A 72089-nucleotide genomic window follows, 5' to 3' on the forward strand; every position below is an offset into this window, starting at 1 on the left:
CTTGTGGTACTCACAACTTCTCGAATTTTGTCAGAAAGATGTGAAAAAATGTCAGTTAACCAACGGTTCTGATAGTGGATATTTTCTTTATGTGTTTGACATAAAGCAGTGTCTGACAGCCTCCCTGATACCCATCAGTATCGCAGTTTTGATTCTGTGGCTCCAGTTCCACATGGCACCAAGGTGCTGTGTACTGTCCATTCTTGGGTTTTTGGGTGCTGTACCTATTGCCAATAGGTGGGTCAAACCACTGGGGCTCTTCTGAAGTCCTCCCTAAATTTGGACCCAGCTTCAGCTCCAAATCCGAGTCTTCAGAGAGCCCAGGCTGAGGCTCGCCTGCCACAGTAGACACATTGGCTAATGGGTTGCACTGCAGCACCCACTCGGACAAGGGCACCATCAGGATGCCACCGTTCTTCTTCTGCAGGGGTGGACCCGTGGACAGTCAGCTTGGCCCCCAGCACAGCCAGCTGCCTGTTCACTCTCTCGGCCCCTGTGAGGAAGGTGTTCAGCCCTGGCTTTGAGGTCAGAGTCATGTCCTCTCTGGGTTTGTGTGAATGGAGGAGCCGCAGCCCTGGTCTGGGTGGTGTGTTGGCCCTGGGTTTCCGGGTTTGGAGGAGTATCTTACCACCTAGACCCCCACCTAGGGCTGAAGAGTTCAGGGGCTGTGGACCGTGGGTTTTGGGGGCAGAAGATATTTAACCTGGCGTTTGAGGAAATGGAGGGAGAAGAGGCTCAGGTTCAAGGGCTCCTGGTTTGAATCTCTTGCTTTAGGTTTGAGGGCCAGGGCAGTCTCTCACCAGAAGCTTCAGGATATCATCAGGAACATTGCGAGTGTTCTTGCACATACCCCGGGCAGCTGAGTGGGAGAAGATGACAGGTGCCTGTGACACTTGTAGGGCTCGCCGTGTCACAGCATCCGAGACATGGGCCAAGTCCACCATCATGCCCAGGCGGTTCATTTCTGCCACCACCTTCTGCAGGGACAGGATGGGGAGAGGGCATGAGGGCTGCTGCATTTATCTTGTGTGTATTTATCTGTAGGGAACAGGCGGGGCTGTACATCCATGTGGGGCAGGGTATGGAAGCCGGGTCCTTACCTCGCCAAAGCCGGTGAGCCGACTGACATTGCTGTAGAAGGGGTGGATACCTTTACTGAGCTCTGTGCCCTGCAGGATAGCCAGGATGCAGTCTGACTGGTGGCCATGACTTGGCTACAAGAGCCTAGAAAGTGGTTCTGTCGAACCGTCTACACCTGCAGCCGTCTACACCTACCACCCGCCCTGGTGGCCGGCAGGCCCGGGGAAGCGGCCCCGGCCCCCGCTCCCACTCCCGCCCCCGGCCATGGCGAAACGGCGGAGGGGGGGCCTTCATCCGGAGGGAGCTGTGGAGAGCCACACCGGCGGACAGGTGGCGGCGCCGGGGCAGGGAGCCGGAGGGGGCGGCCAGGTGCAGGTCGAGGGGCTCGCGGGCCGCACGGACGGCACCCGGGCCCGCGGCGGAGTCTGGGTCCGGGTCAGCCACCCCGGGAGCGTCTGGGGTGCGGCCGCCTTTCAGGGCCGCCTTCTGGCCGCATAGAGCGCCCCCTCTGGCGCGCTGTGGTGGGAGGGGCCGGAGGAGGTGGGGCCTGCAGCGGTGCCCGTCGGGGGGGCGGAGCTGGCGGCCACCGCCACGGGCGACTAAAGGAGAAGGCGGAGCCGCAGCGGGAGGCAAAATGCCTATGGCACCCGGTGTTCCCAGGCGGTCTCCCATCCAAGTACTAACCGGGCCCGACCCTGCTTAGCTTCCGAGATCAGACGAGATCGGGCGCGTTCAGGGTGGTATGGCCGTAGACGGGGGCGGGGGATCATTTGAAGGGGGTCTTGAAAGGTAAGAGTTCCACAGTGGCGACAGGGCATTCTGTGCAGAGGAAACAAGACAGACAAAGATCTCTATCCATTGACCTTGCTCTATTTTCTTCCAGCATTTAGCACCATCTGAAATTATATTTTTGTCTAGCTTCTCGTTGTTTATTTTCTGTCTCCCCCATGCACTCTAATTCTCCGAGTGCAGGAAGCAGGTCTATCCTATGTGCCCAAAAGAATTCCTGGCACATGGTGGGTGCACAGTACATATTTGTAGCATGGATGAATCAGTAGGCAGTCCAAGCAAAAGGGAGAGAACGGGATTTGATGAGATCTATAAGTACTTATGTGGTTTCATTTCAACCTCACAATTCTCCTTCCTAAGAAAGATGTCATTATCTCCGTCTTACAAATAAGGAAACTGAGGTAAGACAAAGGCAAGCAACTTGACAAAGGTCACACACCCAGTAAAAGGTAAAGCTGGCATTGAAGCCTAAGCTAGCAGGTTCCAAAGTCTGGACTGTACCACAGGAAGAGGCTAACAAAGGCCTGAACTAAGTAAAGCCGTGGGAAGGGAGTCAGAGAGAAGAGTTCATGCTTAAGAGTTGCTGGGCTTAATAAAATGGACCAGACGTGGCCACAGACTGAAAGAATCCCCTGCAGATTCATCTCCATCTGAGCCGCTAGTCCTGACCTCCTTCTCAATCTCATGGGGATGACAGAAAAAACATGCAGCATTGGCCGCTAACTAGCTGTTTAACTTTGGAAGCCTTAGATATCTAATTTCTCCAAGCATGTTTCCCCCACATGAAAAAAATGGTGACAGATACTAGGTTTACGGTTGTTATGAGATGATGCAGATGAAGCACCCAGGACAGTTCCTGGCCCATAGTAGGTGTTCAATAAATATTAACTTACTTCTCTTTCCCCATGGCCTCCTGCTATCTTTTGGTCTGGGAAATACTATTCCCAAGAGGAGGACCAAAGAGGGAGGAAGTGTTAGGAGGGCATCTGCTCTGGGGCAGGTATGGAAATGGATAGTCTCAAGAAGGTAGTGAGTGACAAGCCAGGCCTGGAAGAGGTGGGTGGATAAGAGGCTAGGAAAGTACCCAGCAGTTTTCTCTATGAGGAAAACTCTGACCCCCCCCCCCATAATGAAGGTTCAGACAAGCAACCAGAATTCCAAGTCATGTGCCCAGTCTTTTCTCTGCACAAAAGGTGTAGCCAGAGCTTGGTGAAGGGGAAGCAGGGGACCATTTGACTTGGGCCTCATACGTACAAATTTGGTTGGATTCCCAAAGGAAGTTATTCATCAAGTTATTATAATTTGGGGTGTTTAAAATGTTAATTTTTAACAGTTATCTGTGAGTTTAATTATGGATTGCACCTAGTAGTGATTTTCCATTTCTTAAAACATAATGTACACTGCTCTATACAAACTGTTTCCTGAAATAAACATGTTATTTGTGGACTCATTTTTAAAAGGGGTTAACTTATAAACAATTAAATTATACCACAAGTTTTTGTAACTGTCTTTGAATTTTCACATTTCCTATGTGTTGGAATTGTTTCAAAAAGAAGAAGAAGAGAAAAAGAGGCTTGGGTTTCTGGGTCTCTTCAGCTCAAGAGGGCACAGGGCAGTGGCAGCCCAGAGGCAGCCAGAGGGGAGGTGAAGAGCCTGTTACTGAGCTTGTTTACAGCACCACCTGGTGTTTATAACTCATTAAAATGTCACACTTCCTTGTCCTTAAGCCCTGGAATTTGCTGAGTAAAATCCCCACAGCTATTTTCTGAAGCCCTCTCTCTCAAAATTTCTTTTTCACTCACTTAAAAAGAATAAGGCTTATAGACAAGAATAACCCAAAACAGAAGTTGATGCCCCACGACTTTCCTTTGTTTTCTTTTAGCTTTGTGCTGTGGGACGGAAGGTCTGTATGTAATACTAGTTCAGACTGACTGAGCAGTGACTATGTGCCAAGCAGTTCTAAGTACCCTGCATGGATTAAGTAACTTAATTATTATAACAACTCTAGAGACAGGTATTACTATTACCATAAGCCCATTTTACAGATGTGGCTGCTGAGACACAGAGAGTTAAAGGAATTTCATAAAAATCACTAGAAAGTAGCAAAGCAAAGATTTGAACCCAGGCCTGAAGCCTTGCTTCAGTGTCCATGATTTTAAACACTGTTATGCTGCTTTTCCGTGTAGGTGCATGTTTCAAGAAAAGGTATCTTCTTAATTTTTATTTGGCCTGATATTAAGAATTTAATTTCCCTGGGTAAAGCTCGATGGACCAAGGATAAACAGAGCAGCAAACAAGTTAAAAATATGCCTTCAATAATCATCTGCTATATGAGGCATTAAGCTTCTCAGAAGCCTAGACCGCCCTTTAGAATGTCATACAATCCAGAAGGATGGCATACAAAACAACTTAGTGTTTGTTTATAACAAGGCTACCACCACCAAGAAAGCATTATAATCCTCTGTCTTTTTAAGAGTTCAACAATTTCAGATCTCTCCTTTTAAAGGGGTAGTAATAATAATGGCTACAATCTATTGAGTGCTTTTTTGTTTTTGTTTTAGAGAAGCATCAACTAGTGAAAAACAATGTGGGTTTGGGGGAATCATACTACCTGGGTTCAGATCCTGTTATTTTTTTTAATGAATTTTTATTGGCATATAGTTGCTTTACAATGTTGTGTTAGTATCTGCTGTACAGCAAAGTGAATCGGCTATACATGTACATATATCTCCTTTTTTGGATTTTCTTCCCATTTAGGTCACCACACAGCAATGAGTAGAGTTCCTTGTGCTATACAGTATGTTCTCATTAGTTATCTATTTTATACATAGTATTAATACTGTATATATGTCCAATGGAATATTACTCAGCCATAAAAAGAAACGAAACTGAGTTATTTGTAGTGAGGTGGATGGACCTAGAGACTCATACAGAGTGAAGTAAGTCAGAAAGAGTAAAACAAATACCGTATGCTAACACATATATATGGAATCTAGAAAAAAATTTTTTTTAAAATGGTTCTGAAGAACCTAGGGGCAGGACAGGAATAAAGACACAGGCATAGAGAATGGACTTGAGGACATGGGGAGGGGGAAGGGTAAGCTGGGATGAAGTGAGAGAGTGGCATGGACATATATACACTACCAAGTGTAAAACAGATAGCTAGTGGGAAGCAGCCGCATAGCACAGGGACATCAGCTCGGTGCTTCGAGACCACCTAGAGGGGTGGGATAGGGAGGGTGGGAGGGAGACGCAAGAGGGAGGAGCTATGGGGATATATGTATACATACAGCTGATTCACTTTGTTATACAGCAGAAACTAACACACCATTGTAAAGCAATTATACTCCAATAAAGATGTTTAAAAAAGTATTAAAAAAATAGTGTATATATGTCAATCCCAATCTCCCAATTCATCCCACCACCACCCCTTCTCCCTTGGAACCATACATTTGTTCTCTACATCCGTGTCTCTATTTCTGCTTTGCACATAAGATCATCTATACCATTTTTCTAGATTCCACATATGTTACTATATATTTGTTTTTCTCTTTCTGACTTACTTCACTCTGTATGATAGTCCTGTTTTTATTTTTAACATCTTTATTGGAGTACAATTGCTTTACAATGTTGTGTTAGTTTCTGCTGTATGACAAAGTGAATTAGCTATTCATATACATATATCCCCATATCCCCTCCCTCTTGCTTCTCCCTCCCACCCCTCTAGGTGGTCACGACGCACTGAGCTGATCTCCCTCTCAGAGACAACCTATAGGCGACTCAGGGGTCAAGCAGCAGATTGGACCACAAGACCTCTAAGTTGCTGCCAAACTGGGGATCTGGACCCATTTCCTAGTTTTGCTTTGAAATACACCTGAAGAAATGAAAAACAGGTGGTCGCCAACTTTCAGAGAATTGAAGTCTGTTTTCTTGCCAGTTATTTTTCTGCCACCATCAGTTTCCATAAACCCTATGAGGAGACATATGTCCTCCCTCATTCTTACAGATCCAGTTGGGTTGGAGATGACGGAAGTGATGGCACAAAGCCAGACACGTCTTAGCGCTCACTCCGCACTGTCACCAAATGGCCAGGCGTCAACCTTGAAGCACAGTCTCTATGCTGGTTCCTGCAGAGACAAGAAGAAAGAAGAAAGAATAGGCAGAGCCTTTGGACTTCAGGACTTGTGATCCCATTTTTGTCCTCTGTAGCCGTTAGGACTTGGCAATACAGCCTGAGGCCAACAATACTGCCTGGCCTCAGTGGCTGAAACAAATGAGGGATTTAGGTTTTCACAGAAAAGTGTGAAGAGAGACCATGCAGAGCTGGGATGCAGCTTCAGGATATGACCTGAGAGCCAGGCTCCTTCTGCCCTTTGGCTCCACCATCACTTCTGTGTTGCAGGCAGGAAAAAGGGAAGAACAAGAGGAAAAAGTGGTGTTCCTACCAGTTTCAAAGAGCTCTCCTAAGAGTCTGCCCCAAGGTTAGTGCTCTTTTCCCTGGCCACACCCTACCGCAAGGGGGACTGGGCACTTTGTCACCCAATAAAATCCAGGGTCCTCTTACTAGGGAAGTAGGAGGCGAGTACAGGGCAAACAACAGCAGTCTCTTCTACTTTCTCTCATGTCCCTCTGTCAGGATAGTGGAGATTGTACCCCGCTTTCTAAAGATGAGAAAGCTGAGAGGTGGCCAGGAGGACCTGCACAGAGCCACAGTGGGTTGGTGGTAATGTTGGTGTCAGCACCCAGCTCAGGGCCGGTTTTGAAAAATGATGAACACAAAAGGCAGAAATCCATGAACATCTGTGGGCAAACAGCAGCTGTGAGCCCAGGGCCATCTCTGTGGGGAGTCAAACTGACAGATGAGAGGGGCTGCAGGGTGCAGTGAGAATGAGGGCTGCAGGACACAGGGCTCCATGTCATTCCCTGGGTTGGCAAGAGCTAGACAGCTTTGGCCTTGGCTCAGTTGGGAGAACAGATGGGCAGGAATTCGGCACAGCTTCCAAATCAGCCAAGCAGCAAAGACTGCCTTCTTTGCCCTTGTCAGCTGAGGCTACAGCTCCCACCAGTCCCAGCCAGCTGCAGAGGCCCAAGCCTGAAGACCATGACAACTTGGCCCGGACTGTGCCATGCCCCGCCCACTGTGGGAGCCAGGAGGACAAGCAAGTGCAGGCGTTCCGCCCAGCAGTGAGGGTGACACCTAGGTGGAGCTGCCCACCAGGTTCAGATTTCTCTGTGCAGGGCGAGCAAGCCTTGTAGCAATCCAGTCTCAGCCCTGACTCCTTTGGCGCATAGGACTCTTAACTATTGAGACAGCCAGCCCGTTTGATTGACGTCCAGACCTCTGTTCTTTCTCATGCTCTCACCTCCCACAGGAATGATGGCAACGTGGCCAGAGGTGAAAGGCAAATCCAGGAATTATACCGAAATGCAAGCAATGCAGAGAGAACTCCTTCCCACATCTGAAGAAAGGAGGGTCCTCACAGAAACAAGGCAATCGATGAGGGGATAGGAACGCGTGTTCAGCTCAGAAACAGGACATAAAATACATAGAATTTTATTGCAGCTCTGGCTAGAGCATATGGTATAAGAGGAAGAAATACAAGTCTTTAGAAAGAAATGCACCTTGTGCTGTCAGCTAGACGTGGTAGGTTCATTCTCTCTTTCTCCCTCCAAAGACTACATGAATCTTGGATTATCTGTGTATCTACTCCCAATTCACTGACTCTGGTATTAAAAGCAGACTGAAATTTGTTTAGAATTCTACTTAGCTAGAAAAGTTCTTTTTTTGAATGAGACTGAAATTTGTTTAGAATTGTTTAGCTAGAAAAGCCAGAAAAGCTTTTTGTGAATGGTGCAAGGATGACTACCATGACTCCTTTAAAGAGAGAAGCTGGGAAAGAGATGGGAAGGAGAGGCCGGGCCGGCTGTGAGGGCCCCACCCCCAGGAGGATGCTCCCTGAAAGCAGCAGTCTGTGCAGTGCCCACCACACCCCTCCTCCGTGAGGCTCTGGCGCCCTGCAGCCACCTGCAGGTTACACGATGAGGCTCTTCCAATGAGTATAAAGAACCCCCAACCCTGCTCCCTTACCCCAGGACTTCTATAATCTTGAGACCCTAGACTCATCAAAGCCACACTCTGCAGCCTGAAGATCTGTCCACACAGCCAAGGGAAGGCTGGGCAGGAGGCAGCCAGCAGGCTCTCACACCACCTGCCTCCCCTCCTTCCTCAGTGGCTCCCACGAGGGCACAATCAGGGCTGGGAGGCTTCATGAGCCCCCCTTGGCCCTCTGGGATGTGAGGAGTCAGCAGGGATTCATACCCATCCTGCCGGGACCATCTGCACTCAATTATAAGCCCTTTGGAAGCCAGCAGAGGGCTGTTAAGCTGCCGCTGGTTCTCTATGATTAGCTAGTTCTTGTCTTTTGAATACTGCATATGGTGCAGCCAGCTGCAGAAGCATTCATGACTCAAAGCTTTTTTCCCCTCAAAGAGAAAAGTGCTAAGTTGTTATTACTATGGGAAGAAAAAAAAAAGTTTAAAACTCTTACTTTCTGGTTAAGTTCCTCTTCCTACCTTAAAATTCTACCTCTTCCCAGGATTGGGACCATTCCTTTGTCTGTTTTCTACCAGCACTATATAGGTACTTGCTTGCTGAAGATGAGCCTTGCTAAGAAATATCAAGATTGTGTATAATTCCAGCTCAGGTGTTGTTATCCGTGGTCCAGTAGACCCTCTTCTCTCCCTTATTTTGTGTGAGAGACCTGACGTTAAGGCATGCTTTTGATGAAACCACTCCAAAAAGTCAACTCTTTGCAATCAACTCAGGAGCCAGCGCCACTGCTGAGGCTTACCTTCTTTCCCAGGTGCTGAGCCAGGAACAGAAGCAATACTGCTTGGTTCGCACTTGAAACCCTCAGTGTTCTCTGTAGGCGAGAAGCAGTTAGCTGGCTACAAGCTAGCATTAAAATCAGTAGGGATGCTTAAAAAAAAAACATGTATTTCTGGGGCTATACATAGACTTGAAATCCAGGCTCACATGTGAGTGGAGGTCCAGAGAAGATGGAGATTTGAGAGTCTTGTGAATAGTGATAATGAAAGCCATGAATTAGCTACAATTCACAGGGAAAAGAATATGGAAATAGAAGATGGGGGTAATCAGAGTCCCTTCTTCCTCATATCTCTGAACTAGGCAAATAACTCGTTTCTTTTCTCATAATACACAGGCTCTATGGTAAACACAGCACAAATATGCCAATAACCACAGGGCACTCTATGGATAAGACAATTCTTTGTAGAGTGGATACATGTATAACTGATTTGCTTTGCTGTACACCTGAAACTAATGCAACATTGTAAATCAACTATACTCCATTTTAAAAATATATATTTAAGAAAATGTTCTTTGTACCATGAGTTTGGCTGGCTTAAGCCTATAAATTTGCAAAACTTTAGGAACCCATCTATATATGGAATGAATAGTTCTACTCTCCATGTTGAGAGACAAATAAAAATGCCTATTTAAATATCTAGCAGGAAAAGTACCCCAAAAGTGATTTCACTTTTTTTTTTTTGATGAGCAATTTTAAGCATGTCCAAGAGGAAGAAAATCTGTACCAATATGGGTTGTTCCACTGAGCCTAATGGGAGCCACATGTCTATCTGACAAGGGAGTTACAAGTTTGGAAAGGGAGAAAACAAAAGGAACCCTGTGTTGTTAGTCTGAAATTGGAGGTAAGGTATAAATTCATGGTTTTCAATATATGGATACAGAAATAAATTTAGATGTCATGGGCACATAGGTATGTGTATACATATACACACATGCAGATATTCCCAAACTCTGACCACTGAGATGGCCTGGGACCAGTGGCTCCACAACAGTACTGGGTACACTTAGCACTCAAATCTTCGCTTTAAGATAATTTTCCACTAAAGCAAGCAGGGCTGGAATAGGGAAAGTACAAGACAAACTTGGAATGTCTTATAGTGTCAGAAAATAAAGAAATGCCCAAGTTAAAGGGGGATGTGTCAAGACGACACAGGAGCCAGCTTGAAGGTGTTCCTGCTGGCCACATCTGAGACCATTTAAGCATCTAAAGGAATAACGATAATAACCAATTACAACCCACTGAATAAAAACTGAAGAATCCATACTTGTAATATTAATATAAATTAATAAAGGGGGAATAAGTGATTCTGTAGTGGAAAAGTCTGGCAAGCACCACCTTAAACAAGTGGTCAGTTAGTGTCATAATGATGGGACAGGTGGAAATCATGCACCGCTTGAAGAGATGCAGCGAGGAAGACGCAGCATTGCTTCTATGCTGCTCCTGCCAAAGATGCATAAACTAAACCTAACCTAACCTAATCTGACAGGAAACACCACCCAAAGTAACTGGCCTGTAATCTTCTAAAGTGTCAACGTCCATTACTCAGCCATGAAAAGAAATGAAATTGAATTATTTGTAGTGAGGTGGATGGACATAGAGACTGTCATACAGAGTGAAGTAAGTCAGAGAAAAATACCGTATGCTAATGCATATATATGGAATCTGAAAAAAAAAAAGGTTCTGAAGAACCTAGGGGCAGGCTAGGTAGACGGAGGCGTAGAGAATGGACTTGAGGACACGGGGAGGGGGAAGGATAAGCTGGGACGAAGTGAGAGAGTACCATGGATTTATAATACACTACCAAGTGTAAAATAGATAGCTAGTGGGAAGCAGCCGCATAGCACAGGGAGATCAGCTCGGTGCTTTGTGACCACCTAGACGGGTGGGATAGGGAAGGTGGGAGGGAGACGCAAGAGGGAGGAGATACGGGGATATATGTATAGCTGATTCACTTTGTTATAAAGCAGAAACACACCATTGTAAAGCCATTATACTCCAATAAAGATGTTTAAAAAATTTTTTTAATTTAAAAATTAAAAAAAAGGTCAAGAAAGCCAAGAAAAAGCTGAGGTACCATTCAGAATAAAGGCCACTACAGAGATATGACAACTCAAAGCAGTATGTAACTCTGAACTGCATCCTTTTGCTATAAAGGTTATTATTGGGACATTTGGCAAAATCTGAATGGGGCCCAAGGATTAGTGGCAATTTCCTGATTTGACGGTTGTTTTGAGGTTACATAGAAAAATGTCCTTGTTTACATGAAATACATACTAAATTCAGGAGTGATTTTTAGGAGTGACAGGCCCAGCAACTTGGCAATTTATTTTCAGATGATTCAGGTTCTGAATTGGTAATTTTTCTGTCTGAGAATAGTTCAATTTTTTTTTTTTTTTTTGGCCACGCTGTGCAGCTTGCAGGATCTTTGTTCCCTTACCAGGAACTGAAACTGGGCCTCGGCAGTGAAAGCGCCGAGCCCAAACCACTGGACCGCCAGGGAACTCCCTAAAAATGTTTTTAAAAGTGTAACTTCTTTTCCTTTTTATGTTATATGACTTAAAAAATGACTATAGCAATGAAGACAGTGATGTTGACGATGAATTTGCGACATCAAGAATTTCATAAAATTATTTCTTGAAATAAGGTAGAAATTCATGTTATTTTATATAATGTGACTTTTAAGTATATATTTTCATTAAAACATTTAGGAGTTAAAAAAAGGTCAGTGAACGAATGTGCTCTTCTAGGTTGAATTAAAATAGAATATTTAAGGTTTAAAAAAGTTTGGCTGGGGAAAAATAACAGTTTTGCAAAACCTTTGCGATCCAAAACTAAGATGATATTCAACAGCAAGAAGTATTCCAATTTCTCATAACCAGTTCTCACAAGCAAAGAAATGCATGCTTCACTTTAAGAAGGTGTCAAATAGAAACAGGCAAATCTGAAAGAGTTCACCAAGTGTAATAAATTAGAGGTGAAATCACAACAAAAGAATTTATGGTGTACAAAAAAATTCACAAGTAGGAGATTCCTTCTATCAACTTCTCAGAGTTCCATGAGCTCTCCCCTGACCTCTGAAAGATGGGTTTTACCAAAATCTGGTTTACACGGAACTTTTCAGGTATATATGGTCTGAAAAGAAAGGAGTATCTGCTAAGAACCTGCCTGGTGCTCCTTCCTTGTTGCAGCCCTTCTTTGTGTAAGTGATCAGAATCAGGTCCAAGAGACACAGAATCAAGCATGACATATCACACCAAACACCATTTCCTGTCCAACCAATTCTCATCTCTCTCCAGTAATGAAAAGGTGGACGTTCTTCTTGGACTGCAGCATCTGTGCAGCCCGCTCCACCCCGACCACAGCAGACAGCCTCTGGGCATCGTACTTGGAGTAGGGGACAGTGTAGGTCCAGGCAGCTTCCTCTCCTCTGGTGGTGGCTTGCAGCATGTTACAGACTTCACTGTAGAAGTGGGGATATGTTGGCAGTTCATAGAAAATTAGGTTCCTGATGCCTTTTATTGTGTATCTGTTAGAAGGAGAAAGAGAGGCTATGTCTACATGAGAAAGTTTATGGAAAAGCCACCGAAGAGTTTTACAGGGACATAGTCACTCTCGCTGTTTCATGCAAGGAGAAAGACCATGGCACAAATAACACACAGACCAAAAGTTACTCTAATTTGAGCTGGAGGGGCTCATTTTTTGTGACAGTGTATTTGAATTCCTAATGTTTGGCTTAAGATAATGATAAAATGAATTTGCACTTCTTGAGCCTAATCTGAGCAGACTGAGGTAGGGTGGGGAAGAATAGTAGACAAGGATTAGAAATCTGTCGCAGAAAATTTGAAAAGCAGGCATTTCCAATTTAACATTATCCTAATTATAATCAGGCAAAACAGTGTTCTTTAATGGAGCTGAGGTCAGACCAGACCCAGTACATAAAATAAACAGCATAAACTGTAAATGCACTCCCATTAGTCTTTTCTTGTCATTCTGTAGACATGTTAACTCCATGGCAGATGTCCCAAGTTCACCCATTTACAAAATCCTGCCCAAGGACCCATTAGGCATTATGGGAAGGCAATTAATTTCAACAGCTTCCTCGCTTCTTTCCCTGCTGCACAGGGTTGCATGGTGTGGGGGGGTGCAGACCCTAGGGACGCGCCTTACGGTTCGGGTTGAGGTCAATCATTCCCTCTTGGGCTCCATGACCAAAGATTTTATATGTTGACAAGTTTCTGATTTTTCCTGTTAAGACTCTCATACAGGGCTGATGTCAGACTCCCTCGGGAATTTTATTTTATTCATGGACGGTAAGTTTTCCTTGTCTTTTTATCCCTTGGCTCATCCTGATCTCTCTGGAGACCCTCCTCTCCCAAAATATAACTGCAGTCCATTACTTGGATCAGCTTTCCACATCCTCTTTCCATAAAGGAATTTTAATGGCTAATGATGTTGAAAAAACACAGTTCTGCCTCAGTAATTATCAAAACAGACACAGAGTTCCATTTCTGCTTAGTATGTAGAAAACTCAAGAGAATACTGCTCCCATGCTAACAAGAAAAAGATAATCTACAACAGTGTTCCTTTTCCTGAGCCTAGACAGCTGATGTCACAGGGCAACCAAGTGAACTGATTCAGCGGTGCCCTGGTGTGTGTTTAACAACTGATTCTCAGTGGGGGAGGATAGGTGCTGATTTGAAGCATTTGCCAATTTCTGTGGTGTAAATACTCCATTTCAAGCTACCAGTGTCATGTTGCTGAACTTGGAACTGGGAAGAGATGTGCAACCATACCTTAAGAGCTGGTATGAGCCAGCTTCAGCCCATCACTGACTGAATTCCAAAGAGTGACACGATGGTCTGAAGAAAGACAGGACACATGAACCACTTCACCTTTGGCAGAGCACAGTGGGGAAGAGGGCAGCTGCTAAGAAAGTGGGTAGGAAGAAAAAAGCTACACTTTTAACAAGTTCTTAAAGGGCAATTATGGGCTTGCATGACAGTTCAGAATCCCTGGGATTCCCGGACACTCCTTTACTTCACAGTCATGATGGCTTTTCCAAAGGTCTCCACTGGGAGCCCTGGAAAGACTGGACGCAAGGCAGAAGACCTGAGAGACCCCGATGGTGGTGCAGACATGAAAACTCACTCTCTTCCCAGAGCCATGTTGTATATGAAGCTAAAGCCTGAAGCCAGTGAGGGGGCAAAGGTCAACTGCCAGGGTGGAGTCAGAAGCAGCAAAACTGTGTGCCCTAAGGGAGGAGCATTAACCCCTCACCCCATCCCTCCCCACCACAGGACTTACATCCAGTAGAAAGAGCAGTCTGGGGAAAGGGGAAAGGGCATGAAGACTGGGGAAAGGGCATGAAGCCTGTTCAGCCCAAGATCCTGCACTGATGTAAGCAGATGTTTGCCACCACTGCAGAGATGCAGGGAACTCTTTCCCACCAAGACCCCTCGTAGAACAAGGCAGAGGCTGGCCACCATGGAGGGTGGTGCAGAAGCCCTGAGAAAGTGCCAGCTCCAAAGCCCAGGATGGACAGAACCTGCCTGCATCTGAGCTGGACCAGGAGGAGAACAACTGCCCCACTTCAAGCCTTAGGGGAGGAGCGAGCAGGAGCAGCCTGCTGCTGGGGGAGGGGCCGGAGCGTGGGAGAGGCTCTCCCTCGGCACAGGGGTGCAGGGCATGGTGAAAGCTGAGAGGGGAGCAGGACACTGAGACAAGGCCCTCCAGCACTGGGCCCCACAGTGGGCCACTGTCTGCTGGAGGAACTGGCAGTTTGTGGTAACTAGAAGGCAACGACGGTAACAACCAAATCCTAACTAGATTCACAACTGCCACGCTAGTGGCCTGACAGAAGAGGCGTCCAGGCCAGCTACTTACTCAGGCACTACGTTCAACTGACAATTACAAAAAACACAGAAAAGCAAGAAGAAGACATTAAAACCATGAGGTATCATTTTGACTATCAAGTCACTGGAAAAAAGGAGAATTTACAGAAATATTTACAGAATTTACAGAAATAGGCTAATGGAGTATAAATTATTGTGAGTGTGTATTTCACCGGGGAGGGGAGAAGATGGGAGTGGCAACACACAGCAAATTTTAAACTGGGTACAGCTTTTGAACAAATAAGTTTTCCTTTCCAAATTTATCCTAAGGAAATGCCTAGGCAACTATGCCATCAACTACGCATATGGATGCTCTTGGCATTATTGTATATAATAACAGAAAACAACAAATCAATATGCCCATTAAAAGGAAACTGGGTTAATTATATACCCATACAATGTAACACTATGCAACCATTAAAAAGGATGCTATACACACCTTAAAAGATTACTTATAATTACACAGAAAAGGTATTTTTACAATGTAAAGATTTAGCAGACCTACCTTGACCAAGTGATTACATTTAGTATCACCAAAAACGGGACAAACTGACACCCTGGGCCTCTTGAGGAGATGCACGGGGAAGTACACAATATCCTCTATGTAGAATTCTTACTAAAATAATGTTTAAATCTTTGGTCCCCGAACTCTAATGCTCACTGAATCACCTATTTGTTTTTTAAAAATACCTGTAATTGGTCCCCATCCCCAAACACCATGATTTAATTGATACTGGGGTATGACCAGGGCATTCAGATTTTTAAAAGCTCCCCAAAGGGATTCTAATATGTAGCAAAGTTTGGGAACACTGATCTAAATAATAAGAAAACAGCCAAATCCAGATGTGGGACATTCTACAGGAAACTGGACTGGACTCTTCAAAACATATCAGTATCACAGCAAGAAACAAAGGCAGAGAATTATTCTAGATCAGGGTTTCTTAACCCTGGCACTACTGCCATTTTAAGCCAGGTAATTCTTTGTTGTAAGGGCTGTCCTGTGCACTGTAGGACGTCTAGCAGCACCCAGGCCTTGACCCGCTTGAACCACTAGACCACTAGAATAACCCTCCAACTGTACCAACCAAAAATGTCTCCAGATATTTCCAAATGTCCCTTGGGGAGCAAAACTGCTCCTGCTTGAGAACTGCTAAAATAGACTAAAGAAACATGTCACGCAAATGCAATGTAGGATTCTTAACTAAATCCTGGATTGGGGTGGGGGGGTGGTGAGAAACAGCTGTAATAGTCATTTTGGGAACAACTAGGAAAATTTGCATACAGACTAAATACTAGATGGTATTACTGCAGTAATGTCAAGTGGTATGTTAATGGTGTTGTGGTTAGATAAAAGAATGTTGTTTTTAAGCTCTACAGGCTGAAAGATTTAGGAGTTAAGTGTCATGAAGCCTCCCATAATTTACTCTCAAATGGTTCAGGAAGAAAAAATAAGAGATGTGAGTGGAAAGAGAGAAGGAGAGACAGAGAATGTGGGTGCATGAGAATGTGGCAAAATGCTAACAGCTGGTGAAGCCTAAGTGGAAGGAGTTAGAGATGTTCACTGGGATAGTCTTACAATGTCTTTTGAAATGAAATCTTCCCAAATAAAAAGTTGGAGCGGGGGCAGGATATAGTAGAACTATATATATATAAACTAAAAAATACATCCATAACATACAAGTATATACCAAAATGCTAACTTATTTAAGCTTTTTTCCAATAAGCACATAAAACATTCAAGATAAAAGAAAAAAAAATCCAAATGTGTACACTGTGATCCCAATGTTGGTGTCCTTTTTAAAATGCCTGTGTCTGTGTGTGTGTGCACGTGCACATGTTTTTTACATCAAAGAGACAGGAAAGAAATACACCAAAATGGGTGTTTATATCAGTAAGATGACAGGTGATCCCATTTTTTTAACCTAGATTTTCTAGGTTCTCTACAATAATTGTGTAATACTCTTATAATGAGAGTATTTTTAAAGCAAAATAAAACAACAAAACCAATTCCAATAGGTATTATATTTAAAACCCAAGAAAATCTCTCTTAGTACCAATTCGTGCACAGTAGAGACTAGGCATCTCCTGGAAATAAGAGCACGTGACCAGAACCTCTTCAGAGGGGCAGTTAGTAACAATTCCCATGGTCTTCTGCACCTCTTCCCCTGCCTTCCTCCTCTCCTGTATGTGCTTTGGGTCTTCGGTGACCCCTACAAATATGGCGTAACACTGTGACAGGACCCAAAACTAAGGACATTCCCGATGTCTATGTTACCTGACAACTGTTAAAGATAAATGAGGCAACCACAACTGACTTGCAAGGCTGGCTCCTGCATACAGTCTATAAAGACGAGGTCTGTTACTTCTATAACTGGGGTTCTCCCTGGGGCAGGGAGCACTCAGAAACACCCCACTAGCGTTTCCCACCTCCAGAAATCCTACCTCCAGAGTTTCTGATTGCCCCCTGCTTAAGAATCCTTCCTGTGCTAACCCACTGATAATGCTCAGAGAAAGAACTGTGAACTGTCCTCCCCTCAGGAGGGCCATCATGACCAAATGCCCATCCCATCCTAAGATTCTACTGGTTTCATCCCCCCAAAGAAAACAAATCCTCAGGATGAAAGTTTTTTGCTAGCTCACAAATGAACTGCAATATGCCTAACACGGCCTACTTCCATAGAGAATATAAATACAGAATTTTAAAGCTGGATACTAAAGTGTAAAATACATGTACTTTTCCCAAGGTCAAATGAAAAAATCAAATCACAAAGACACTGCAGATCAAAATACCCATCATCACCTTGGTGACCTCTCAAGCAAAAAAATCTATAGCTGGGAACCTTGAGATAATTGGCAGTTGCAGATTATCTCCATTCAACTTAAACACCCACTAACCTGGTCCAGGGTACAAAGCTAATGGCACGTGTTCGGTTTGTCTTTATAGTGACTTTGGGGACAAAACAGTTTGGTCAATAAATGAACAGTGTAAGACAGAAGACTGTCCTGCCTACTTAAGAGAAAGGGCTCCTTTGACATCATGCCCTCTCCTTGAAAAGCTGCTACTTGAGAGCAGTCCTCATCCCAGCTTAGTTCACACTTGCTACAGACAATCACGCTGGGAAGTTTTCCAATCCATCCACTTCATTTAAAGGACTTGCTTTGATGTATCAAGCTTTTGGAAAACTAAGGGCTCTTTAGACCTGCTGAGTGCAAACTCCCCCAAAATACCATTTCCAACATGAATGAAAACAACAACTCACTGGAACAAAGCAAATAATGATGCCAGCAAGAAGCAAACCCTGAAGCCCTTAAATATTCACCTCTAAGCCCCTCACCTTTTGCTTCTCCTAAACTTCAAGGAGCCCCTTAGTCCTGGTTCTCCTTGGTGCAGAAGTGTGTGTGCACTGCCTCAGGACAAATGAGAGCTTTCTGAACACTGACCCTGTACTCAACTTCCATCTCCACAGACCACACAGTCCCCAGGTGTTTCATCTGTGCTTCTACGACAGGTTCCTCCCTTTCCTGTATTCAGTTGAGAGCTGCTCAACTCTGTAATGTCCTTCTTGAGGGGTATACCCACAGCTACAGGAGGTACCCTAAGTATGGACCCACTCCAGATCTATATACAGGTTATGCTGTAGTCACTCATTCGTTTCTACCACCTTTTCCAACAATGCCCATTTTGAAAGAAAACCAACCAACCAATCAAGAAAAGTCTGTCCAGCCCCCCAAACTCTGGCTTGTCTGCAGGAGGTGAAGCAAGGGAGGACCTTATAACACAGCAAAGCCCACCATGCACTTGGAAGCAGACCCTCCAGAGAGGACACTTGAAACCTGGCCCTATTTTACCTTTTGTAGAAATGGAAGCGCTCTGTGAGGAGCAGGAACTGCTTCTCTCCTTGAAGGAAGAAGTGTCTGGCCCTGGAGACACCAGACTTCTGGGTGTACTCGCAGATATGAGTGAAGTTCAGTTCCTCCTTCTTGAGGTAATTTCGGAGACGCACGAAGTCAAAGTAGGAGGGGACATAGATAAGCGTGTGAGACATGACTGCATCACGATACTGAGGCAAAATCTTGTTGACGAAAAAGTTAAACCTGATTTGGAAAGGCAAAGGGCAGAGTCAGTGGTCTAGAGGTGAGCCATAGTGTCACTGCCAACTGCATGACCCTGGGCAAGTCACAATCTCCTTGTACCTCCCCTAAGAGGCCAATTTGGCCTACCTCATTGCAAAGAGATTATGTAGGGATAAAACTTGTTAAGCGCATCAAAAAGTAAGTGCCAACACTATTCATCATAAAGAATAGATGTGATGCTGGTATATCCCAGAGAATTATTCTAGGAAGTACGTAACTGTATCATTCATTCATTCAGTTGTCAGTCAGTCAGTCAACAAATAATTACTGAACACCTACCACGTGTTAAGCACCATTCTGCTACCATGGGTCCCCTGACTAAACACAATGAGAAGACGGGGAAATTACATAGAGAATTAGAAAAACAGTTCTTGCCCTGAAGGGCTTAGAATTAAGTTGTTGACATGAGGCATTAAAAAATTAATGTAATTAAAAAATGCCACAGTCTAGGGGAAAGTACCCTTGATTTACTAACCCTGGCACTATTGGAACTAGGACAACACACCATTTCTCTGGCCTTCAGTGTCCTCCTCTGTCAATGGCATGATTGGATTCAGTTATCTCATTTCATTTTGTAAATGGTAACTAAGAAAGCCAACATGGAATACAATTCTAAATTTGAATGCCCAAGTAAAATCCCTCTCTGTGACCCCCAGGGGTCCACTGGGACAGGGGAGGGTACCTGGCATCAATCACTGAAGCTAGGTTTTCAGGTTCCATCCTCGGGAAGACATGTGGGAGCTGCACCAGGACATGACTGATGCAGCCTGTCATCGGGACGTTCCTCACAGCCACCTGCCAGGTGTCAGTGAGAACATTAGGAAGTGAGCTATCCCCATTGTTGACCTTCTGCCTCATGACCCAAACAATACACAATACTTCATGAAAATTCAGAGAAAGAAGGAGAGAACCCACCTGGCCTTGCACATTGACGCAGTACTTGTTGAACACAGAGTTGATCTGGGCATCCTGCAGGGCCCCAAACAGCAGCGTCTGACGATAGTACTTGGACCGATTATTGAGGTTCCACATGCGCACTCGAGAAAAGTCCACCCCATGTGAGTCCAAGGGCAGTAGGTTCATGTGGCTCATCAAATGCTTTGAGCAGAAGTAATACTCCATTAATACTTATTGAACACTTACCTGCTGGGCGTTGCTAACCTCTCTATAAGCCCATCATCTTATTTAACCCCATGAAGTAGATACTATCATCTCCCAAATTACAACAAGAAAACAGGCTCAGATGGGTGAGTGACTTGCCCAGAGTCAAGCGAACAAGAAGAAAAGCTCAAACTGGCCACCTTGTGGATCTCTCAAAAAGGATCAAGATGCTACCTATACAGAATATTTCTTTTCAAGGAAATTCTGAAATGCCACTCTGGTCACTCTGTAAGCAACTCAGTTCCAGACTTGGACAAGAAGGGAAATGACACGGAAAACAGAGCTGCTGTCCTTCCATGACTTGGTTCCCAAAACGTTAGAAAATTCCCTGAGTGACTACATGTGCCTTTTGCTCAAAATAAAGATGACTCAACCACCGACATGCCTGTTCTATTTTAATCATATTTTTACCTTGTAATGTATATTGAAGGGTCACAAGTACTATAAGTTTATTCCCTACTTTATAAATAAGTACTCACCTTTATCTGTCCCAAACTTACTCCAAGTCCTGGGGTTGTAGAAAAGGTAAATGCTCACATGCCTTATAAAAATAAACCTATAGTTCTGTGATGGGGATTGTTCCAAAGCAAAATCCTAAACCCCAAAACATTGCAGAGTATGTTGAGAGGGAGAAAAAAATATATAGTACAAATTACAGTAGGGGGACAAAAACATCTTACGTTTCTCTGTAAAACATCACAAATTAAGAAATCATGAGCAATGTTTTCCCATCTCCACTGAAGACCAAACAAAAGAGAACGAGCATAAATAGGAGGAACTATTTTAGATAAAAACATTCCTGGTGAGGAGGGATTTCAACCAACCAACCAACCAACCAACCACACTAAACTGGTCTATTACTAGAAGCAACTTTTAAGGGGAAAAAATCTTTTCTGGAGATTTGAAAATGTTGACAAGAATTTTTATCTTTCTGGATGCTTTACTGATCAACTTGTGGGTAGAAGAGGGGACAACATTTCCCATTTTCAAATTGGAAAATGTGGAATATTTCCATTTCCAAGCTGAGTTTTAATCTGGACTTTAATAACCATTTCAGACTCAAACCACTGAGCTTCTTGTCTCTAAATGTTAATGACCAGCATTACCAAGACATGCTCCCAGTTCTGCATCAGGTAAATGTCAGCTTGATCAATGATGAGAAGCTCAATAGAAGACAGAAAGTCAAAATCTCTCTTCTCTCCTTCTCCACCAATGATGGTCCTCAAGCCCAGAGGGGAGGCAATGAGGATGTCTGACGAATAGAAGGGGGCATAAAGTCGGATGCTTCTCTGCAGTATTGCCACTCCTATACACAAAACAGCCAAGCACACACCAGTTCATGAGTCACCACCAAGCCATTAGCTTCCACCCTCTCAAACTGCAGCCTCCCCTTGTACCTTCCACATCTTCCCCTTTGCATGTAATTGTGCTCAAACTGCTTTAATTATTAAAATCATCATCGTCATCATCATCATCCCTCCTTTGCATCTACGGTCCCTTCTAGCTCCCACCCTCTTCTTTTCCTTCACTGGCAAACCTTCCAAAAAATTATCTCTACTTTAAAATCTCCCACTCACTCTTTAATGCACTGCAATCTGCCTCTGAGTCTCAGGACACCACTGAAATGACTCTTGCCAAGGTCACCAACAGCTCTCAGTTACCAATTCAATGGCACTTTAGTGTTTCTTGTCACGAATGCATAAGCACACCCTCCTTGAAATGTTCTTTTCCTTACTGGTGGTTTCTATCACTTTAACACTTACTTCTCCTATTACTGACCTGGTCCTTATCTATTTTTCCATATTCAAAGAGCTCTTCAACAAATCCCTGGATTCACCCACAAGTTCTCTTTCACTCTACATAAAGCTTTGGATAAATATATTCACTAATTATGGCTTTAACATTATCATCACAAAAATTTATATTTCCTGCCCACATCTCTTTCCTAAGCAACAAGTAGCAGTCTGTAAAGAGCCCAGATCATATGTGAAGGAGATTCACTTGCTAATCTTAAAGCATCTACCAGAGGGGCAGAAGTTGGCTGGGACTCTCTGGGGACAGAATGCTGGCAGATGCCATTTTTACAAATTCCCTCTACCTTGATGGCACTGGTGGGTGCCACTTTTTTGCACTCTCTAAGTTGCTAACAGTGGTGGTGGGTGAGTACCCCCTACCCCACGGCCCTGCACTGCCTGTGTGCAGCACTGACAAACATGGACAACGAGCAGCCACACCTACCCCATCTCATGCCACTCGCGGGACACGACCTGAGGCAACAATCGCATGTAGCCCAAACAGGGGACACTCCTTGAGCACCAGGCTCAGGCAGATGGGGGTGGGACTGCATTTCTAGACTCCATGGGAGTGAAACAAACAGAGTTTATAAGATGACCAAGAACTAGGAAAAAGTTAAAAATACAGTTCATCTCCCACACAGGGCCACTCCTTCAAGACGGGGCAGTAACTGTTTTGCATAATACACAGAAACAAACACGGAGAGTCAAGCAAAATGAGGAAGCAGAGGAACATGTTCCAAATGAAGGAACAAGATAAAACCCCAGAAAAAATATTTAATGAAACAGATGTAAGTGATTTATCTGATAAAGAATTCAAAGTCATAGTCCTAAAGATGCTCACCAAACTTGGGAGATGAATGAACGAACACAGTGAGAAACTCAAGAAAGAGACAAAATATAAGAAAGTTCTAAACAGAACTCACACAGCTGAAGATTATAATAATTGAACTGAAAAATACACTAGAGGGAATCAACAGCAGACTAGATGGTAGAAAAGAACAGATCAGTGACCTGGCAGACAAGGTAGCAGAAATCACCCCAACAGAACAGCAAAGAGAAAAAATATTTTTAAAATATGAGGACAGTTTAAGGGAACTGTGGGACAACATCAAGTGTACTATCATCGGTGTTAAGGGGTTGCAGAAGAAGAGAGAGAAAGGGGCACTAACATCCACATTATAGGGGTCCCAGAAGGAGGACAGAGAAAGAAAGGGGCAGAAAACGTATCTGAAGAAATAATGGCTAAAAATGTCCCTAACCTGGTGAAGGAAACAGACATTCAGGTCCAGCAAGAACCAAGAGTCCCAAATAAAATGAACCCAAGGAGATTCATACCAAGACACATTATAATTAATATGTTAAAAGTCAAAGGTAAAGAGGGAATCTTAAGCAGCAAGAGAAAAACAACTAATTACAGACAAGGGAATCCCCATAAGAATATCAGCTGATTTTTCATCAGAAACTTTGTGGTCCAGAAGGAGATGGCATGATATGTTCAAATATGCTGAAAGGAAAAAACTTCCAACAAAGAAGGAAGGAAATAATAGAAGTCAGATGAGAAATACTGAATAAATGAAATGGAGACAAAAAAACAGATCAATGAAACTAAGAGCTGGTTCTGTGAAAAGATAAACAAAATTAACAAACCTTTAGTCAGACTCAATAAGAAAAAAAGAGAAGGGGCCCAAATAAAATCAGAAATGAAAGAGAAGCTATAACTGACACTATAGAAATACAAAGTATCATAAGAGACTACTACGAACAATTACACACCAACAAGTCAGATAACCTAGAAGAAATACATAAATTCCTAGAAACACACAATCTTCTAAAACTGAATCATGAAGAAACAGAAAATGTGAATAGATCAATTACTAGTAATGTGATTGAATCAGTAATCAAAAAGCTCCCCCAAAACAAAAGACCAGGACCAGGGAGCTTCATGGTAAATTCTACGAAATATTTAAAGAAGATTTAATACCTATCCTTCTCAAACATATTTCAAAAAACTGAAGAGGCGGAAACACTTCCAAACTCATCTTATGAGGCCAGCATAACCCTGATACTGAAACACCACAAAAAAGAAATGTACAGGCTACTATGCCTGATAAACACAGATGCAAAAATCCTTGACAAATTATTAGCAAACTGAATCCAACAATACATTAAAAGGACCATACACTATAATCAAGTAGAATTTATTCCAGGGATGCAAGGATGGGTTGACAAAGTGGGTATAGAGGGAACGTATCTCAACATAACAAAGGCATATACGATAAACCCAAAGCTAACATCATATTCAGTGGTGAAAAGCTGAAAGCATTTCCTCTAAATTCAGGAACAAGACAAGGATGCACACTTCTGCCACTTTTATTCAACATAGTATTGGAAATCCTAGCCACAGCAACTAGGCAAGAAAAAGAAATAAAAGATACCCAAATTGGAAAGGAGGAAGTAAAACTGACTATTTGCAGATGACATGATACTTTATGGAGAAAACCCTAAAGACTCCACCAAAAAACTGTCAGAACTAATAAATAAATTTAGTAATGTTGCAGGATACAAAATTAACAAAAATCTGTTGTGTTTATATACATTAATAATGAACTATTAGAAAGAGAAATTAAGAAAACAATCCATTTACAATAGCATCAAAAAGAATAAACTACCTAAGAAAAAATCTAACCAAGAAGGTAAAAAACTTGTACTTGGAAAACTACAAGGTATTGATGAAAGAAATTAAAGATGAGAGAAACATGAAAAAATACACCATGCTCATAGATTGGAAGACTTAGTACTGTTAAAATGTCCATACTGGACACCAAGGGGGGAAAGTGGGGGTGGGGGTGGGGGTGTGATGAATTGGGAGATTGGGACTGACATGTATATACTAATATGTATTAAATGGATAACTAATAAGAACCTGCTGTATAAAGAAATAAATAAAATTCAAAAACAAAGTCCATACTACCCAAAGAAATCTACAGATTTAATGCAATCCTTATCAAAATACCCATGACATTTTTCATAAAACTAGAATAATCCTAAAATTTGTACAGAGTTGCAAAGGATCCTGAATAGCCAAACTGATTATGAGAAAGAAGAACAAAGCTGAAGGTATAACACTCCCTGATTTTAAACTACACTACAAGTCTACAGTAATCAAAATTGTACGGTAATAGCACAAAAACAGACACAGATCAACAGAACAGAGAGCCCAGAAATAAATCCATATTTATATGGTCAATTAATCTATGACAAAGGAGACAAGAATATACAATGCAGAAAAGACAGTCTCATCAACAAATGGTGATGGGAAAACTAGACAGCTACATGTAAAAGAATGAAACTGGACCACTAGCTTACACCATCTACAAAAATCAACTCAAAATGGATTAAAGACTTGAACATAAGACCTGAAAACCACAGAACTCCCAGAAGAAAACATAGGCAGTAACTTCCCTGACAACAGTCTCAGCAATATTTTTTTGGATCTGACTCCACAGGCAAGGGCAATGAAACCAAAAATAAACAAATGGGACTACGTCAAACTAAAAAGCTTGTGCACAGCGATGGAAACCATCAATGAAACAAAAAGGCAATCTACTGAATGGGAGAGGATATTTGCAAATCTAGTAAGGGGTTAAGAACCAAAATATATAAAGAACTCATGTAACTCATTATCAAAAAACCCCAAACAGGGCTTCCCTGGTGGCGCAGTGGTTGAGAGTCCGCCTGCCGATGCAGGGGATATGGGTTCATGCCCTGGTCCGGAAAGATCCCACGTGCCGCGGAGCGGCTAGGCCCATGAGCCATGGCCGCTGAGCCTGCGTGACCGGAGCCTGCGCTCTGCAATGGGAGAGGCCAAAACAGTGAGAGGCCCGCGTACTGCAAAACAAAACAAAACAAAAACAAAAACAAAACAACCACAAAAAAACCCCCCAAACAATCCAATTAAAAAATAGCAGAGGGGGCTTCCCTGGTGGCGCAGTGGTTGAGAATCCACCTGCCAATGCAGGAGACACAGGGTCGTGCCCTGGTCCGGGGGGATCCCACATGCCGTGGAGTGGCTGGGCCCATGAGCCATGGCCGCTGAGCCTGCGCATCCGGAGCCTGTGCTCCGCAACAGGAGAGGCCACAACAGTGAGAGGCCCACGTACAGCAAAAAAAAAAAAAAAAAGCAGAGGACCTGAATAGACATTTTTCCAAAGAAGTCATACTGATAGCCAACAGTCAAATGTAGAGATGCTCAACATCACTCATCATCAGGAAAATGCAAATCAAAATCACAATGAGAAATCAAAACTACAATGAGGTACCATCTCACACTGGTCAGAATGACCATCATTAAAAAGTCTACAAATAACAAATGCTGGAGAGGGTGTGGAGAGAAGGGAACCCTCCTACACTGTTGGTGGGAATGTAAGTTGGTGCAGTCACTATGGAAAACAGTATGGAGTTTCCTTGGAAAACTAAAAATATAATTACCATATGATCCAGCAATCCCACTCCTGGGCATATATCTGGACAAAACTATAATTCAAAAAGATACATGCACCCCTATGTTCATAGCAGCACTATTCACAATAGCCAAGACATGGAAACAACCTAAATGTCCATTGACAGATGAATGGATAAAGATGTGATACATATATACAATGGAATACTACTCAGTCATAAACATGAACAAAATAATGCCATTTGGCAGCAACATGGATGCAACTACAGATTATCATACTAAGAGGAGTCTGTCAGAAAGAGAAAGACAAATACCATATGATATCACGTATATATGAAATCTAAAATATGGCACAAATGAACCTATCTACAAAACAGAAACAGACTCACAGACCTGTGGTTGCCGAGGTCAGGGGTGGGGAAAGGGATGGACTGAGAGTCTGGGGTTAGTTGATGCAAACTATTACCTTTAGAATGGGTAAACAACAAGGTCCTACTGTATAGCACAGGGAACTATATCCAATCTCCTGGGATATGCCATAATGCAAAAGAATATAAAAAAGGATGTATATATGTGTATAACTGAGTCACTGCCGTACAGCAGAAATGAGCACAGCATTGTAAATCAACTATACCTACTCCAATTAAAAAAAAAAGAAGAAGAATGTATCAGGTGGCTAGTAAGTGCTGTGATCAAAATGAAATAATATAAAACGATAGGCTGTGATTTTGGAGTTAAAAATTCTTACAGCCACCATGTATTATAAGTTGCTATTAACCAAAGCACAGAGAGAAAAAAAACCACAATGAGATATCATCTCAAACCTGTCAGAATAGGTCTTATCCAAAAGACAAGAAATAACAAATGCTGGCAAAGATGTGGAGAAAAGGGAACCCTCGTGCATTGTTAGTGGAAATGTAAATTGGTGCGGCCACTATGGAAAACAGTATGGATGTTCTTCAAAAATTAAAAATAGAATCACCATACAATTGAGCAATTCAACTTCTGGGTGTTTATCCAAAGAAAAAAACCCACTAATTCAAAAAGATATATGCACTCCTACGTTCAATGCAACATTTATAATAGCCAAAATATGGAATATGGAAGCAGCCTAAGTGTCCACAGATGACAAATGGATAAAGATGTGGTGTGTACACACACACACACACACACACACACACACACACACAAATGGAATATTACTCAGCCATAAATGAATGAAATCTTGCCATCTGCAACAAGGATAGACCTTGAGGGTATCACAGTAAGTGAAATAAGTCAGACAAAGACAAATATCAATAGCATGTGATTTCACTTATATGTGGAATCTAAAAAACAAAAAACCAGACGGATAGATACAGAGAACAGACTGGTGGTTGCCAGCAGGGAGGGCGGGGTTGGAGGGTGGGCAAAATGGATGGGGGAGATCAGGAGGTATAAAACTTCCAGTTATAAAGTGAACAGGTCACAGGGATCCAATGTATGCCATAGGGAATATAGTCAATAATATTGCATTAACTTTGTATGGTGACAAACGGTAACTTTACTTATTGTTGTGATAAGTTTGTAAGGTATATAGACATTGAATCACTATGTTGTACACCTGAAACTAATATGTCAATTATATATCAATTAAACAAAAGACTGATTTATCAGCTCCTTGTTGGCCGCCTGCATATGTTTAAAACTAACCATAAGCTCTAATCCCCTCGCACTGCACACTCCAGCCATGCTAAAGCCTCTGAATCCTAAGTCATGCCGGTTTATTCACCCTGATGCCTCCACACTTGCCGTTTCCTGTCTGAAACTTTTTCTTCCACTCTCATCGCTCCACTTTGTACCTGGCTAAATCTGACTCAGGTTTCAACTTAGTATGGATGCTACCTCCAACAGAAGGCCTTCCCTAACAGTCCTGAGCCCATTTTGAGTAAGGATATTTGCTTTAAATACTTTAACTAGAACACCCACTATCCTCTAACCGTAACACATCTCATCCCATACTGTCTGATTTGTCTTAAGGCTGGACTTGCTTAACAGTAACTTTTAATTCCATATCTCCAGCTTAACAGTGCCTGGCACATAGTAGATGCTTAGTAAGTGGTAAATGGGCATACGTGACTAATAAATATTTTCCAGGAACTTTTTCAATGAACAAGCAACCAAGTACATGGGAGCTGAATGACAAACAAGCAAAAATGTGCAAAGCTGGGTGGGAGTCAGTAAGTCCAGAGTGGAGATAATTCAGGTGTGGGCACTCCACATGGCAGGCAGGAGGGAAGTCCATTACGTACAGATGCTCTAGTTTATTCATCTTCCCCAGACTGACCCACCCAGCCCCATCAGCTCCAACTCCCCCAAGAAGCCCTGTAGCATTGACTGTGAGCTACCAGCTATAGGCATGCTGAGACATTTGTTATAAACATGCAGGTGCCTTTCATACATGCCTTCACAGACACTCCATCCCATTAGCCAAGTATGTACCTCATTAGCCAAGGCAAGACTCTCCCCTGGCAGACGAGTGGTCTCAAATGCGTCCTGGTTCTGCTAGGAGGCTGAGACAGTGACCCTCTGAAAGAATGCCTAATTCCAGGCTTCTAGCTTCCAGCTATGTGCACCTCACACCTCAGGTCCCTCAGGGTCTCAGTTTTGACAAGGAGGAATTACCAGTCCTGAAGTGGTCATCGATGTTGCCGACAAATACAGCTTCATAATCCTCAGGCCTCTTCAGGTTGGGTGGTCTCTCCTTGGGATCTGAGCCATACTCTCCATTAAACCTCTTTTTGTTGCTTACAATTATTTTCTTCTTGCTGTCGCCCTCAAAAAGACTGATGAAGAGCTGTACCACCCGCAAAGCAGCTTCCCGGAATGGCACCACTATCAGCACCTGTGGAGGGAGTGATGGGCAGCCTTGGAGGGGCAAGGGGAAGGAAGGACAGCTCGAGGTGAGCCTGCTGGGGACCTAAGGAGCCCTGTGTTCCACAGCCCCTGGCCAAGGACCACATCCGTGTCACCCCCTTTACACAGGACCTGGCTCAGTACTGAAGGCTGAGCATCTGTCCGACCCACAGCACCATGTCCTATGGACTTCAATCTCATGGCTCCTTGGGGTGTGGGGGTACAATTCTTAAGCAGAATGTAGAATTTTTTTTTTTTTTGCGGTACGCGGGCCTCTCACTGTTCTGGCCTCTCCCGCTGTGGAGCACAGGCTCCAGACGCGCAGGCTCAGCGGCCATGGCTCACGGGCCCAGCCGCTCCGCGGCATGTGGGATCTTCCTGGACCGGGGCACGAACCCGTGTCCCCTGCATCGGCAGGTGGACTCTCAACCACTGCGCCACCAGGGAAGCCCAGAAATACTTTTTGAGGTAAGTCAATGCCATTAACAGAGGTGTCCATTAGCAAAAACCCAAGGGCATAAACACACAAAGCTCTTTGAGGACAAGAAATGTTACTCATTTCTGTCTCCCACAGAACTTAGTTCAGTATTTTGATCCGTAAGACCCAAGGAATATGCTGAACAGATGAATTAGATGTATTAAGTAGAGAATAAAGTTAGTAAGGAAAGGACTAAAGCATCATTACTTTTCTAGTACATTTCCTAGTACATTTTTCAGAAATGATGATAAAGGATTTCTGAAATAAGATGATATTTCAATGGGAAATATAGGATTCAGTTTTCCAAACATTTCCAAAAGTGCTTAATTTTAACTGTTGAGGAAAAAAAACAGAAGATGCTTAACAAATGATTACCTTCTAACTACCCTTGTGTAAACAATACAATCAATGGATATAACCCCAGTCAAATCAGGCAATTCACCAAATTCTGAATGTGATTCATGGGTAATCTACCTCATATTCTATTTTGCAATTCTAAATGGAAACAGATAATCTTATTATCCTGATGTTCAAGATTCTGAGATAGTTTCTCAGAAAAGCAACCAGCACAGCCAGAGGGGTGTAGTGATTCAGTTTGGTACAGTGCAGGGATGATGGATCAGTTTTGGAGAGGGCCAGGTTTCTGTCCCGGCTGTCACACTAAGTAAGTGTCTAGGCTTTGGTTTCCCCAACTATCAAACAAGAGGGTTGGACTAAGAAATCTCTAAGAGCCATATCAGTATCAAAATCCTAAAATCCTATTAAGCCCAATGAGAAGAATCTAAGAAGATGAGGCTTCTTCAATATAGACACAGAGGCTAAAGGGTAAGGGGGTATGGGTGGCACAGTATCTAGCTCCAGCACATCATGAAAAATGTAGACAGAATTAAACGATGTAAGCTCCCAATCCACTGGAGCTTAGGCTTATGAGCCACATAAATGTAGTCATCACTTTAAGCAGTAATAAGGATACAATGCAAAAACAGGGATTTTGTTTTCCAAGATTTACATATTTATGTGGCTTAGTGAAGAGAATCCTTGGTTCTAGTCCTGTCTCTGCTACTTTTTCCCTGGTTCTCTTTAGCAAGGTCCTCTACGAATCTGGGTCTCTGTCCACAGGTGTAATATGTAGGGATTGAATAAAAGGCTCCTTAAGGTCCCATCCAGCTCTGACAATCACAAAGAAGACATTTATAGTGGAGTGTTACTTATGTAGGATCAGGGTTTATCTTTAAGGAGAGAATTATCATGGAGGTACCTCCTACTCCAGTTTCCAGTTAGATCTGCTGTTAGAGACGGTCCACTGAGCTGTCTGCAGCACTGCTGTGACATTACCTGGCCCATCTAATATGCTCATTCTTGGACTCATTCATTATTCCAATCATTAAACCATCTGAGAACCTGCTAAGTGCCAGGACACATATGTTAGAGCCTTACAGCCTCCTGAGGGCAAAGTTCTGCTGCCACTCACCTTGGGCCTCGTTAGCCCTTGGTCCCTGAAGTCATCATCATCACCCAACCCAAGTTTCTGGCTTCGGCATCTGCTGTTGTTGGCAAGCACCTGGGCATTGGCTTTGAGAACGTGATTTATCACATGCAGGCAGTACACGTGGCAGATCTCTTCCCCTTTCTTCAGGGCAGTCCTTTCTGGGTAGAACAGGTCCCGGTAAGAATTCATAATTAAGAAGAGCTCTTTCTGGAGGGGTGTGAAGGGGCTACTTGAATTTGGGGGACCAGAGAGGAACTGGCTGTTGGTCTTGATCCAGGTGGATTCCAGAGGCTTCTGGAGATGAAGTGACTTTAAGTCAATGTCCTTTGGGGGTTTAAAGGTTTCCAACTGTTGAAACCTGGATGAAAAGACAAGCTGGCCCAGGATGGGCCACTGTGGGAGAAATGATCAAGAACTAAGTTAGAAATGAATTATAGTACCTTACATTCATATAGTGCTTTATAATTTACCAAGGCCTTTCACAACTTACAGATCCTCTCACTTTATCCTCACAACAACCTTACAAGCTAAACACTATAATGCTCTTCTTGCAGTTTAGGAAATGCTGAGGTTCAGAGCTTATAGGATTCAGACAAACAGAGGAGAACAGAGCTAAGGGTTAGAGCCCAAGGTTTCTGACTTTAGAAACCTTGTGAGCTCTTCACTAGATCAGTGGGTCACAAACTGTCCTGTGGACCACACTGTAGGCAGTCAAAATTTACTCTAGACAAAAGAAAAGGGGGCCCAACGGTCAAATAACTTCGGTAACCACCACAAAACCTAATGCCCCTCAGGGAGAGTCACATGCAGATCGGACACTAAAGGTTCTGCTGAGTCCTGTAATAAGGACTCCGTTCCACTTCGCTTGACCCAGAGTTTTCCAAATTTACTTGGACATGGAACAAGGTTTTTGTTGTTGTTTTGCATTTTTTTTTGGAGACATATATTAGAATTGAAAAGAATAGTATTTTGTGGAATACCAGTTTGGGAATTTTTGCACTGTAACAAAACTGCCGATCTTAGCAATAAAGAAAGGATGACCTCTGCAATAAAAAAGAATTAACTATTGATATATGCCAACAACTGGGATGAATCTTCAAGGAATTATGCTGCGTGAAAAAAAGCCAACCTGTATGATTTTATTTATATAACGCTTTTGAAATAGCAAAATTATAGAAATGGAGAACAGATTAGTGGTTACCAAGGGTTAGGAATGGGGGAAGGGAGGTGGGTGTGGTTATAAAATGGCACCAGGGAAGAGGAGGGATCTTGATGGTGCTGGAAATGCTCTGTATGTTGACTGTGGTGGTGGCCAGGGCAACCTACACGTGATAAAACAGTATAGAACTAAATAACACAAAGGAGCAGGAGCAAAAGTGAGGAAATCTGAATAAGACAGGTAGGTTGTATCAGTGGAAATTTCCTACTTGTGATATTGTACTACAGTTTTGTAAGATGCTACCATTGGGGGAAACCGGGCAAAGGGCACATGGGATACCTTTGTATTATTTCTTACAACTGCATCTATAATTATTATCTCAATAAAAATTTCAATGAAACAAGGATGACCAATTCTTATGAATAGCATCAGTGGTGAAAAAAAAATCACCGAAAAAAGAAGCAAAAACTGCTCCATACTGAATAATTTAGGTGTGAACTTATCTCAGATATTTCAAACAAATGAACAGCAGTAGCTACTGTTTGAGTGAACACTTCGTACATGTCTTCCAGTAAACTAAATTACTTTATTTTGATGCAGGCATTACTGTCCCCCTCTAACAGATGAGAACAGTGAAGATTAAAAAGGTAGATTAACTTGCCTTAGGTCATGAGATAGCCCCTTGCAGACGTTGGTCTAAACCCTGGTGTACCTGTCTCCAAAGCATTCTTATCTTATTGGTCCCCACCTTCCAGCTTCCCAGTGCCTTTTCTAGCTATGCCTGTGCCTTACTGGGCTCTTCCAGTCTTCCTCTACCTTGCTCCCTATCAAGCCATCTGCCACGGGTGTGTATCATACATTCAGGGAGACCACTAAAACCCAAGACCACTGCTTTTCTCCATTTGTAACTGTGATGATGGAACAATGCTTACTTTTAGCTGGTTTTGGGATTTGTGGGATTAGTTCTGGGATTTGTGGCAACAGCCTGGATTTCTTTTTCTTTCAGTTCTTTGTTTACATGTTGTGCAAATGGATCTAATTCAGAAATAAAGAATATTAGAACACTTAGGGCAAATGACAGGGATTTTCCAGTCTTCCCCTGTGAATGACATCCTGTTTTCATGATGTTAACTCATCTTTTTCCCCATCAACTTTCCCCATCATTTATCCCAGTCCAGAGCTTAAAAGTTTCTGACAGGTTCATCTCCCTAAAGCATTTCTTTAATCACATTATTCCCCACCTCAAAAACCTTTGAAGAAACTTCTTGGACTGAAATTCAACATACACCTCTAACTACCCCTCTAATGTAATTTTTGAATTACATGGCTCTCAAATTCTTCTGCCACTGTGGCTTTCCTTCCTTTAACTGAAAATTCTATCCTCTTGTTCACCACATTTCTATATATCCAAATAGTATCCTTTGAATGTTACCCCCTGACTCACAGTAAATAACTATTTCCCAAGAGCCTACTGTGTCAGGCACAGTTCTGGCTCCAAAGAAGCCATCTCTGGTCCCCTATAGACAGTCATCACTTTCTCTCAAGTGCCCCACCCTGCCCTCAGTTATCCACACCAACACATATATGTGCATGTCCTACCTCACCTAACTAGACTGCAGGATCCCTGAGGGCAGGTTCCATGTCTGATTTAACCTGCACTGGAAGACAAATGTAAATGCTCAACACTCAACTGAGGTGAACAAATGATCAAAATGGCAGGGTCAGTGCTCTGCACTGGCCACTCAACCTTCTCTTCCAGCCCCACTCATGTAAGAAGCAAAGTTAAATGACCCATTCAAGGACCCAGGTAGTAAAACTTCAAATGCAGTGCACCTTATATTAAGACCTAAGATAAAGGTGAACAACAGGAAATAAGAATTCTAGGTGATAATATATCAGTACAGACCAAACAACCAGAGAAACTTTAGGACAGTCAAGCCTCATAATGTTTCCTCCAGGGTTTTTTTTTTTAAGTTTTTTTGAGTGCAGAATGCGGTTTTTGCCCAAATTCTACCTGCTACTTCTTCCTCTTGTCTAGAATAGCTAACAGAACCAAATGAGGATTAAAATTTCAACTTGAATGGCACTGCTGGTTGAAGAATGGCACTGGGACCAAAAAAGGCAGTCAGGACCCAGAATGAGACCAACCTGACGTGCCCACCCAGGCACAGGCTAAGACACAGGACCTGAGAGACAGCAGAGCCCTGCCTCAGCCTACCACAGGCTTGTCTAAGTAACAGTCATGGGGACAGAGGCATGGCCCAGTGTTCTGTATCTTGACTTTGGTGATGACAATATAAATATACACATTTGTCAAAACTTATCGAATTATATACTTAAAATGGGTACACCTTGTTGAATGTAATTCATACCTCAATAAAGTTGATTTTAAAGTTAAACTAAAAAGTCGCCTATGGGGACTTTCCCAGTGGCACAGTGGTTAAGAATCCGCCTGCCAGGCTTCCCTGGTGGCGCAGTGGTTGAGAGTCTGCCTGCCGATGCAGGGGACACGGGTTCGTGCCCTGGTCCGGGAAGATCCCACGTGCCGTGGAGCGGCTGGGCCTGTGAGCCATGGCCACTGAGCCTGCGCATCCAGAGCCTGTGCTCCGCAACGGGAGAGGCCACAATAGTGGGAGGCCCGCGTACCGCAAAAAAAAAAAAAAAAAGAATCCGCCTGCCAATGCCGTGGAGCAACTAAGCCCACGCACCACAACTACAGAGCCTGAGCTCTAGAGCCAGCGAGCCACAACTACTGAGCCCGTGTGTCACAACTGCTGAGCCTGCGTGTCACAACTGCTGAAGCCCACGTGCCTAGAGCCTGTGCCCCACAACAAGAGAAGCCACCACCGTGAGAAGCCCATGCACTGCCACAAAGACCCAATGCAGCCAAAAATAAAGAGAGAGACTGGGGAGACAGGGTGGAGCTTTCTGGCTTCTGAGGTGCTTCCTGGTAATAAGGACCAATCAGATTAGCCACTGCCGGGTCTCACAAATCTGTAAAATTACTGCTCCAGTAAGGAAGAGCAAGTGAAGGATAGAGAGAAAAATGCAAAGTACTTTTCTCCTCTTTCTCTCCCTTCCCTGCTTGGGGAAAAAAATCAGAAGTCTTCCCCTGACCCCAGCTGTGGATCGTGAGCTTTGAGGAACTGGCCTTCCCTGCTATCATTGTTCAACTGTTTGTTCTCATGAACAGCCGCGCCCACTGGCAACACTGCCTAACCCTGAAAAACACAAAAGATCTCGGAGAAGCATTTCTTTCCAGCTCTACATCTAGCTGCTAAACTATCTGTTTCTATTACTGCTCAGTCCAATAACAAGAGATTTAACAGGTATTAGACCACAACCACCCATACTAAGCACCAGCTGAATTCAAACAACATGAGCTGTGCTCTGACCTTGTGATGCTTTCAGAGAACAGTTGCCTCCTCTTTCCTCTTCGAGAAAGTTGGTTTCTAGGCTGAAGAGTGACTCATGTTTTGCATCTGTAAACTCCTCTGGGGATTCCTCTGATGGGCCAGGTGGCCCGTGCCCATCTTTTCCCTTAGGGTCAGCAGGTAAGGCCGCATCTGCAGTTTTGATAAAACATTTTGTGAAATTATTTACTACTCATAAATATAATTACACTTCTGTTGACAAATGAAATCTAATTCCTTAGGCTATCATTTACTTTTAAGCAAATTCAGGTAGAAGATGTAAGTTTCAAAATTGAGCTTGACTGCTGACCTGGTACATGTAAAGATGTTCAAATCAGCGTTGATATACCAAATAACTAGAAAAAATGATTTCGTCATTTCTATCGAAGGGGTACTAATTAAATTACCACATATTATTTACAATGGAATGCTATGTGATTAAGCTAATGTGAACCCACAGTTACACACATTATATCATTAAAGAAAAAAGTAACTTACAGAAATGTATGAGGCCATTATGCACATACATACAAATATATATTCACTCATATATCCATAAACAAGTAGTCTGGAAGGTTCTATAAAATGTTCAAGGTGTTCATCCCAGGGTGGAGGAGATATAAGTTAACTATATTACCCTCTTAAATTTTTACAGTAAATATATATTACTTTTATAATTTAAAAAAACAAACTTTTCGGGCTTCCCTGGTGGCGCAGTGGTTGAGAGTCCGCCTGCTGATGCAGGGGACACGGGTTCGTGCCCCGGTCTGGGAAGATCCCACATGCCGCAGAGCGGCTAGGCCTGTGAGCCATGGCTGCTGAGCCTGCACGTCCGGAGCCTGTGCTCTGCAATGGGAGAGGCCACAACAGTGAGAGGCCCGCGTATTGCAAAAAAAAAAAAAAAAAAAACAAACTTTTCATTTTTAAAAACCTAAAACATGAAAGAAAACTGGAAAACCAACAAAATCTAAAAAGTCCCTAAGTCTGAGGCAACGATTTTTTTATCCGAGTACAAGTGATGAATGAAAATACTAAGAATGGTGTGTGACACCTTAAAGTATAGAAAAAAATACAGTAAGGCAAATAGGCATTAAGATAACAGAATATAAAAAGTTACCCAGATATATTCAGACAATGGACTACTATTCCAGTAATAAAAATAAATGAGTTACTAATATGAACTACACGGATGAGTCACAACAACATGAGGAGCCAAAGAAGCCACATGCAAAAGGGTACTTATTGTGTGCTTCCATTCATATGAATTTCTAGAATAGGAAACACTAATACATAGTGAAAGAAAGCATGTCAGTGGTTGCCTGAGGCCAGGCCTGGGAAACTGACTGTAAAAGGACAAGAAGGAACTTTTTGCAGGTATTGGAAGTGTTCTGTATCTTGACTTTGGCGATGACAATATAGATATACACATTTGTCAAAACTTATCAAATTACATACTTAAAATGGGTACACCTTGTTGAATGTAATTCATACTGCAATAAAGTTGATTTTAAAGTTAAATTAAAAAGTCACCTATGGGGACTTCCCTGGTGGCACAGTGCTTAAGAATTCGCCTGCTAATGCAGGGGACGTGGTTTCAAGCCCTAGTGTGGGAAGATCCCACGTGCCGCAGAGCAACTAAGCCCGTGCGCCACAACTACAGAGCCTGTGCTCTAGAGCCCGTGAGCCACAACTACTGAGCCCGTGTGCCACAACTACTGAAGCCCACGTGCCTAGAGCCCATGCTCCACAACAAGAGAAGCCACCACAGTGAGAAGCCGGCGCACTGCAACAAAGACACAATGAAGGCAGAAATAAATTAATTAATAATAATTTTTTAAAAAATAGTCACCTAGATGTCCGAGTGAGACAGAGTTCCTTTCAGCTTTCAATCCCAGCTCTTCTCTGAAGCCTCCCCTCATGTACCCTGGCAGCACGTGACCACTTTGCACCTCTTTAACACCTTATATTTATCGGTTCCATTCAGATTTGATGCTTGAAAAGTTTTGTATATTTTATGTCTATCTTCCACTAAACTTGGTTCCTCTAAGGCAGGAACAATCATCTCTTTCATAAATTGAGACCATTACAAAAACAGAATTATGTTCCCTTTCCTCTCAATCAGGGGAATTTGAAGTAGGATTGAGGAAATCCTGGAAATCATAAGCAAAAATGTCATTTCTGCATTTTTATGGCCAGAGGGTCCTTCCTGTGTTTTCATCAGATTCTTGAAGATATCACAGAGCCCAACAATGTTAAGAATCTCTGCTTTGAATCCATGTGCTTTCACCCAGCTCTGTGGTACAAGGCACCCTGCCCCTGGGGCAATCTGTCTGTGGTCCCTGCAAAGATGATAAACCCACATCAAAGACACTCACTCTTCTGCATGTCAGTAGACTCCACTGCCATCTCTTCCTCCACAATGATGTCACTATCGCCGTCTTCAAGATTCATTTCTGTCTCATCTATAACAAGGTCTTCTTCCTCTTCCTCCTCCTCATCTTCCTTGGAAACATCCTTTAACGTGGCAAGTAGTCTGTTGTAACCAGAAACTTGTTCTGGTTCACTCTATGCTTCACTTTCAGAACTTGAAGTATCTAAACTCTCTGACTAAAAGGAAAATGGGGATTTTAAAAACAAAAATTATATTGTTATTGTTGCTACCCCACGACTATCATCAGGCCCACAGTGGAACCAAGTTCAGACTTTTCTAAATAAAAACTAGCTTTTCTGCAAATATGCAATCCTATCTATTCAACCAAACCTAGCACCAAATTTGTTTAAAACAGCTAATCTAGCTATGATTCTAGAAGCTCTTCCTCTTCTTTGAACTGCTAATGTTCCACATGGGAAGACAGCAAACTAAACACATGGAGCTTTAGGTTATAAGGTGATCTAACCTATGTGTCAGACACTTGGCACCTTTAAAGGAGCAACAGGAAAACTTACAACAAAAAAGTGTACTTTATTTATGAGTCTGTGGTAATGAAATAAGACCTTTGATGATTTTGCACTCTATTTTATGTTAAGCAAACATGACATTCCCTCTTAGGATTCACCAAAAGCCCTCTAGTAAGCCTCCTTAACAGGTTCTAACAGGCTAATCTCTCAGGACAGTTTCATACTCTATACTATATTAGTTATCACAAGGGCATCTTAACAGACATCTGCACTTAAAACTAAGCAATATTACTAAAATATAGCTTACATCTAAAATCAGAAAGAGTGGAAATGTAGCCAAACATTATTACCGTATATAATCTTAAAAGTAACAGTCCAGAATCTACTATCATAAAGAAGGTATAAAGCATTACCAGTTGACAAGTCTGTGTTTTTGCTTCCTTTCTGGAAACCCTGAGAAGAAACAGGCAATGTTAAACTTTAACTACTAGTATGTAGCAATCAGGAAAAGCCTAATGATACAACTTTAAATGAACATGGCAGACTATACCGTTATAAATACATTATATCTATTGTCAAGTAAAAACTCCATATGCATTTGGACAGGTTTTGTAAGGATATGCCAAATAGATAATAATAGACGAATGAAAAGGTCTAACAAGACCACATGACAAATACTACAGTCACACAGTAACAGGCTCTCATCCAAAAGATGGGAAATTTTGGCAAATAAAAGCCCTCAGGGTTCACCTTTTCTAGCAAATTTCTTAAGTAGACTATCCCTCTAACTGTTGATAAAGCAACCCAAAGGGGGTGGGATGAGCACTAAGATCATAACTGAGAGTCTGGACATTTATAGAGGAACCCACAACTACCCAAACATTAGTTTCCTCGTGGTCGTTGAATAGATAGGTGATGTCGAGGGTCCCAAGCAATTCTTTTTTTATTTTTTTAACTTATTTAATTTATTTATTTTTGCCTGCTATGGGTCTTCGTTGCTGCGCCCGGGCTTTCTCTAGTTGCAGCAAGCGGTGGCTTCTCTTGTTGTGGAGCAGGGGCTCTAGGCTCGCGGGCATCAGTAGTTGCACCACCCTGGCTCAGCTGTTGTGGCTCGCGGGCTCTAGAGTGCAGGCTCAATAGTTGTGGTGCACGGGCTTACTTGCACCGCGGCATGTGGGATCTTCCCGGACCAGGGCTCGAACCCCTGTCCCCTCCGTTGCCAGGCGGATTCTTAACCACTGCGCCACCAGGGAAGCCCCCAAGCAATTCTTTAAAAACATATCAAACGAAAACAAGCTTATAAAATCTCTGCCCAGTCGCCACACAGGAGGCGTGCCGTCTAGCATAAAACTACAGGCTCAACAAAGGGTAGGAAGACCGGTGAAGAACCCCATCTCAGGCGGGAAGCCGCCAGAATCCCCGGGCGAGCTAGGCCGGCGCCGGGGCAGCGTGGGACGCAGCGGGAGCTGCCCTGTCACTACCCCCGGGGCACCGGCGGACCAAACGCGGGGACACGCGGGCTCCCACCGGGAAAGGACGCCGGCAGCGCCGGTCCCAGCCTTGCCTCTCCATACGTGTCATAGAAGGGATGCTCCTCGCCGAAATCCCTTAGATGCTTCTTCTGCTTTTTAGTTAGGGAGTTGAGCAGCTGGCTCTGGCTCCGGCTCCGGCTCCGGCTCCCGCGTTTGCCCATGGGGAAGACGGCAATTCAGCCAACCTCCAAGAATCGCGTTTTGCACCCGGAAGTAGTCTCGTCAACCCACTCACGCGGGCTTGCCAACGGCGCTTTACGGCGGACGCCGGGTGCCATAAAGCAGACCCGCTTTACGTCGCGCTTGTACGACAGGCGTTAGAACTTCCTGTTTCCCATTCCGCCCCCTAGCGAGGCTCTTTGGAAGCACGTGCACGCATGCGCAGCTTTTCTCTGAGCCCCGTAAGGAAGGCAGGCAGGCAGGGAGGCTTCGGGCTTCCCCAGGTGGGTAAATGGGTGGGTGTACTTTGTGCGTCTGTTTTGGCTGTGAGAATCAGCCTGCATAAACGTGTAGTAACTGAGATGGTTGAATGCAGTGCCTTTATATTATGCCATAATACAAATACCAACTAACATTTAAGGCTGCCGGTGCATCTCAGTTCATCCTCACAACAACAGTAAACAAATAGGCCTTGTTAATAAGCCTGATATTGGAGATGAGAAAGCTGATGCTTACAAAAGGTTACATACACACTAGCAAGAGAGGAGATGGAAACCTAATTCTCTCTGATGCGACCACAGGCTTTTCCCACTAGGATCTGCCACATGCGTGTGCTATGTGAAGAATGGGGACGCAAGGCTGAGATTCCCGCCCTTACCCTACCCCCTCATTCTCTGAAAGGATTGCAAGGGCCCTTGGTAACAAATTTGTTCTGGCATTTTTCGTGTTATAAAAGCAAAAACACATCCAGAGAGGTAAAGTGACTTTCCTAAATCACCCGGAGAGTCGATGTTAGAGAAAGCAGTAAAACTCAATAAAGTGTCTGAAAACTGAATTGGGGCAAACTGGGATGGAAAACTTTTAAAGGGTAAGTAACTTTTCTATATCTGGGTCGTGGTGGTGGTTACACCTTGTATACAATTACCAAAATTAATCAAACTGTACCTTTGAAATTGGTACATTTTAATGCAAGTAAATAATAATCTCAATAAACAAAGAGGTAAAAACAGCGCAGCTGGACTTAATACTCTAGAGACAGGCAGAGTGTGCAGGGATACTTAAAAACCACAGGATAGGGCTTCCCTGGTGGCGCAGTGGTTGAGAGTCCACCTGCCGATGCAGGGGACACGGGTTCATGCCCCAGGTCTGGGAAGATCGCACATGCCGCGGAGTGGCTAAGCCCGTGAGCCATGGCCGCTGAGCCTGTGCGTCCGGAGCCTGGGCTCTGCAACGGGAGAGGCCACAACAGTGAGAGGCCCACGTACTGAAAAAACAAAACAAAACAAAAACCACAGGATAAACACAGAGACACTTTGTTTCTAATAGTAACTTACAATGTCAGTCATAAACCACAGAATTCACCTGAATATTTAAGGTAAAATAGGAGCCATCAAAGATAGTGTTCACTGCCTCTGCTATTAGACGAGCATCTGTGAGAGAATTGGACCTTTCTCCAATACCATGTCACACCTATACACGTCGCACTACAACTATTCAAATCTTAGTTTTCTCCTTCTGGGGACCATCTACTCCTAATTAGATGCTGGGACCTTAGGGTGGGGAAGGGAGGCAAGGGGAGGGAGGATCAAGAAAATATGCAAACAGCAGGTAGTGCCAGCAGACGGCCCAGCCAAGGAACCCAGAAACAAACACACATCTGTCTTCTGTCTCATTTCAACATAAAAAGTACAGTCACTTACGTAAACAAAAGGCTGTTTGCAAATCTCATCATACATACTAAGGCACTAACCACAGTATAACCTGGCTATGACAATAAAGTCATACAATGTTTTTTCTCCTCTCACCCTATTCCAAGTGCCCCAGCTTCCCTCCCCAGAGGCAACCAGTTTCTTGGTGTTCTTCCAGAGATCTGCTATAAAAAGCTATACTCGTGAGCACTTGATGTGACTCTTTACTCTCTCCTGCTTTCCATGTCATTGTAGTCCTATGGACAGGTCTAGACTGTTCCCAGGTTCAGACACAACTGTGCCCTTGCTCCACCCAAGTGGTCTCATCACTGGCTCATTGAGCCCACTTCTGAAAATATTTATATTAGCCTTTGACAACATAAAAGGGGACGCTTTGTGAAATTTTAACCTGAGAGTTCGGAATTTAAACATATTTTTCATGCCTCCAGTGAAAGTTCTCTTGGTAAAACCCACACAAAGAAGATGCATGTGCCAACTAGTGAAGGCCCTGGGAAAATCGTAATAAAGGAAAAATTTGTTCTTCCTTTTCTTCTTCTCACGCTCAGCCCTTCCTTTTCCCTCCTGCAGGGTTTTCTTTGCCCTTTGCCCTCAGGGACTCAGTATTTTCAGGGGTAAAAACAATCCAGGAAATAATCTTTTATACTAGTTTGTAAAGAGAGGCTGATGAATTAATGTTACTTGGGTATTTTCAATTCGGGGAGACTCCCTAGGATAACGATCTCAAGGGGTGGGAGGAGGGTGGCTGTCCCTTAAGACAAGATGGTCAGAATATTCAGAAAAGTGTTAGTTTTTCTTTATTAAAAACTTTTTCTTTGGAAAATTTCAAGTATATACAAAAGTAGACAAAACAGTATAATACACTCCCATGTTCCCATCCCTCGGCTTCAATGCAAGGCCATCTTGTTTCATTTATATGCCCACCCACTACCCCTAACTCCCGCCCCTGTATTATTTTTGAAGCAAATCCCAGACATTGTATTATTTTATCTGTAAATATTTATTTCTAATTATCTAAAAGATAAGGGTTCTTTCTTTAACATAGCTACAATGGCACTATTTCACCTAAAAAAGATGATAACAATTATTTAATATCATCATGTAACCAGTCAGTATTCAGATTTCTGATTGTCTCATAAATGTCGTCTTTTTTTTTTTTTACACTGTTAGTTGAACATGTTCTGCTGTTCTCTGTGTTTCTCGCGAATACATTGTGGGATTTAGAACTTTGATCAGATTTCGTTATAGCTGATATTTTATACTTCCATCAGGAGGCGTACACCGTCTGGTTGCCTTTCATTTTGTGATGTTACCAGTCATTGGTAGTCAATGTCTAAATTCGTTAATTCATTAGAGGTCACATTCTAATTCTATCATGAGGTGATATTCTAATTCTATCATTTCTTCTTCACTTACTTGCTGGACTATTTCTATGAAAGCAAGCTTTTCCTTCCCCTAAATTTTGCTTACCCAGTGGTACTGTTTGTATAGGAAAAGCAGAAGAAATGCTTGATTCTTTCCCTTCATTTACTAATTTTCAACACAAGGAGTCAATTCACTGGATCTTCTAATGTTGACCAATCAAGTTTTTTTTTAATTTTTAGTATCATTATGAACCCATGGAATTATACAAATTGATGTGTTTTAATCCCTTGCAAATATTATGGTGTACATGATTGGAAAGAGCTTATTTGACATATAGTGATGTATTTGAAAAGACAAACTATGTCCTAATACAAACCACAGAAAGTAAACAGGAGTCTATCTGAGATTCTCAACAGAGCAGGAATGGGAAGGTGAGGAAGGAGCACAATTTGAGGATACAGACCAGATGCTGGGGAAGTTTGAGTTTTGAAATTTATGTGATAATATAAGTGGTAACAAGGGCACATGTGTTCAAGATATGTTGACAGGGAGCCATAAATAATCCAAAGGTATGACTCTCTAATTATGAAAGCTCTGACACCTCAGCTACTGATTTGGGAAGATTCTGGGGAAGGTGTGTGTGCACCCACACATCTGTCTCCTCCTAGATGCCTCAAATCAGACAGTCTCCTCCACCACATGTATGCATACACGTCTGTATACACCCCAAAGCCATCCAGCCTCTTCCTGAGAGTGCTGGCAGAAATCAGTCTCTCGCTACCTGTATAATGAAATGAGCTTGTTTATTCATTTAAAAAAATGTACGAAACACCATGTGCCAGGTGCTGTGCTAGTAGCTGAGGCTGGGGGAAGAATAAGATCCATTCCAGCCTCTTCAAGGAGCTCTCAGCCTCATCCAGGTATGGATAAGTATGCAGACTCTGACGATACACTGTGATAAATGCTAAACTGATAGATGCTGGGTGCTAAGGAAGCAGCTCAGTCAGGGTTTTGGGGCTGCTGGGGGTTGGGGGCCGCGGGGGAGGGTCATCTGCTGCCTTTGAGCGTTTGTCAGCCTGTCACGTTCATTGAACATCGGTATTGAACTTGAGATTAATCTAGATTGTAGATTTCAGGCTGTATGAGTTGTTTCAGCTGACTTCACGAACAGCATGTGTGTGTGTTCAAGACAGGGTATGAGGGATATAGGGCAACAGGAAACTAGAGAGCTGGGTAGTCATCGGATTCCACAGCATTTATTGTGTAAGGAGCAATGAGCTTTCTAGGTGGAGCACGTTTTAGATAACGAGATTATGTCTGAAAAGAGAAAAGCTTTGTAGTGCATTTCAATGCACTCTACATAACTTGAAAATGTAAAACACTATTATATATAGTGCCTACCCTTTCTATTCATCTGTACCCAGAAGAACTATCCATTGTCAAACCCAGAGCCTGGCATAGAGTGACCTGTAATAATTATGTATCCTCAAGCTTATCAGAGGTTGTTTTATATTAGGCCTAGCCTAAAACTGAAATATTTTATCAGATTATATTCATCTGACTGAGAACAAGGCTAAAATGCTACACTAGAGGGGATAAAGTTTTACCTCCCTCTCTCTAGTGGAATGTTGGTGTAACTACATTCTGTTTTTCACATTTTTCTGGCAGAGGCTTAGCAGGCAAACCTTCATTCATTTATCAAACATTTTCTAAACAGTTACCGTGTTCCTGTCATAATGTTAGGCATTAATGATTTAAAAAGCTCAGACCTCAGGCTTTCCCCTTGAAAGACCTCATAGTCTAGTTGGGGGAGACAAAGCAATTAACAAAAAAATATGTTGTCATGGGCTAGATTAGAAGGGTGTCTACAAAGGGTTTTAGGAACCCAGAAGATAAAGAAGCGCCTCTTGCTGTGGAGGAGAGAGGAAAGGTCATGGGGAGTTGCACAGAGGATGCACTGAGTCAGGGTTTCCTGGGAAAGAAGGTTCCAGGGAGAGGGAATAGCATGAGCAAGGTGGAAAGATGTGTTTGGAGAACTGTCTGTGGACCCTGTTGCTGAGGTGGGTGGCTGGGAGTAGAGAGGTTGGAGAGACGGACAGGTGAGGATTCAGCCCACTAAAGGCCTTGCATGCCTTGCTGAGGCATTGAGGCCCAATCCCATGTAAGGTGAGAAACGCTTAAAGGATTTCAAGCAAGGGGGTTATGTGAACCGATTTGGACTTCAGCGAAATCACGGTGATGTCTGTACGGGTGACAAGGACATTAAATCTTCCTTTCCGATGCCTTCCTGGAGCAGCCGATTCGCTACTGATGCTGCCCACCTCCAAAAGACTTTGGAGACTTTTTCATGTGTTTTTTTTTTTTTTTTTTCCGTACGCGGGCCTCTTACTGTTGTGGCCTCTCCCCTTGCAGAGCACAGGCTCCGGACGTGCAGGCTCAGCGGCCATGGCTCACGGGCCCAGCCACTTCGCAGCACGTGGGATCTTCCCGGACTGGGGCACGAACCCGCGTCCCCTGCATCGGCGGGCGGACTCTCAACCACTGTGCCACCAGGGAAGCCCTTTTTCATGTTTTTACCAAAGGCTTCCTCCCACTTCTCAACATTTCTTGAAACTAGTATTTCAAGTCTCTCCTGATAGAATTATTCTCAGTTGAGACTGGAGTGAATTCACTTTGTGAAATCCACGCCATCCATGCTAGTTCCTGTGTGGGGCGTGGATACAACATGAGGGGATCATAGGGGCCAAGCTAATGGGCCCTGCTCCCCATCGCTGTTAACTGCTTCTGTTCTCCCTCCGTTCCTGTGGCTCAGAGACCCTTTTATCCATATTTATCTCTTCCACCATGGGAGGACACAGCAAGAAGGTGGCCTTCTAAGAACTTAGAAGTTGGTCTTCACCAGGCACCAAATCTTCTTGGAATTCCCAGCCTCCATAACTGTGAGAAATAAATATCTGTTGTTTATAAGCCACCCAGTCTATGGTACTTTGTTATAGCAGCCCAAATGGACTAAGACACCAAGTTCCTCCATGAGTAGATTAGCAAGGAGTTCAGTCTTCCTTCTGGTTTGGCCAAGTCTCTCAATGATGTTGACCCAGTCCAAAGGGTCAGTCCTGGTTACATTCATCAGCAGTCACTGCTGAAGCCTGGCTGTGCTCCAGGGGGCAAGAGCAGACATTCTCCCCATCCCTCCCTGTGCCCTCCCAACTCCCCCCAATTTGTTATACTCAGTCTCAGGCATGCCACTAGCTCCCAGTGGTATAGCTCTTTAGGGTCCGAGTTCTTCACTTGATGAGTGCATGGCCATTTCCCTTGGCACACCCATCGTGTCAAGGCAGGTGGGTTGGAAGGAGGCTTCAGCATCAGCCTCATGCCGTTCCCAGAGCCAACTCACCCCTATGATGGGCTCCAGGCCCTAGGTCACTACTGTCTTACGGTGAAGGTCATTTCAGTGGCCTTGTCACAACTGTCTGTCATTGAGCCTTGTCAGGACCCCTCTAATTCATCTGACATGTTCTGGTGACTCTGAATCTCAAAGAGACTAGATCTACAAAGCTCAATGTGAGCCATTATTGTTGTTGAGCATCATTTGCTGTCTAAGCATAAGTTCCTATTAAATTAAGCTGAATGAAATAGGAAGGTGGGGAGGAGTTGACTCTGCCACTCGCAGATGAGTGTGTGTGTGTGTGTGTGTGTATGTTGTGGGGGGAGGAACAGGCTATAAAGACCTGAAAGCGCATTCTACTGAGGTCCAGGACTCTAATTTTCCTTCTTGTGATTTCCTAAGAGAATCTAGGGTAGGACAATACCAAGGTGTTGAAGACAGATTTGGGGTGACAGGGAAATTTTATAACCTCTAGCCGTCATCAGAGTCAACTGTCTAAAATTCTTGAAGCTTCAGCCAGTTTGGGCAGAGGCCTTGCACTGCCAGTAGTAACAACATAGAGCACTTCTGTAAGTTTTTACAATCACGTAACAGGCCAGATAAAAATCATACAGTAGGTATGCCAGGAAACCCAGAGAGAGCTGCTAAGAGCCCTGGGAATCCAGAGAGAGGCAGACATGCTTCTTTGGTCTATCACAAACATCAATTTTTCACAACCCAATTAGTAATGCTGAGTATCTCCTCTATGCTACACCTTTAGGGAGTGGAATGCTCTGGTCCTTCCTGTGCAAGAGATGATCACCTCCTTGGGGAAAGCAGAAGGATGCACTCCTAGAAATAAATAATTAAGACAACAGACTCTGGACAAGGCCCCTGGGCATGACCTTTAGCTACCCTGGTTACCACTGTATGACCAGTTGCCTTCAGAAGGAAATGCTATATACCTCCCACATGGCCACTCTACATAGCAACAACCTGATTCCTGGCATTAAGGAAGAGTTTGCTCCTACTGGTCAGGGCATTTGGGTTGAGAAGTGAGATGGCACCAGCTGGCACCCCTTCTGTCCGTTCCAGAGCTAGGGTAGACCATTTACCAAAAGGCTTTACTCCAGGCTTTACCATTCATCAAGAAGGCACAGACATCTCCCAGGAGAGGGTGGCTACTGTGCCTGGAGAGCCGGGTGCCTTGTTGTAGTGAAAAACCATCTGAACAAATAAAAAGACAAGGCTAAGTCAGGGTAGGTGGGAGCAGACACGGGCTGGCAGGGACATCTACCCTCGTATTGGATTAGAAGAGGTTGGCCATCTCCTGGGAGAGTGAGGTAGGTATTTCTTACAAAAAGCAAAGTCGCCCAGTTTCCTACAGGGCTATGAGCAAAAGTGCTGTTAATTATGTTAATTACAATAACAGAGCACTTCAGTTCTCAGGAGACCTTTTCATCTTCAAAGGGACTCCAGGATGGAGCATTACCGGTTGACATGAAAGTCTCTGGAGTTTCAGAACTGAAGTCCGAAGTCCGAGGGGACCTAGCTGTGTGGGACAGGCAATGCCCAAGGAATTCTCTTGCTTCAGGGTGGGGAGCAGGTCAAGGCAGGGTTATGTGTCCAGAAACTGGCCCTTGCCTCCCTGAAATTGGAGAGGCAGGGGGATGGAGTGTCAGCCTCAGTCCAGTTCAACCAAGTCCTGCCCCCTATATTGGGGTTGCCAGATAAGTTCAGTTAAATTTGAATTTCAGATAAGCAAAAAGCTCACGGATGCACTAAACAATTATTTGTTGCACACACACACACACACACACACACACACACACACAGCGCCCCTGCGCAATCAGAGTCTGGGCTTCCTACCCAGAGACTCCTACCTGAGAGCTCAGCGAGTCGGGACATGTTCCCCCAAAGCCACAGGGAACAGGTGCTCTCCAGACCTGCCCAGACCCAGTCTCTTTGCCACCCTCCTGTAGGAATGCAAGAAAGTCCTCCTTTCAGGGACTCAGGACTGGGCTGCTGGGCAGACAGTCCAGCCTTCCCAACTCCCTTATTTGCCTTGGATTTGGGGATGAAACAACCTCAGGGATGGAATGTCTCAAGCTTCGCTTCCCTCCCCTCTTTCCTTCTCTACACACTGATATGCACCCCACCACTCTGTAGCTTAAGGGAGAAGAAGCCCGTGGCCACCCACCCACCCCCATCGCCCTGAACTGCTGGAATAGAAATTCCTCTGTGACAAAACCCAGGGAGAAATGGTCCCTGGGCTGAGATGAGCTTTCTGCCTAGGCGGTGGAATCCAGGCCACCAGGACGGGTCTGGGCCTGAGCTAGAAACGCCTCCGGTTTCCCAGGCTGGGCAGGAAGGGAAGACAAGCTGGCACTTGCCACAGCGCAGAATAGCAACTGGGAGTTGGCCATGCCTGCTCTGAAACAGCGAAACTCTTGGGGCCTCCAGACATTGAAGCACTTAGAGAGAGGTTCCCCGGCCCCTAAACCTCCAGATCCAGCCCCTGGGTTCAGTCAGTCAGGGTCAAGGACAGAGCATCTTGCCTTCTTCACGACCCCAGGACAGACACATGGTCATGCACATTCACATCCTGGGATATTACTTCAGGCCCGTGGGCAAGATTAACATTCCAAAGCTTGGGTTCCCCTCCATGACCGAATGCAAAGGACTCAGGGGCAGGCAGATCGGGCCTGGCCAGCTTCCTACTCACCATTTACCAGCTGGTAATTTATCCATTTACCTTGGATAAGACTCTTTTAAAGATTAAATTTAAGAAAAATCCCCTGATGGACTTGAAAATAAATCCACTTAAGGAAAATGAATGTGTGCAAGATGAACTGACTGGCCAGCAATGCAGTGCGTGGGGTTCCGGCACAGAAAGCAGAGCACTGAGGGACTTCCCTGGTGGCACAGTGGTTAAGAATCCACCTGCCAGTGCATGGGACACGGGTTCAAGCCCTAGTCCGGGAAGATCCCACATGCCGTGGAACAATTAAGCCCGTGCGCCACAACTGCTAAGCCTGCACTCTAGAGCCCGCACACCACAACTACTGAAGTCCATGCGCCTAGAGCCCGTGCTCCGCAACAAGAGAAGCCCCCACAATGAGAAGCCCATGCACTGCAATGAAGAGTAGCCACTGCTGGACACAAATGGAGGAAGCCCGCATACAGCAACGAACACTCAACGCAGCTATAAATAAATGAGTGAATGAATGAATGAATAAAATAAATAAATAAATAAATAAATAAATAAATAAATAAATAAAAGGAAAGCAGTGCACTGAGCTGTGACTGTGCCTTCAAATACAAGATTCTGGAAAGAGTCCAGAAATTGGTAAATTACTCTCAGAATTGTATAGAGGAACAACAGCTTTCCCCTGTGAACTGTAATAGTTGGCAAAACATGCTAGTGTTTCCTTCTCTCCTTATCCTTTCTGAATAAATTGAAAGTGTATGAATATATGAATAAAATGTGACACAGTTCATGGGCATCATTCAAATCATTCCCTGCCAATTATGGGAGTCTGTTGAACACTGAACAACAAATGTTTCTTGACTGACTAAACTATTGTCTGATTTGATGAAGGGAGGAAGAGAGGAAGAAAGAAGGAAAGGAAGGAAGGATTGATTTTATGGCAACTGAGTAGATCTTAGCAGAAATCCTGACTCTGATTTTAGAAGCCTCAAACACTGATATTCTATTTCCCCAAATCCCCCTTCACTGGCTCTATTGTTTTCCCACCTCCTTTCCTTTCTTTCTTGTTTTTAAATTAATCTTTATTGGAGTAGAGTTGCTTCACAATGTTGTGTTAGTTTCTGCTGTACAGCCCCCCTCCTTTCATTTCTATGTATGCAGCAGCCATGAGCAGCTCTGCTAATAATGTTTGCAAAAGAGTGAACTAGATCAGAAAAAGCCTGGTAGCTACCTGGTACCCCTAGGGATTTAGTCATCCAGGATCCTGGACAGCAAGATCTGGTGGGTCTTGTTTGGATGTGAAAGACCCAGAAGAAACTGCTGCTGCTAACAACTCAACGTTTTACAGATGTCACTGTGCTGGGGAGGGACAGGTGGCGAGTGGGCTGCCTCATCTCTGATTCCTAGGTCTGAGTGAGATAAGAGAGGGAAAACAGTCCCAGAGAACGGCATCAGAAGTTTCCCAGGGGGGTGAAAATCAAGTGGAGCCACACACGGGCCATCTGAGCCGTCCCCACATCCTGGATAGGGGATGGGGGTGGTGTAAGGGGCTGACGAAGAGCTGTTTTACTCTTCTACTCTTAGTCTACCTTAATCCATCTTTCTTGCAAGACATTTTGTCTATTTCCAAGTTCAGAGATTTGAACTTGAACCTGAGTGTGACCACTTCCCCTGTCATCTATTGTCCTCCATGAACCTCAAGCGTACAATACGAATACTAATAACTAACACATACATATACATTTAGCAAACATGTATGAACACCTACTGTGTGCCAGGCTCTGTGGCAAGAACTGAGAACACAGTGGAAATAAGACAAAGTCCCTGTCCTCCTGGAGCTTACTTATACTCCAGGCAGAAGCCCCCAGAGGGCAGCTCCTATGCGGGGTTTTATATACAATTAAAATTTTATACGTAATCACAATTTTTTAAAAACTTGTTGCAAACATAAAAAATTGGAAGATTTATATAAAAATCTAGATTTCCCAGTGGCAAAACTGGGCCTGTCTTTCTGTACAGCAACCATCAGCCAGAACTCTGGCTGCTTCCTTTACAAGGAATGCATGCTTTCCAAGTAGACACAGTCCTCAACATTCCCGGACACTCTTACCTTGTTAAAGCTTGAACAATATTTTTGTTTAGTTGTTTGTTTACCTAAACCCCTTCAATGTTCCCTCACTGTAAATAGGAGAAAGTCTAGCTCTTTGATATGACATTCCATTCCAGGCCTTCCAGATCTGTTTCCTGCCTAATGCATCCCTATAAATGCTACACACCAGTAAACTGCAGTTTCCTGACCCTCCCATGTGGTACCTCTGAACCTGTGCAGTGCTATTTTCTTTGCCTAAAATGTCCTTTGTTTCTGTTTTTCTCTCCAGATAATTAATATTGACATTTAAGGGTCATCCTAAACACCTCCTTCTCCCTTTCTGCAGGCTTCCTGTGAGGAAATGCCCAGAGGGTCACATGGTCTGGAGACCCATAAAGATGCAAATGGTCCACTTGAGACCAAAAGGGAATCAAGTGTTCTTTATCTTATGGTTGGGCCCAGGGACCTTCCAATTGGTGGCAACTTGTAAAAAGCCTCAGCTTTCCCAATAAGTGGGGACAAAATATAAACATTAAATGAAATAATGTCTGTAAGTGAAATTAGACAATACTTTTTAAAAAATTGAATGGAATTATTGATGCTGGATAAGTAGCAGCTATTATTCCAGTTGTTATTATTATTCGAAGTGGAGGCCACTTCATCAAGGATGATAGGTCAGCCACTGCCAAGTGTGTTCAGGGAAGAAGAGTCTGTTAGGGCTACAGGGTAGCAAAATAGTAAGAGATGTGATTGGACAAACAGAAGAGGGCCAGCAAAGGGCGTTCCAACTCATCTCCTTGCTTGGCCATTTTCTCCTTTCTCTTTATTTTAAACATAGCAGCCAGAGTGATCCTGCAGAACAAGTCACCCCACGTCACTTTTCTGCTCAAAACCCCTAGTGGCCCCCTATCTCTCTCAGAGTAAGAGCTGCAGCTATTAGATCTCAGATCTCACATCCCAACCGTCTCCCCTCTCTTCTCACTCTGCCAGACACTGGGCCTCATTCTGACCTCCCTGCTCATCCTTTAAAGTGTGCTCTTACCTCAGGGCCTTTGCACTTGCCAGCCTCTCTTTCTGGACCCATATTCCCTCTGCTATCCCCAGGGTTCCCTCCTTCATTTTCTTAGATCTTTACTTAGATGTCTTCTTCTTGCTGGTTAGTCTATCTAAAATTTTACTTCTCCCTCGCCCCCTCCACTTCCTGACCTGTTGCCTTATTGCTCTTAGAACTTATCACCAACTAACATGCCTTACTTATCGTACTTGTTTATCTTGGTTATTGTCTACCTCCCCCACTAGAATATAAGCACTATAAGAGCAGAAGTTTTTATCTGTTGCTCACTGCTGTATCCCCAGCACCTAGAACAGAGCCTGACCCATCGTAGACATGCAATAAACATTTGTTGGAGGAGTGAATCAAGTTTCTTGATTCAATAAACATTGGGAAATCACAGAATGTTTTTGACCAGAAGAGTAAACTGATCAGAGCTCACAAAGGGGCTTAGGATAGATTAAGGTAGGGGATAGGATGGGGCCACAATAGTAGAAGGATACACATGGGAAGGTTTAAACAGAAGGCTTCAGTAGGAATAAAAGAAAACAGTAGGAGGCAGTAAGTTTCATGAGGGCAGGGATTTTGTCTGGCATATAAGAGGCGCTGAATAAATATTTACTGAAGGATGAATGAAGGAATGATGCTTGTGTCTCATGTGGGATGGACCCAGGGCTCTGGTTTGGGTCTGTCTTAGAAAAGATATAAATCCTTTTTGATCTTGACTCAGATGCGCTCGTGGTCAGGGCTTACACGAGATCAACACTGAACTCTTATATCTGTATGTACATCTTCCCTTTCTTCCTGGATTGGGCTAACCCTCCACGGCATTTAGTCACCTTGTAGGCCTCAGTTCAACGCAGACAAATTGGAATTCAGACTGTGGGAATTGAGGAGGGGAGTCGAGCTGTAGGTGTCTAGGAGCAGCATCCAGATTGAATGACCTGTTTGAATGCTATGCAACCAAAGTTTTAAGTGATGTGGAGAAATTAGTGTGGAAGGCAGCCCATAGTGTGGAAAATCAGTGTGCCAGTCCAGAGCCACTCAAGAGAGAGGAAATCCCTGTGGACACCATCTTTCCCTTTTCTGCAGAACGATAGGTAATGGAATAGGAGGCTAATCTAGGTTGAGGCTGTGTATGTGGACACTGTTAAGAGAAAGTTCCCACAGTGGAGGGGTGGAGGGATGGAGGGTACTTGGTCAAAGAACCTCTCATTCATGCCCTCCCTTGTCTACCCTTTAGTTAGCTACCTCTCCTCAAAGGAATTACTCACTAGGCTCTGACATCCACACTTGGACCTTGCCCCTAATACAATCAACAGAAATGAGGTGCTTCACATTCTCCCTACCCCAAGAATAAATAATACAGTGACTCACTTCTGAACTCTTCAGGTTTTAATTAAACCAATGCCTGGTGACCAGAACTGTGCCAGATACTTGCCTAAATATGGGAGGTGCAGCAGTTGAGAAAACATACATTTGCTGCTTCACTTATTTGTTGCTTTACTTATTTCATTTAATCCTTCTGTCAGTCCTGAGAAATAGGCAGTATCCTCATGCATGAGTTGAGTAAACTGAGGCCCAGCCAGCTCACACAGCTAGGAATTGAAAGAGGGGAAATCTGAGACAACTCTTGACTAATTCCAAAGCACAGGTTGTTTTTCTGAGGACGTCAGTGCTGCCTCTATAAGTTACTTGTAGAACTAGGAATTGTTAGAACTAGAAGGTGATTGTGGGATTTGTTCAGCTCCTTCAGATAAAGGGGCTCAGGCTCAGACAGAGACGGTGACAAGCTCTGCTGTCACCAAGTACCAAAGAAAGATCTGACACCCAGGTCTCTCCTGAGTCCCAGGTGCTCTTGCTTCTTTCTTTAAAAAAAATACTTATAATAATATTTTTCTTAAATTTTATATATATCTGCTTTAAAAATTAAATAGTACTGAAAGTTTTATAATCAAAATATCAGCCCTCCCCACTCCTTATTTTTGTTAACATAATATTTCATCTCCTAATATTTCCTGTTGAAATCTTTCATCCATCTTATCTCCCCGCCTGTGCTTTTGTCCTCTCTTAACCTTGTGGGTTAAAATCTTTTTTTTTTAATTCCTTCATTGTCATTTTACTGGAATGGCCTGGGGAGGGAGACACGATAAAACACATTTGGTCAATCAGTCTTACTGAACAGAAGTCCAGTTTTTCATCTCACTGACCCCCAATGATCCTGTATCCCCAGATAACTCATTTTTCTGAAGTCAACACATTCTCCATTGCTCGTGCAGCTCACCCTGCCCCTAGCCCTGTGCCAGGAGCTCCTGACTTACAGGAGTTCCTGTCTGGCCTGTGCCTTGCTGCCCTCAAGGACCTGACTGAGGCCTGGAGAGAATGATTTACAGGAGGAAACAAAAAGCAGATAATAGCAGTGAGAAGCCCTCCCATCCACACAGCACTTGTCCAATTTCAGAGAGCTTTCATATCCACGATCTCATATCATAGCCATAGATAATCAAAGGATAGGTAGTTTGGTGCTGACCAAAGTCAAAATCAGGACACTGCTCTGTCCCAACAGGGAAACATATTTGAAATCAGGACTATGAACCCTCACGCTCATGGTACTTGTAACTTCTTGTTTGGCTCTTTTATCTGCAGGTCCAGTGACAACTTTCTTTGCCAGGGGAGATGGAAGTGGACTGTTAGATTGGTGCTGAAGGGAAGAAGTTTGGAGGGAGGGCCCCAGGTGGGCAGCATACTTCCAAGGGAGTTACTGAGCCTTCTTTTTCCTCCTCCTCCTCTTATACAGATCCAAGTTTGGAATAAAGAAAGCTGCTTCTCTGAGAACACTTACCAATGCTCAGCTTGGTCCAAGGATAAGAAGAGAGTCAGAAACAAGTAATTCTGAACACGTTAGTGGAGAATTCTCCTAAAGTCCCAGGCCAAAGTCTGTTTCATTGTCTGGGTTGGAAAGTGAGATAGATTCATTTATGGATTTGTGCTGCAGCTTCTGTTGCAGAAAGCTCAGTGATTCTAGGATTTGGATTGCATTCTGGGATGCAGTCTATGGAGGGTAAGGGGACAGAGGAAGGGACAACAGCAATGTGCACTACAATTTAGGTTGTTGTTCAGGCAATGTGTTAGGCCCATCGGTGGCCCCAGTACCTTGAAACACTTGATGGAGCCAGAGATAAGCCAGGGCCCAGAAAGGACTTGGGGTAGACCTGGTGGGTTCCAGAATTGCCTTCCAGAGGCTGGCTGGGATCTGAGTTCCTCTGAGAGAGCACAGAATTGGATTGTTTAGCTTGAAGTCCCTACCCCTTCTTCAGGAGCTCCAGTGACGTGCAGCCCAGTCTCTGAGATTATTTGCTGTCACGGATTCCAAGAACACTCTCCACTGTACCGAGCCATTGGGAAAAGTTCCAGTTGCCATGCCCTTTACTCTGCCAAGAAGAGGGTGGGATTTGGGTCACATTTGGGCTTTGGGCTTTATTGTCCTATGTTTGATATTGCAGAGACCAAAGCCACAGGGTGGTGAAAAAGACCCCTCCTCACCAGGTAAGAGTTTCCTGGGAGCCAGAGAGGGAAATTCCCTGATTCCCTGTAGTTATGAATCACGGCCTCTGTGCTCAAACATACATCCCACTGCCTGAAACTCAGACTCACAAGTGACTCAGTAATGCCTCACCTGAGCAGGGACGGAGGGCAAAATGCTGGGAACACTGCAGGCTCAAGCCACACTGGGGAAGTCTGAATCCCGTGAGAGCTCTCTTGAGAACATAGAAGAACTGATTCCTCTAGAGCCCTTGCAGAGACTCACAAGATGTTCTTATTCCTCAGACCAAGCAGATGAGGTATGTCTCAAGCAAAGGAGACTTCAGGGTAACCTATTGCCAGCTTTCATTATTTGAAGAGCCAGGTGTTTCCTCCTGAGCTCTACCTTAATTCCTCCTGCTTTATTCCCTTTCACTGATTCTTCAGTAGAGTGACACAGGAGTTGTTCACCATAATATCGACAGTGTCTAGATGCATGGGTAACTTAAAAAAAAAATTAACGACCAGTGCAGCACAGTCAGAATAGAGTCTGGCTGGGATGCTGAACAGGGTCCAAGTGGGAAGAGCTCTGGGCTTGGGTTCTAGTCTTGGCTTTGTGGCTAATTTGCTATGTGACCTTAAGCAAATCACTTGACCTCCTTGGGCCTCAGTTTTCTCACCTTTAAAAAAGGGATATTTGGACTAGAGGTTGCAAACGCATATGCCTACAGAATCGGGAAATTAAAGTAAATGAGTGAATCCAATATGATGGGGTTGTCCTGACTGCTACCTGTAGACTCCCTCTAAATGGGCAGCTGCTGCCTGTTGGAAATGCTGACCTAGGCTGTCCAGAGCATTTGACTCTTCAAGAGATGCTAAGGACCTGGATGTTTATGTGAAATCTCCCAATGTTTAAAAAACTGTGTGGGGGACTTCCCTCGTGGCACAGTGGTTGAGAGTCCTCCTGCCAATGCAAGGGACACAGGTTTGAGCCCTGGTCCGGGAAGATCCCACATGCTGTGGAGCAACTAAGCCCGTGCACCACAACAACTGAGCCCGCATGCTGCAACTACTGAGCCCGTGTGCTGCAGCTACTGAAGCCCATGCACCTAGAGCCCGTGCTCTGTGACAAGAGAAGCCACCGCAATGAGGAGACCATTCACCGCAATGAAGAGTAGCCCCCGCTTGCCGCAACTAGAGAAAGCCCACGCGCAGCAACGAAGACCCAATGTAGCCAAAAAATTTTAAAAAAGTAAAAAACCAAAAAACGTGTGGGTCAAACAAACATCTCTAAGCCAGTTTCATCCCTAGACTAGAGGATTTGAAGGGCCCTCCCAGCTCGAATTTTCTGATTCTAAAATCTATGTCTTCCAGGGAATTCCGTGGTGGTCCAGTGGTTAGGATTTGGAGCTTTCACTGTTGTGGCCCTGGCGTTCAACCCCTGGTCAGGGAACTAATATCCCACAAGCCACACAGAGCAGAAGAAAAAAAATGTGTCTTCCAAAGAAGATCACTAAGAAATCACCTTAGTTATGGCAATTTCAGCTACTGGAAAAGTGAATGTCCGTGTGTGCACTCATACTCGTATGCCATTGGGCTTTTGGCTCCCCTCAAATGACACTCTCCTGGTGGTTTTCCTCCATCACACACACGTGCAGTGGACTGTTTGCTTGGTCTCAGGAGCCCAGCCCTGGGCCTGATGGAAGATATGGCTTGTCCGGTGAGCTCATCAGCAGTAATAGACTGGCTGTGCTGACGAGATAGCCCTTCCCTTCCCCTAAGTGAAGGGAAGAGTGGCCACAAGCAGTGACTGAGACAGAGGCTGCCTGAGTCAGGATCTGGGCCTTGCTGCCTTCCCAGGCCTTTGCTAGCTATGTCCCTAGGCTGAATTGGGACTAGGAATCAAGTCCACAGTATTACCAAATCTGGAGCTCTCCAACCCATCTGTATTAGTTTACTAGGGCTACTGCAAAAAAGTAGCACAGACTGGCTGGCTTAAACAACAGGAATGTATTGTCTTACAGTTCTGGAGGCTAGAAGTCCAAAATCAAGGTGTCTGTAACGTTGGTTCCTTCTGACGACTTTGAGTGAGGAAAGGATCTGTCCCAGGCTTCTCTCCTTGGCTTGAAGATGGCTGTCTTCTCCCTGCGTCTCTTCACATCATCTTCCCTCAACGCCTATCTGTCTCTGTGTCCAAATTTCCTTTTTTTTTTAGAATGACACAAGTTGTATTTGATTAGGGTGCACTCTAATGACTGCATTTCAACTTGCTTACCTCTGTGAAGACTTTATCTCCAAGCACGATCTCATTCTGAGATCCTGCAGGTTATAGGACCTCAACATCTGAATTTGGGGGGGACACAATTCAGTCATAACGCTACTCCATCACGGTCTCCCACACATTGCTTTAAACTCCAAAACCTAAGTACCCTGCTTATGCCCCTTCTTACCTGTGACAGCCTAGTGCTTCCACATCTCATGTGCTAGTACACAGCTCACCGTAAGCATGCACTTTACGTGGACCGGAGTTCTCTGCAGTGGGAAAGGTGAGAGAACTTTTATCAAGCACCTGTTAAGGGACATACAGGCCTTGGATTTCAGGTAACAGTAGATATCTGTTTCTTCCATGAGGTAATGCCAATATGGTACTTTTTATCCTCACACCAATAAAAATGGTATTTATACTGCACTTGGAAAGTGCCAAATACTGTTCCAAGCACTTTATATGAAGTAATTTTTTGAATGCCCACAACACGCCTTTGAGGTGGGTACTATTATTTACCTCCTTCTACAGATAAGAAACTGAGGCCCAGACAGCTTAAAAAACTTGCCCAAGTCTGTAGTAACTGATGGAGTTGGATTTGAATCTCAGTAGTTGGCTCCAGAGGCCATGCTTTTAATCATTACCTGATAGTATTTGGAAAAGGCAGGACTATTATTCTCATTGAATAGATGAGGAAACTGAAACTGAGCAGCTAAGCAACTCACTCGGGGTCATAAGGGTAAAAGGCAGAGTGAAGGCAGGATTCCTGCCCTGTAGGCCACAGGTCTTCCCTCAGAAGGGACCAAGTGTCCCGAGTCCCTCCCTTCCCCATACCCCACTCCACTTATACAGGCCCACAGGTATTAGGGCCAACACAGAATCTCTAAATCCTTATTTGTAGTTAACTGTCTCCACATTGCAGGGGGATTATGGGGCATGAAGGAAGGGAGGCACCTTCTCGACTTAGATCTAAGTCTTTTCGACTTATTTTTCCTCCCAGTCGCTTCCAGTTCAGAAGACCACTAGCCCCAAGGGGTCAGGTCTAGACCCCAGTCCCGGAATTTTCTCAGCCCGGATTAGAAGCAGGGGAGGGCGGTGGGGAAGGGGCTGGTGGGGTGCTGGGCTGCCCAGGAACACGGAGTATCATATTTCTCGCAACCCGCCAATCCTGAACGCAGGGGGGCGCGGCCACACCTGGGAGGCGTGGCCGGACGGCAGATGGGTCCGCGGCGTCCCGAGGCGAGACGCGGCGCTGACGTGAGCTTGGCTCACCTGGGCGGGGAAGGTGAGGGCCGGTGTGGGACCGGGAGCGGAGCCTGCAGTCCTTACCTGCTCAGAGCCAGGTGTTGCTTGCCCAACCAGCCTAGGAGAGCAGTGGCGACGGGTGATCCTAACTGGGGACTTGGTTCGGAGGGACGTTCGCTTCTGGCGGCCGGATTGAAGAAAGGTGGGGACGCCAACGTCTGGAGCCTCGCTTGAGGGAGGGAGGACACGCCCGCCGGTGAAGAAGCGTCCCCTCCAGAGTTTGTGGGGGTGAGGAAAGCTTGCTTAAGGACATCTGTTTGTTTGGGGATAGCCTGTAGGGCTGGGTGCCCATCGCTCTGCTTCAGGTAGCTTTCGGGCGGTCCTAGCCCGGGGGCGCTGGGCCCTTACCGACCCCCTACTTCTGTAGACTCCCTTTCCCTCCCGCCCAACTGGAGTGTGACGCTCTCGGGCCCCTACCCACCAACCGTCGGGGAGCGCTAAGGCTCCTCCACCACGCTGGTCCTCCCAGCTCACCGCTCCGCAGGCCCCTGGATCCCGAAGAGGGGATTTCCCAGGCCGGCCGGCGCTTGATCTTGGTGGGTGTTTTGGGAAATTGCGCGTCGGGCCGGCCAGTAAGTTTAGCCAGTTTGTTTCCTCTCCTGGGATTTGTTTAGCACAGTCAGGCCCCTGCCCTGGGCCTGAGAGACACCCGTGAATTTCCAAGTAGCGAAGCTACGTGCTGGCGAGGGTGGCACCAGGCGTGGTTGCTCTGGGGGTGAGGCCCTCTTCGCCTGAAAGGGCTGGAGGGCTGGTATAGAGAAGTGGGGAAAGTCTTCCAGGCCTGACTGGAAAGCAGGCCCAGGGTGCCACTGTTTACAGGGAGCCTGCTGTGTGGTAAAGGGGTCATCCCTACCCCAGCCCTGCTCTCTTGGTGGATGTCAGAAGTGGAAGCCAGGGAAGGGAGAGGAAGAAGGCGTTTGAGTAGGGGTTGGTGAAAGCTGATGCCGACCCAGGAGAGTAGTTTTCGATGTTTGTCTACTGGGTGAGAGCAGCACCTATACCCTGTAGCTCCCTCTCCAGCCGCCAACTTCAATCAAGCAGGGAGGCAGGGTGTGGGAATTATGGCTAGAGGCCCAGAATTTACCCCTGAACAGGGCTAAACTAAACGGAGGAAAGACTGGGGAACTTGGAAGATGGCATTTCAAGTCTCTCCAGGAGGAAGGGAAAAAGCAGGACCACTCCTGAGGCCTGTCTGCAAGAAATGAGGGTGTGTGTTTTACTCTGAGCAAAACCACTGACGACTGAATCTTGGCTTTGGGGTGGCCGTGTTCCTGGAAACTAGTCTGGGCGGGGGCTGCAGAGATGGCAGTACAGGTGTTTGTAGGGGACCTGTTCCCTGGAATGGGGGTGTGAGATTGGATGGTTTATGCCTTGGGGAGGTTGATAGTGTCCCTGCTCAGTGCCCAGTATGAGGGGAGTGGATGGGTTAAATCTTTGTTCTTTGGCTAGTTGAATACCTGTTGGAGACACAGGCCTTGAATTTTGCTGTGATGGCAGCTAGAGATGCCAGAGCTGAGTTAAACTAGGCTAAGCTTGTTCTGTGGGAATTGGGATTTGGGTGGTGAGAGTGTTCTGAAAGAGAACTCTGGTTTAGGTGTGTTTAAGGGTGGGCATCATGCAGTCTCCTCCCTAACCACTTCGTTGGCCCTCCATGCTGCTTGGATCTTTGTTGATGTCTTTCATTTACTTTCTTGGTGTATAGAAGAAGGGAGGGACTTAGAAGGCTGGGTGCAGTGGCAGGATATGGTACAACACACTCTGACTGAGAAGTGTTGGGTCCAGGCCCCAGATAAAACACTTTGCTGTGCCTCAGTTAACGCAGCTGTAAAATGGGGATGATAACAATGGGGATGATCATTTCATTATGAGGATGACATCAGACACGTTAAACAAAAGTGCATGAAAAAACTGTTAAGCCTATGGAGATAGAGGATTGTTGTTACCATGGTTTCATTAGCTGAAGGCCATCATCTTTTATATCTCCCAGTGACCAAGAAATGTCTTAGCTTCCTGTGGTTAAAAAGAATACTACTTGTAGTGTTTTGTTTTTAAGTTGTGAATCGACACACGGCATTGTAGGAAAATGTGAATCGTATATAAAAGTACTTAGGCACGTATAAAATTCACCCACAGTCCTATCACCAGGTAACCACTAAGAACTTCTTGTCGCATCGATGTATTATTTGTTTCCCTTTCAAAAATTCTCTGTGCTTATGTACACAAGTGCATGTCATATTACAAGATGGAGATATTACTATACAGTCAATATTGTATGATGCCTTTTTCCCGCTGAAGTACATATTTAAACATTTTCCCAAATCCAGTAAAAATTCTTCAGATGCCTCGATGTTAATGGCTACTTGCTATTGCAACCTATGAATGTCTAATTAGATATTTTTCTCTGTGATTTTGATTGCTTCCAAAGTTTCCCTCTCTGCCTGTTCTTATAGTCTTAGGTGCTGGGTGGCAGGTGGAGGAGATCTCGGTGGACTTTCAGAAGGTGGAGAGGGTTAGCTGTGATGGAGGTGGGGCATAGAGGAGGAGGAGGCTGGGGCAGCGTTGCTCCTGTGTACTGCCATCTTGGGAGAATGCTGAGAACACAGGGCTCTAGATCTTAGTCATCAACCTCTAAGGGTGGCTGCCTCTCCCTCCCCATCACTCTGTGCAGTTCCTTGCGTTGGCCTGGTTGCCTTAATTTTTTTTGATGTGCTGTGGATCAACTAGGATAAGCCCTTTTCTTCAAAGCCCATGATCTGTCAAGAGGTGGATTTCACGTGTCTGCCAGGCCTCGACACAAGACTGACCAATATTGCAACAGAAATTCTCGAAAGCCCCTCACTAGGTGGACCAGTTTGCTGCCCATTTCCCTGTTCTCTTTGTTCTTCCCTTACCCCATCCCCCTTCCCGCAGGCCAGGACTGAGGAAGAGAAGGCTAGAACTTGCCCTGGGGAGAATATGCATTCCCTCCTCCTTATAAGGTAAATGTTCTCCATGGTTTGATAGCTTGACTTTGCAGTCCTACATAGCAACCTACACCAAGGCCAAGAACATGGGGGTGGGGGGCACTTGAATACCGAGTGCTACCTCACCTACCCACTGTGAGCTGCCCCCAGGGGGGAAGGTTTCAGTTGCAGAACTTGGTAATTGGGTCAGAAGGCTCAGGTGAGAGCAGGTCCTGCTTTGCTCTTAAAGTGCCAGTGACCGAGCTGGGTTTGAGTTTTCCCATTTGTTGGGAGCCTGGCTGGGGAGAGAAGTGGCCTTAGGACCCACCCCTTAAGCTAAGTTCCTCCGAGGGGGAGCCTTCGGGGGAGCCTTCAGCTGACTCAGCTGGTTTGGGTTCTGAACCGCGATCCAGGTGGGAATCTTTCTGGGTGGGAAGGTGACTTATTTATCTTCCTTTTCTCAGGTCAGTGGATGTTTGAGCAATTCCAATGTGAATTTCTTCAGGAAGTCTGATGAGAACATTGTGTTTAGTAACTAATGTCGCCCTTGTCACACAGTAGCTGACAGACAAATATTTGTTGAATGAATGTTCTTTTGCAGGCCTTTCTCACCCGAAGTAAAAACAAAGAGAAATGAGAACGCCCAAAAATCTAATCACAACACCCCAGGCAAACACTTCTCCGGTAACTGCTTTTTCCTTTAGGCACCCAATCTGGGCAGGCCTTTGTTTCCCCGCTGTGAGCGCTGGCCGCTGCCACCAATGTTATCTGCTACGCTATGCCCTTTATGAGAATCAATTGCAGACTTTACCCAGGCTGGCTCCAGCAACCAATCAGTTCAGTTCAGTCTCTGTGGGGAGGTAAACAGACCCAGGTGAGGAGGCTGTCCCAGCAGTACAGAGCTTGTCTTATGACTGGTTTTAGTACTCTATAGGGTTAGGAACTGTGGTATTTGATCATTCTAGGGCATCTTAGCTTTACCAGACTCAGATACAGGGCAGGGTTCTTACATTTTGTCTCCAGTGCTCCCAAGCCTTCTCCTAGACACTGGATTGTCGTGGGGATAACCAGCTCAGACCCCCACACCCTGCATTTTTTTTTTGGTGCAGAAACTTTGGGTGGCCCAGAGAAAGGAAAACTGACTTGAGGCCCAGCTCTCAGATCCCTGTGGATACACTGCCTGCTCATCTATGTAAGTAAGGACTTTGGAACCAGGGACCATCCCTCGCCTACTTCTCTCTCATCACGATGGTGTCATTTCTTACTAAAATATTCCCATTCACCTTAGTTGTCTAAAAAGAGAGCATGCTTCAAGTTCTTGCCTATATACCTGCTATTTCCGTAACTTTTTTCTTCCTTCTCCCAAGATGAGATTGAAAAGAGCAGTTTCTCTTCTCTTCCCTTGGTACTTGTGGAAGGACTGTTTTCCAGCAGGGATGACATCATCTCTTTATTTTTCTGCCTCAGGATTTAAATAGAAGAAATGTGATCTACTTACGTGATAAGTCTGATTTGGCTAGAGCATGAAAAATAAATGGCTTTGGAATAAGAATCAAAAGAACCTTTTAACCCGTTTTCTTTTCTTCCCCACCTGGCACAGTTTATTCCCATATTTAGTTTCTTTGCTGTAATCTAATGGAACTGTAGCTCTATCATATGGGAACAGTGGCTGGGAACTTTTCCCAGGGGCTGGCCTAATTCTCCTCTCCCCATTTCTTCCCCCTCCCCCCAACCCAGATCATGGCTCTCCACCCCCGCAGAGTTCGGCTGAAGCCCTGGTTGGTGGCCCAAGTGGATAGTGGCCTGTACCCTGGGCTCATCTGGCTACATAGGGACTCCAAATGCTTCCAGATTCCCTAGAAACATGCCATCCAGCATAGCCCCCAACAAGAGGAGGAAAATACCATTTTCAAGGTCAAGGTATTCTTTTACCATCTGACTTGAAGTGTTTTCCAGTTCTCTCAGACCTTTCTGGTTTTTTGTTTTCCTGTTTTCAATTTTGGCTTGAAGAAGGTACTAGATCCAAAATGCTGATGCAACAAAAAGAATGTTTATGATGGGGGGTAGGGGCAAACTTAGCAGGCATAGTAATTTCTCTTGTTGGGGAATGTCTGTTATGGTTGAGGCCATTTATTCTTTCCCATTGGTCAAAGCTACTCAACTCACATCCCAAGGGATCCCAGGTGTGATTGGCTAAACTCCTGTAAGTGCGTGTATGCTGCATATGTTGTTCTAGAACTCCCAAGGGTCAGCCAGCAATCAACCCTTCATTCGCTCAGGGCTCTTGCTCTGGCCCGGGAATGGCTGTCCAGATCAGGGCAGAACTCCTGAGTGTTAGCAGGCTCCTAACAGCCTGTAGAATGGGTGTCAAGGGCCCTTTGCAAGTTTTTCTTTTGATGTTAAAACATTTTGCCCCATCCATAACCTCCGCTTAAAAATGAAAGGCGATTTAATTACAGGTTTTTATTCTACAAATATGTTTTCCTAACTGAAGAGTAGCTCTGATGTGAGAGTTATTTTGCTTCACTGAAAATAAGATTGAATCACGTGGCATTTCATAAAATGTCAGTGAAACCAAAGCCTAAGACAGAAGTAGGTGGGAAGCTCGTTGTGGGAAGGGGTATTATGTGGTTTGTAACTCCAGAGCCCATGCCTCTGCTCTGTGCTGGTCGGTCTTCCATCTCATGAGTAGCTTTAGTTCCTGCACTCCCAAGACACGGAGAAATGAGTTTGCCCATTTCTTCCCTGACTATAAGTTGGAAGTCAGAAGTGAAATCCAGTCCCTGCCCTGAGCCTCTCAAGATTGATGCTCCAGGTTCTTGCTGAGACTGGGCCTGGAAAGGTGGGCTCATACCTCAAAGGAGAGCCAACTTAGAGTTGTTTCCCACCCAACTCAGTTATATTGGGTGTAGAGATGAGAGGTAGAAGAAAAATTGGCCTGTGAATATTAGAAAGTAAATGAATGCTTTTAATGTAAACATTAAATAATGATATGAAAGTGGTAAGGAAAACATCTGTAAATCAGCACCAACTACTGGAGCTGGCATCAGAGGGGGATGGGCCTGCCCTGGCCCAGCTGGCCTCTCGCTGTGGCCTTGGTCTGAAACTGGACTTGCTGTTGAAGTTCCTGGTGGTGGCTGGCCATGTGGGAGGAGACTGGTTCCTGAAAGCTCCACTCGTGAGAATGTTCTGTATGCTTAGGGCTTGAGGAAAAATTGGCTGTGGGAAGCTGCTTTGTCCTACTTATATCTGTGTATCTGTTTGCAGAATGCTAAGGGAGGGCCTGGGTGTCAGGAGAAGAGTGAGGGTGCTTTCACAGATCCCAAGCTCTGACAGGCCTTTGGCAGGATATGGGGTGTGGGCAGTTCTGACTAGCATTAAGTGGGTGCCTGCTGCATACCCTAGGTCCATTATCTCATTTGCTTCTCGAGAACACTGTAAGGGGGGCGGCACCCTCATGTTACAGATGCAGAAGCTGAGTCTCAGAGGGGCTAAGTAACTTGCCCAAGTCACATAGCCAATAAGCGGTGGGGTTAGGGTTTGAACTCAGGCCTATCAGCTCCCCCATTATCAGACGGCCCCTTCTGACCAGGAGCTGGAAGACCTGGCTTCAGATCCTACTACCATCCCTTGCATGTGTGGTCTTGAACAAGTCACATAATCTCTTTGGGCTTTAGCTTCCCCTTCAGTAAAATGGGGCTAAAACCAGTCTTGCCTGCCTCACAGGATTGTTGTGAGAATTGAGTGAAATCAGTGTGTGGGAAGGGACTCGTAAATTGCCATAAAAATGCAGAGACTGTGTCCATTTTAGGAAGAGAAATAGGGACCTGCCCAGTGACCAGAATCTCAGAGGCAAGACTCAGAATGGGTTTGAATAAGGGATGTTTATAAAGCACAACGATTGTCATGTGGTGGGTACCACCCTCTGCTGCATCAGCCTCAGGTTCTCTGCATCATCTGAGTGGGCCCTGGGGAATGGCTGTGTTGTGAGCAGGATGTTAGTCTGGCTGCTCTCTGTGGAGGGGCAGGGATTCAGGGAGCCACAGAAATTTTGCAGACCTGTGCCAAAGTCAGCACAGCCCAAGCCAGCTGGATGGGGCCAGAGCGGGAGTGGGCACGGAGGATCAAGCAAAGAGAGGGGAAAACGTGAGGAGGCAGCAGCCAGGTACTGCCAGGGGCAACTGGAGACGTGCCTCCAGTTGGACTAGGGACTGATGAGGTTGAAATCCCCTACAGGGGGTTGGATGGAATGGAGCCTGCTGAGTGCCCAAGGGCAGCAGCTTTGTCAAACTGCTGCATTCCATACTGCACATCAAGTGGAGGAGCCCCCAGGTCTGAGAAGGTGGTAAGAAGAAATGAGTGCATTGGAGGAGAAGGATTTAGCTCTGCTATTGAGAGAAGCTTCCTCATGACTGTGAGGCTCTGCAGGGATTGACTGAGGGAGACCAGAGAGCTCAAAGGATGGGGCCGGAAAAGTTCCATTTCGGCTTGAGGAAGTAGTCTAGTTCAGTCAGGAGCAGAGGCGGGGAGTTGGGACTGGACAAGCGATGTGCCCTGTCCACTTGAACAAGCTGCCGTGTGCTTCCTGACCTTGAGTCCTCTGCAAAAGACATCCCCCTTTTCTGCACCAGCACATACGTCACAGCCCTGAAGAAAGTGTAGACATCTGAGATACGTTAACAGTGGGGGAGGGCTGATATCCCGTGAACAGACACATAAATGCCTGTTAGACCTGGAAATTGAAAACCAGAGAGGCGGGGCCGCACTGGTCTTGGCCCAGGCCACCAGCCACTGGTGTTCCCAGCAAAATGTTCCCAATGTGGGAGTTTGAGGAAGCAGGGAAAGGCAGGTGGTGTGAGTTTATTAGGACTTGAGGACCTCAGCCTCGCACTGAGGCAAGCTGAACCCCCAGAGCGTGCTTCCTGCCCTCCTATGGGCTGCTACTCCTAAAGGTACTTGGTTTCAACAGTTATTTGTGCATCAGATTAAAGACTGAAGGGAGAGGGAGCAGCAAGCCTAAATTCTTCATATCATACGCCACCTCCCTTTCTCTTCTCATTATATAAGCAATTCATGTGAAAAACAAATAGGCAAACAAAACAAAACAAAATTACCTGAAATCTTGCTATCCAAAAGTTACCATTAGTATTTTGGTGTACACTTGTTCCAGATTTTTCTTTATTTTCAACCCTTCATTAAGGCCAGTGTAGTCTTGACAGATGATGCTGGCACAAGCACTTGAGATGAGGCTCCTCTTTTTAAAATATTGTATTTGCATTTGGCTTAATTTCTCTCAGGCCCTGCCTTGCCTGGTCCCCAGCGTGGTGTTTTCTGCTGCAGTCTCTGTAAATTGGAGTTGGGGTGATGGGGCGGTCAGGCAGGGCTGTGTGTATCTGTGTCTGTATGAGGGAGGGCGGGCACACTTTCCAGTGTTTCTGGGCAACAAGCAGGCACTCACTGCAGTTTCCTATCCCTCAGGCCTGGGCTGTGGAGACAGGGGAAGTACCAGGAAGGGGTGGACGACCCCGACCCACCTAAATGGAAGGCCCACCTCCGCTGTGCGTTCAACAAGAGCAGGGAATTCAACCTGATGTACGACGGCACCAAGGAGGTGCCCATGAACCCAGTGAAGATATATCAAGTGTGTGACATCCCCCAGCCCCAGGGCTCTATCATTAACCCAGGTGAGGCCCCAGATGCTGGGGAGAAGGTGGACAGTGGGTTCCGGGCTGGACCCTTAAAGCGATAGTCGACTTGGAAGTCGCCTCGCTTACAAAGTTGAAGACTGGTAAATAAAGCAAGAAATCCTGTCCCTAGAAAGAACCCAGAGAACGAAAGATATAAACTCAGCACAGTCTCCCTGCCCACGCAGTGGAACAGTAAAGCATTAGAAAGAAGAGGGGGTATTGAGTTCTATAAAAAATAACTTCTCTTGGGACTCAACACTGAGAAGAGAGGCCAGGTAGTTTAGAAGAAGGAGGGATTAAAACTTAGAAGGTCTGAGTTATAAACCTCGGTCTTTCCATCTCACTACTTCTGGGACATTGAATCAAGTCATTCAACCTTTTGAGCCTCAGCTTCTCTCACTATAACATCTGGGTTCTCATCTTTCCTGCGTATTTCAAAGGCTGTTCTAAGAATCAATTGACATGACATTATGAAGGCTATTAAGTTCTCTTTATAAATGATGGGTAAGTGATCATTTAATTTGTATGGTATTTTTCCTAGGAGAATACAACCTGATCCCTATATTTACTCAATGTTTAGCAAGTTCCGACTAAGAGCCAGATAATTTAGACTTGACCTCCAGTGAATCTAGTGAGGCTCTGCCATGAGGGAAGGGTCTGTCTTCACAGTAAGCTTATAAAGGAGAGAAGCTGTGCTCCTTGGGTCCTTAGAAGGGATGCTAATGTGTAGAAAGGGGTTTAGAGTAGGAATTAAAAGATTTCTAGGAGAAGGGAGTAGGGTCTGCAGCTCCTGGATAGGGGAGGGGATGAGAGCTTGCACTGGGGCTCCGTAGGAGGAGCTGGGAGTGGGGTGAACACCCTTGGTTCCCACTCTTTGGCATTGAGGGTGCACACTGAACCCAAGGAACCTCTGTGCTGGCAGTGCCTAGCTTGAACAGTGGGTCAGCTGCAGGGATGACAGTGCAATGTGAGCGCCTCACTTTTGACCTTTGTGTGTGTTTCTCAGGTAGGATCCACTGGATCTGCTCCTTGGGATGAGAAAGATAATGATGTGGATGAAGAAGATGAGGAAGATGAGCTGGACCAGTCACAGCACCACGTTCCCATCCAGGACACCTTCCCCTTCCTGAACATCAATGGTGAGTGGGGTGGGGGGTGGGACAGAGGCATGGAGAGGATGTAAGGGGCTTTGATTTTGCAACCGTTGACACCATATCCACCATTGCACTGGGAGCAGCGACCAGGCCCTGGGGCCAGGCTGCCAGTCTGTTAGCAAGTAGGAGTCATAGGCAAAGGAACTCCGTAGGCATAGTTATCCCAGTGGGGTGGCTTCTAGGCAGAGAGAGCATCTTCTGAATCTTATAATTCAGAGAAATTAAAAAATTAAATTCATTCTCAATCCCACATACAAATACACAAGCTGTTATAAATTTTGCTGATTTCCTTCAGGCCAAGTGCAGGGATCATTTTCGTGAATTGTAGGCAAACTCTTCTGCTATTTCCCTCGGTACAAATTTTCTGTCACTGCCTTAACAGCCTCTGCTAAGGCTGTATCATGGGAAACTTGTGGCTCTACAGCTCTTAATACTAGGCTCTGATAAAATTTCTCTACTAGAGACTTTTATCTTTTTTTTAAATTGACTTTTTGAATCCAGCTTCCCAGGAAAGATGAGTTTAGAGGTTGGAGGGCCACTGTGAGACAGAGCAGGTACTGCACCTCCCATTGCACATTCTGAGGACGCTCAACCACAAGGTGAATTGCTCTTCCACAGCATCTTCACTTGAACTTTCCACTGACATGCTCCTAGTCATATGACTTGCATTCAGTTGAGTAGCTTTTCACTACTTTTAGAAAAGTTCCATCTGGCTGCTAGGGTCAAATGAGATACTTTTGCCACCTAGAAAATTTAGTGTATCAAGATGATTCCTGTAGGATTTTGGAGTCGCCTTCCCTAGGTGATGCCCCTTCTTTTGAGAATCAGGAAATGACTCTTATCTGTCTACTTGCCCTCCTTCACTTACCCTGTCATTTATAACCTTGCAACCAAGTGATGAGTAAAGACAACGATCATAGAGCTCTCTCAGGTTAATATTGCCACAGCTACATTCCCACTTGGTGCAATTTTAAGATTTGGACATTTGGAAATGTGAGATCCTTTCCCAAATCTTTGGCTCACTCGTCTGTTATTCTCACCCCTTAAAAGGATGCAACCCATTTCCAGGATCATGATTTCCCTTTTTTTTCCATGTTTTTTTAAAGCTAATATTGTGTGTCCTTACATTATGGGCCACCTTGTATCCTTTATGGAAACATGTGAACGTATATTAAAAATAAAAAAGTAAAATGGGTACATAGATATAACCAGACTCATACACAAGGGGTCAAAGAAACCTTAACCTCTGTGATTTCAGAGCTGTTGGGCAGAGGAAGAAGAATTGTTGAAGGATAGATGCTTAAAAGGTGAGGCTAGGAGGAAAAATCTGTAAACTTTGGAGTGAGCCAACTTTGACAATAGCAGGGATATAGGATGTGTTTTTCATTCTCTCTTTTAAAAGCTTTAACTGGATACTTTTGAATAAATAATACTCTTACATGGTTTAAAATTCGTAATGGTACAAAAAGGAAATCAGCTGAAAGGTTTTCCTTCTAACCTGTCTGAACAGTTCCTTCCCTGGAAGAGAGACAGATCTTTCCAGGTTCTTGAGTATCCTTCCAGATGTTTCATGCATGTAAAACAGTATGTGTTTGTTTTTAAAGGAATTTCTATACATTAACACTTACTCGAAGCTAATCAACCAATTTAGTTGAGTTCATTTTACGGAAGACAACCAGTTTCTGTTTAATTGCTGGGTTCAAATTTTGTAACAGGGAATCTCTCATTCATGCCTGTTCTAATTTAACCCCAGGGAGTGCCCACTTGTCTGTTAATCATCAGCAAATGCATGTTTTCAGAATTATGAGTTTATGAGAGAACTAATAAGATTAGGAAGCAGAAGCAGCAGAGCCTTATTTCTTTTGGTGTTTGTTGGGGGAATTACTGATGGGCTGCCACACTGAGTTGTGGTCCAGTGTTGGACCTTTTAGGTTTGAGAGCTTCGGAGCCAGGTGATATGCATGTGTGGTGCTCCTGCCTGCTCACCCACATCCTTCTGTTCTAGGTTCTCCCATAGCACCAGCCAGTGTGGGCAACTGCAGTGTGGGCAACTGCAGCCCCGAAGCAGTGTGGCCCAAAACAGAACCTCTGGAGATGGAAGTACCCCAGGCACCTATACAGCCTTTCTATAGCTCTCCAGAGCTGTGGATCAGCTCTCTCCCAAGTAAGTGAGCCTTGATTTTCTAGCTGGATCTTCAGCTCCTATTACAGTCCATTTCCTGCCCCACCTTCTGCCTCCATTTCTTTGCCATGTATAGAATAGTCCCCCAGGCAGCCTCTGTGTCTGGTTCCTGGCTGGCTGATGAGTCACCAGGAACTAAAGAAACATTAGCCCATACCTACTTGCCCATGGGGATGCTCTGATTGGTGCTGTGCAGCTCTAGGTTACTCACCTGTTAGGTGGGTGGAAGGCCTGGGTTTATCAGTTTGCCCAGGGGATTTGTGGGATGGGGAAGTTAATGACTGTGGATTTGGTCAAGGAGGCTCTTGGGTTTTGAGGGACTTTAGGACCCAGAGAAAATCTCTTTCTGAATTGGGTACAAATTGATCTCAGTGAAGAATCATTGTCATTGCACCTCCCTTTCACACTACACATGGTAGGGGAGGTGGTGGGGGGGAGTACTAGCATTTTGTCCAAGAGGCTGATAGCTTTGATAAGACCTATAGGGTTCAATGGACATTTGCTGAGTGAAAATTTACTTTGTTGT

At 44.6% G+C, this 72089-nt stretch overlaps 1 protein-coding gene and 1 pseudogene across 4 annotated transcripts in view; one reads left to right on the top strand and one right to left on the bottom strand.

The window, feature by feature from the left end:
• Positions 1-10762: 10762 nt before the first annotated feature.
• LOC308611177 (U3 small nucleolar RNA-associated protein 25 homolog) lies at positions 10763-40260 on the bottom strand (annotated as a pseudogene). The gene is made up of 12 exons (XR_014017882.1): positions 40107-40260; positions 38946-38985; positions 38010-38241; positions 35617-35787; positions 33154-33256; positions 31045-31455; positions 28865-29084; positions 21052-21251; positions 19700-19882; positions 19467-19579; positions 18500-18745; positions 10763-12285 (listed from the first exon to the last, which is right to left on the bottom strand). The product of XR_014017882.1 is annotated as a U3 small nucleolar RNA-associated protein 25 homolog (transcript).
• A 19390-nt stretch (positions 40261-59650) lies between these two features.
• The window catches only part of LOC308611178 (interferon regulatory factor 6-like), a 26296-nt gene continuing 13857 nt past the window's right edge, over positions 59651-72089 (top strand). The window contains exons 1-6 of one of the 3 annotated variants that reach the window (XM_081260054.1): positions 59651-59826; positions 63650-63732; positions 64278-64454; positions 68019-68224; positions 69238-69366; positions 71387-71545. In XM_081260054.1, coding sequence (XP_081116180.1) covers positions 64405-64454; positions 68019-68224; positions 69238-69366; positions 71387-71545 — 544 coding nt within the window. In that variant the 5' untranslated portion in view covers positions 59651-59826; positions 63650-63732; positions 64278-64404. Of the gene's footprint in view, positions 59827-63649; positions 63733-64277; positions 64455-68018; positions 68225-69237; positions 69367-71386; positions 71546-72089 lie in introns of those variants that run through there. The other 2 variants (XM_081260055.1, XR_014014780.1) reach the window with 2 other exon arrangements.

This window comes from Mesoplodon bidens (genome assembly GCF_964165515.1).
Source record: "Mesoplodon bidens genome assembly, contig: HAP1_SCAFFOLD_447, whole genome shotgun sequence".
Classification (NCBI taxonomy): domain Eukaryota; kingdom Metazoa; phylum Chordata; class Mammalia; order Artiodactyla; family Ziphiidae; genus Mesoplodon; species Mesoplodon bidens.